The 71,257-nt window shown below is 44.5% G+C and overlaps 2 protein-coding genes across 5 annotated transcripts; both read left to right on the top strand.

The window, feature by feature from the left end:
• Positions 1-9,407: 9,407 nt before the first annotated feature.
• On the top strand, positions 9,408-16,610 carry MARVELD2 (MARVEL domain containing 2). The gene is made up of 6 exons (XM_054397729.1): positions 9,408-10,493; positions 12,194-12,226; positions 13,302-13,438; positions 14,229-14,400; positions 14,854-14,904; positions 15,807-16,610. Exons 1-6 carry the CDS (start codon positions 9,408-9,410, stop codon positions 15,921-15,923), a joined length of 1,596 nt encoding a protein of 531 aa, XP_054253704.1. The 3' UTR covers positions 15,924-16,610.
• Positions 16,611-31,951: 15,341 nt separating this feature from the next.
• GTF2H2C (GTF2H2 family member C) lies at positions 31,952-47,459 on the top strand. Of its 4 annotated transcripts, XM_054398266.1 has the most exons (15): positions 31,952-32,007; positions 32,094-32,171; positions 32,911-32,947; positions 34,900-34,986; positions 35,859-35,909; positions 36,356-36,410; positions 37,818-37,923; positions 38,955-39,045; positions 39,213-39,300; positions 39,959-40,066; positions 41,214-41,277; positions 42,108-42,211; positions 44,014-44,116; positions 44,409-44,448; positions 47,191-47,459. In XM_054398266.1, the coding sequence occupies exons 1-15, from the start codon at positions 31,952-31,954 to the stop codon at positions 47,308-47,310; spliced, it is 1,188 nt and encodes a 395-aa protein (XP_054254241.1). In that variant the 3' UTR covers positions 47,311-47,459. The 4 variants fall into 4 exon arrangements, with proteins under 4 accessions (XP_054254241.1, XP_054254244.1, XP_054254242.1 ...); XM_054398269.1 differs by lacking the exon at positions 39,959-40,066; XM_054398267.1 differs by lacking the exon at positions 35,859-35,909.
• The last annotated feature ends 23,798 nt before the right edge of the window (positions 47,460-71,257 follow it).

The following is a 71,257-nucleotide window of genomic DNA, read 5'->3' on the forward strand; positions in this document are numbered from 1 at the left end:
TCTCCAGTGATGGCAACTCCACCACCTCCCTGGGCAGCCCATTCCAATGGGTTGGTGTTTAGAGAGCTGGTTGTTCACTGGATGAACTGCCTGCATTTCAAGTGTGAGTGCAAGTGAAAGGGGTGTAAAGTTGAAGTAGCAGTGACCATAATGATTCAGGAAGGGGCTGTGGGGGGCAAAACCTGAATCTGTTCCAACCTTACCAAGAAAAAAACAAACTCCTATCATAGTGCAAATGTTTATGAGTATGTATATGCATGTATGTCAGTGTGTAGAGGGAGCCTGTAACAGTGCAACACCTGTCCATCTGGCTTTCATTGGTGTAATGGCTGATAAGTCAAACACCAATGTTTTCTTGTGCTGTATGTGTGTAGCTTGTATGCATTCCTCTTCAAAATACATGTTTCAAGTTCACATCAAAGAAATGATGCACATGCCCTGGGTAAGGTGTGGAAGTGCAGCAAATTTCCAGGGAAGAAAATAAAGTTCTACGTTTTCTTGAGATGTTCATAAACAGGAGGCACTGTAGAAAATAACCTTTTAATTTCAGTTTATGACTGAACCCCAGTTGATGGGAGTCATGGTTTTGTTCTTGGTGAACTAGCCCATTTCTTGATATTAAATTCCTGAGTAAACAATTAAGATGTAACAGTCAATGTCATTTGTAAAAATAACTGTTGATTATTATTAAATTTAATAGAATGCTACTTTATCATAAGCATGATGTCCTACAGAAAAAAGACAGTATATGGGCTGCTGGAAGAAGTAATACATTTCATTAAATGACTGATACAATAGGAAGAACTCAAAGGCACCCAAGCCCTTCTTCAGATTTCAAAGCTTGAGCACCCAAAAGGTGGTCTAATTTTTCCAGCTCTTATCACTTTTTCTGATAACTCTTTACTTCGTTAAAGTTTGCACTGATTTATTCAGACAAAAGAGGAGCCCTAGGTTCCAGTGGGCCTGACAACTGACAAACCACACTGGGTTGAATAAATTCAATTTAAAATTCCCAGAATAGCATCTAATGCATTTGTGTATTGCAATTAACTGCTGTAGTAAATATACATGTTGTTATAAATATTTTAAATTTTGCATTGATTTACCAGTAGATAATTGTTTTGAAAAGGTAAGTCTGTAGTTGACAACCATGACTTCTTAAACAGTACTTGAACTGTGGCAGTTTGATGACAAAATTTCTAATGCAGGTGAGTCACCCTAAACAATTCAGTTTGCTCTATTTTTTTCTCTCACCATACTTACATGCCATTGCATGTCTCTGTTTGAGTATACAAAGATGAATTAAATAAAAATCTTGATTGGAGGTAAGTTCTTATTGCCCCTTTCTCCTCACAGACCACATGGAAAAATACTACTTTATAGCAGGTGGACTTACTCCAGTTACCATTTACCATTTAAAACAGCCTGAATCCTTTCACAAGTGAATCTCACTTTCCACATGTGTTACTTCAACTCATTTGGGGAACAGACTTTGACCTTTCATGAAAGCATGTTTATCCATGGATTTGCATTCATTAATCATATATTCAACAATTTGTATAGTTAGTATCTTTTTGACATATCCATTAAAACTGCATTAATGCAGCACACTGCATCACAGATTAACTTTTCCAATTTTTATTATTTCAAAGGAATAGAATTTGCTGTTATTTTATTTTGTTTAGGTGGTATGCCAGATACTCCAGATGCTCTGCCTCCAACATCCAGGGATCAGTGACAAGAAGCAGATCTTGGTCTCTGAAGTCTGCTGGGGAGGCATCTCTGTACATGCAGAGGAACCACTGACCCAAGAGACAGAGAGAAACTGCCAGTTTCTTCTTTCCTGAAGCCACAGCTCCAGCCTGTGGTGCTGGTGAGCAGGCTTGGAGACAATGCTTGGGAATACTTTGCCATCTCATGGCAGTTCATAAGAACAACAGTTCTGGGAGATGATGAACACTCAGCTATGCAGAGGGAACACAGCTGGAATGCATGATTTCTGATGCAGTAACTGCAAAATGGCATTACATAAATAAATGTGCTGAGTTTGTCATGTGATGTTTCCAGTGTTTCTTCTTTCACTTTTTGTTATTAGGACATGTTGCGTGTCCAGCACTTTTCCTTCACAGACTGTCCCCACACTTGGACTCCTTACTTTTTTATCACTTCTGGGTTTTTTTTTTTTCATGCTTTCTCACTACTGGTGTTAGCCTGAAAAGCTGTCTTCACCTGTTTAACAGCCACTAAATTATGATTAGGTTTTCTTGGGGTCATTTTCTCTTGCTAGATTTGTTCACTCATCAAGTTCTCTCTATAGGTAGCAAGTTCTCTCTCTAGGTAGCAAGTTTTGCATTTCCTTTGTCCAGTAGGCTTTTCACTGCGCACTCTCTGGATTTTTCGAGAGATCATGGATTCAACAACATGGTTGAGGTTAGAAGGGACTTGGCACTGGTGGAAAATCATCAGGTCAGGAAGACTTGAGCAAACTGGAAATGCGTAAGTCCCCGGAACCTGATGGGATGCACCTGCAAGTGCTGTGGGAGCCAGCAGATGTCTCTGTGAGGCCACCATCAACAATCTTTGATCAGCCATGGCAACTATGGGATGTGGCCAAGGACTGGAGGAAAGCAAATGTCACTCATATCTTCAAGAAGGGCAAGACAGACCCAAGAATATAAAGACCTGTCAGCCTCACCTCAATCCCTGGGAAGGTAATAGAGCAGCTAATCCTGGAAAACATTTCCAGGCATATCAACAACAAGAAAGTCATCATGGGTCATCAGCATGGTTTTACCAAAGGGAAATTATGCCTGCCTAACCTGATGGACCTCTACAGTGAAATGACACATCTGACAAATGAAGGGCAAGCAGTGACTATTGTCTAACTGGACTCCAGCAGTCTCCAATAACAAAGGCCTGTGACACTGTCTCCCATAACATCCTTACAGAGAAGTTGTTGATGTATGGTATGTATGAGCAGACAGTGAAGTGGATTGAAAACTAGCTGAATTGCCAGGCCCAGAGGACAGTGATCAATAGCGTGAAGTCTACTTGGAAGCCAGTGACTAGCAGTGTCCCCCAGTTGTCAGTACTGGCTGCAGTCCTGTTTAATATCCTCATTAACAATATGGATGATGGGTCAGAGTACACTCAGCAAGTTTGCAGGTGACACAAAACTGGGAGGAGAAGCTGGCACATCAGAGTCATACTGCCACCCAGAGGGAATCTCAGCAGGCTGGAGACATGGGTGACACAAACCTCATAAAGGTCCCACACTGGGGACCATCCAGATGGAAAGCAGTTTTGCAAACCAACCTGGGCATCCTGATGGACACCAAGCTGAGCATGAGCTAGCTATGGCCCCTAGAAATCTAATGGGATCCTGGGCTCCATTATGAATAGGCATTGCCAGCAGGTCAAGGGAGGTGGTCCTTCCCCTCTGCTTAGCACTGGTGAGGCCATCTTCAGTTCTCAGTACACAGGAGACATGAACATACTAGAAAGATTCCACCAGAAGACCACTAAGATGATAAAGGGACTGGACCATCTCTCCTAAGAGGAAAAACTGAAAGATGTGGGATTGTTCAGCATATTTTCAATGTACATAAATATGTGAAGGGAGGGTGCAAAGAAGAGGGAGACAAGCTCTTTCCAGTGATGCTCAGTGATAGGATCAGTGGCAGTGGGCACAAACCGAAACACAGAGGTTCCTTCTGAATTTTGGAAAACACTTTTTCACTGTAAAGTGACCTAGCACTGGCACAGAGTGCCCAGAGACATGGTGACACCTCCACACCCAGCAATATTCAAAAGCTGCATGAACATAGTCCTAGGCAATCAGCTGTAGATGACCCTGCTTGAGCAAGGGGTTGGACTAGACGACCTCCAGTCATCCCTTCCGGCCTCAACCATTTTGCCACTCTGTAACTGAAGTGCAGAATGATTTTCAAATTCCTGCTTTCCTACACGTTTCTATCACTTTGGATATCGATAGCTATTTTCCTTCCTTGCAAAATGAAGCCAATAATTATGCTCATGAAAGAGCCTCTCTGGGTGCAATCTGCAAGGTTTATCAACTGATAACAGATGTGCAATAAAGAGTCAGAAATTTTCTTCTATGAAAGTAAAGGCTTCTGGTTTTGGTGAACGTTCAATGATATTTTGACCACTTCTGCTGCAAAACCACTATCTGTTCGCTGTTGAGACTCAGTGAAGTGAGCTTTTCAAAACATTTTTGATGTATTTGTCTGGAGAAGGAGTACTATTTTCTGATGGTGAGTATGTAGAGACATTAGATCGGTTAAAGATAACCTCAGAATTAGCTAATACAAATCCAACATTAGATGTCTGTATGCAAAGGGTATAGGTTGGACTTGATAATCTCTGAGGTTTTTTCCAACCTGGTTGATTCTGTGAAGTGTTGATGTAATTTAATGCAATGCTCTCTATTTTTGATAGCTTTGCTATCAGTATGTCCTTACTGATCTAAGTTTTTACAATGTAACCTGGAATTAGAGGAGGTATTTTCACTGTTCAGCTTTGTACATTTCTCTGTTCTGTATTCCTTTACGCTTGCAACATTTCTGAAACAGCCCACTGAATGGCACTTCTGGAATTATTGATTTCACTTTGGAGTGGTCACAGTTGCTGGTAAATTGAAGAGCTGGAATCACATGTGGGATATATTAGCTGCATTTATTGTATGTCAGAGGGAAGAAAGTCATGTTTCTAGGCTTAACTTGTAAAAATGGAAAAAAAGTCTTTCTGATGATGTCTTCTAACATACTAAGTTTATGTTGTTTTGTGTGCATCAGAAAAAAATACCAGTTTATTCTCAATAAAAGCATTTTGATGATAATGCCACTAAATGGATAAACAGTAGGGAATAGCAAGAAAAATCCTAGTTCTATACTAGATGGTAAAGAACTCATACTGTAGAAAATCTAAATAGTCTTTTTAAAAAGACACCTTCAAATTTTAAATAAATTACCTAAAACTATAAAAGCAGGAGAGTTACAAAGATAACCTTTCTGGTGTTCCAGTCTGTGTTAAGACTTGTCATAGAGGTGGCATAGATAAATGGTAAATTTACAGGTGACATAAAAACCCTTAATTATTTGCTAGGCAGGGTTGGTGTCTCATCTCTTCTGCCACCTGCAATAAGGGCATGAAGAAGAGTCTTCCAAACCTGCAGTTAAAACAATGACATTTACACAGCCAATACCAAAACAAAACAAAAATAATTCCTAAACAAATAATAAAGCTAAACACGTTTATCACATAGATTGTGTCTTCACAGAGAACAAAGCAGTCTTGACTAGTGAAGGTTCTCTCTAAAGGATCTCTCTAAAGAGAAGAAAGAAAACTTGGTCCCTTTCAGACTGGTCTTAAAAAGAGGGGACATTCCAATGAATATTGATTCTGTGTTCTTTGCCGTGGGCATCAGTGGCAACCCAAGCATACATGTTCAAGGTAGTTTTCAATGTCAGAGGAACTTGACTTGTCCCACCTTAGGAAGTTCAACCAAAATGGGTTGTCCCGGATGGTGTGTCACCATGCTGGGGGCCTTGCCCATCCATCTGGGGCTAGAAATAAGGGAAAGAGCTTGAGTGCCAAAACCACTCATTTATCCTCCATTGGTCATTAATCTTAGTTACTACATCCCAAAGTTGATTGGCCCATCCTGGATCACAAGGTTTCAGAAACCACTTTAAAAGACCACTGGTTCATTCCACTACCCCAGTCACCTGTAGGTATTATGGGGTATGGAACACCCATTTAACTCCTTCAGACTCTGCCCAATCCTGAACTGTAGACACTGTGAAAAGAATGCCATTGCCTGATTGAATTGAGAGTGGTTTGGGGAATCAGATAAACCACATTTTTATTGCTTTTATTGTGCTTTTGCTCATGGCACAGGATACCTCATCAGCTTGGGTAAGTCCTTGTACTACTTCCACCCCATAACGGTCTGAATCAGAGCAGAGCAGGTCAAAGAGAACCAGCAGGTTAACCTGTCTATTTCTGTTTTCCCAACACAGAAGTGAAGAAAAAGTAACACAAAAAAACCTCGGGATTCAGACAATTTTAAAAGTGAGGTAAGAATAGAGTTTACTGAGCAAAACCAGAAAAACATGGTACAAAATGCATAATTACCTTACCCTATTTGCATGGCACAAAGCAGCAGCAAGCAGAAGCAAGCGAGCCAAAAGCCAAGCCAGAAAACTACTCCCCTATCCCTCCTTCTCCCGCTGCCATCCCAGTGGAAAAGACAACACCCAAGAACCCAGCAACTGCAACCAGAAGAGGAAGCCTCCCATGTTTCTGCCTGAACTTCAAGCCCCCCCAATACTTTGCTCTAGCCAGGGCTTTCATTTTTGAAGCTGGCATGAGTGCAGCATGGCATAAATAGCAGCAGCAGATTCAACTCAGTCCATGACACACCCCCACAAGGATGTATTGTTTTCTCTCAGATTTTTGAAAGGGCCCAGTACAGTCAATTTGCCAAGTTTCCCACAGGTCTTTATCTGTTCTCAAATGGAGAGGGGGTCCTTTAGGGGATGGTTTTCTAAGCATATATGATATTGTTCACAGGATGAAATGACTGTATACACAGCTCTCAGGAGGCAGGCCATATACAACTCCCTGCTTCCTTAAAAAGATCTTTAATTCCTCAATGACCACACTTGATGTGGAGACATACCAGCAGGGAATCTCACTTCTCTTCCTTCCTTTCAGTGGCCCAGCTTGCCAGTTGTCAGTGAGTCAACTCTAATGTTCTATATATGAGACAGGTGTTCCCCATCCTGATGTGCAGGTACCCATCCCTCCAATATAATTTTTTTGCTGTGCTCAAAATCTACTCCCATTTTTCCCACTGCCATACTGGCACTGTGTTCATTTCCCAGCTATTTTGCTCCCCACAGCCACTCTTGTACATCTTTTTTAAGCCACATAAGAGTCAGTATATCTATATATAGAATCATAGAATTGTTTCACTTGGAAAAGACTTCCAAGATCATTAAGTCCAATCATCAATGTCCCAACATCTTCAGGGATAGTGATTCCACCACCTCCCTGGGCAATGACAAGGGGCAAGCTGGAGCATAGGAGGTTCCATGTGAACATAATGAAAAACATTTTCACTGTGAGGGTGAAAAAACACTGGAACAGGCTGCCCAGAGAGATTGTGGAGTCTCCTTCTCTGGAAACACAAAAAACCTGCCTGGACCTGTTCCTGTGTGACCTACTCTTGGTGATACTGCTTTGTCAGGGGGGTTAGACTAGATGATCTTTCTAGATTCTTTACAATCCCTAACATTCTGTGATTCTGTGATTCAAGCAGCTCTCACTGAGAGCCATCATGGGTCATCAAAACCCATCCCTGTCTATTCAGACCAGGTATGGGCATGCCTTGAGACAACTGAAGGTTGAGTTCTCACATCCCTCAGGCGTCTGTACTGAGACCAGTGCTGTAATCTTCATCAGTGATACAGGCAGTGGGGTCAAGTGCACCCTCAGCAAATGTGCAGATGACACCAACCCAAATGGAGCAGTCAACCGGCCAGAGGGATAGAACGTCATCCAGAGCGACCTGGATAAGCTGAAAAAGTGGGCCCAGGTGAACCTTATGAGGTTCAACAAGGCTGAGTGCAAAGTCCTGCACTCAGGATGGTCAGGATGGTCCTCACTATCAGTGCAGGCTGGAGACTGATACGATTGAGAGCGGCCCTGCAGAAAAGGACTGAGTGGTACTGGTGGACAGAAAACCTGGACATGAGCCAACAATGCTCAATTGCAGCCCAGAAGGTAAATCAAAAGTGGGGTAGGCAGATCAAAGAGAGGTGATTCTGCTACTCCTGATATGCTGACCACACTTTGGATTCTAAGGCCTCTCGTGGAGTACTGTGTCCAGCTCTGGGGCCCTCAACACATGGATGTAATGGACCTGATGAAGCACCTCCAGAGGCAGACAACAAAAATGATCAGGAGACTTGAGCACCTCTGCTATGAACACAGGCTGAGAGAGCTGGAGTTGTTCAGCCTGGAGAAGGGTCTTGGGAGACCTTATAGCAGCCTTCCAGTACCCGAAGGAAGCCTGTATGAAAGCTGGGGAGAGACTGTTTGCAAGGCCTTGTAGCACTAGAACAAGGAACAATGTTTTTAAACACGAGAAGGGTAGATTGGAACTTGGACATTAGGAAGAAGTCCTTTCCTATGACAGTGATTGGCCAGGTAGGTGGTGGAAGCCACATCCCTGGAGACATTCAAAGTCAAACTTGATGCCATTCTGAACAACCTGATGTAATTGTGGTTTCCCTGCTTGCTGCAGTGGGGCTGGACTAGATGAATCATAGAAGCACAGACTTGTTTTGGTTAGAAAAGACCTGCAAGATTATTGAGTCCAACCATCAACAATGGCCATTAAAACATACCCCAAAGTGCCACATCCACACCTCCAGGGATGGTGACTTCACCACCTCCCTGGGCAATCTGTTGCAATGCCTGACCACTCCTTCAGTAAAGAAATTTTACCTAATATCCAATCTAAATTTCCCTGGCACCGTTTCAGGCCATTTCCTCTTGTTATATCACCTGATACTAGGGAGAAGAGACCAACACCCACCTCAATACAACCTCCTTTGAGGTAGCTGCAGAGGGTGATGAGGTCTCCCCTCAGCCTCCTCTTCTCCAGACTAAACAATCCCAGTTCCTTCAGCCGCTCCTTATTAAGACCTTGTTCTCCAGGTCCTTCATCAGCTTTGTTGACCTCTACAGGTCCTTTCCAACCCAGAACATTCCATGTCCTTTGTACTCTGGAGAAGTCGATTGCCAGTTTCCTCCGTGACCCGCAGCTGTGCTGTGGGGAAGAGCTCCGTGTTTGGTAAGGACACAAGCGAAGTGTTTTTCATTTGTCCGAGCAAATCTCTCGGTTCACGTACCCCCGTGGCGTGGCCGGGCCAGCCCAACACCGATCCGTGAGGGAGTCCTCACCCGGTGGGCGCTCACCGGCGGCCCAGACTGCGACTCCGCTCCCTTCCAGCCCAGAGCACGGGGGAAGCGGCCCTTCCCCCAGTACCAGCCCGGCATGCTCTCGCTTTCCCAGACACTGATCGCTAGGCCATCGCAGGTGAGGCCACCGGGGCGGCGCGGGGCGGCCCGATGCTTCCGCCCCGATGCTTCCGCCCCGCCGGGCGCAGGCTGGTGAGATCGCCGGCGCGGGGCGGGTGCAGGTGCATAGGGCGGCCCGGCTGGGAGTCCCATGGGACGCGCTCCTCCCCCGCACTATTCCGGCGGGATCGTCCCTTTCCTCCTCCTGGTGCGGACGCCCTTCGGCCTCTCGGCAGGTCCCTCCCGTCGGGTGAGCGAGGGGTAGCCGAGGGAGCGCCTGAGGCCGAGCGCCGGCCATGTCGAGGAGTGGCGGCACGGAGGGCGGGCGGTCGGGCAGGTCCCTTCCGTCCCGTGGGGCAAGCCTGGGCTCCCCACTGCCGCCGCCCCCGCTACCCCTGCAGCCCCCCTTCGGTCCCGTCGTCCATCCCGGGGCGCGGAGCCCTGGCCCCAGCGGGCCGGCCGAGCTCAAGCCAGTCCGGCGGTTTATCCCGGACTCATGGAAGAACTTCTTCAAGGGGAGACGTAACCACGGCTCCAACTGGGACAGCACGGCCTCCGACATCAGGTACATCTCGGAGGGAATCGAATGCTCGCCGCCGGCCTCCCCGGTCCCTTTGCGGCCGCAGCCCCACTCGGTGCCCGGCTCATACAAGGATCCGTACGGCGGGTCCGGCGGGAGCTACAACTCGCGGAAGGAGGTAGAGGCCATGCTGCCCGAGGAGCCCTTGGGGTCTCTGGAGCGCGGCGCTGCCACCGGCCGGACGTACAGCGAACGGGCGGAGGACTACCACCGGCGGTACGGCTACATGAAGTCCTGGGCCGGCCTGCTGCGGCTCCTTGGCGCGGCCGAGCTACTGCTGGGTGCCGCCGTCTTCGCCTGCGTCACGGCCTATGTGCACAAGGACAACGAGTGGTACAACATGTTCGGATACTCGCAGCCCTACGGCTACGGGGCTGGAAGTGCCTACGGAGGCTACTCCTACAGCGGGCCCAAAACGCCCTTCGTCCTGGTGGCAGCGGGAACGGCATGGGTGGTCACCATCGTTCTGCTGGCGCTGGGTATGTCCATGTACTATCGGACTATCCTTCTTGACTCCAACTGGTGGCCCCTCACCGAGTTTGGAATTAACCTGGCTATGTTTCTTCTGTACATGTCGGCTGCCATCGTGTATGTCAACGACACCAACCGAGGCGGGCTTTGCTATTACCAGTTGTTTAAGACGCCAATAAATGCGGCATTTTGCCGTGTGGAAGGAGGCCAGACAGCAGCCATCATCTTCTTGTTTGTCACGGTGATCGTCTATCTAATCAGTGCGGTGGTTTGTCTAAAGTTATGGAGGCATGAAGAAGCCAGGAAGCACAGGGAATTGATGGAACAGGAGGTAAGTCATCAGTTACCGTTTTGTGTCTACCAGGCGTGGTGTGGTGGGGAGAAGTTGTGCGAGCTTCCTACACCATAGACTTAAGTCATTTCAGATGTCTTCTCACAGCAGGTCTGTAGCTTCGGAGTGTGAACTCTCACCAGTGTTAACAGTATTTGAGAGATCGCCAAATGAAATGCGTTTCTAACATGGCCGATCCAAATTCTGGGACTTTTTTATTGTTATTATTTTGTTGTTTGTTTCTTAAATTCACTTTAGTCGAAGCTGGCTTTGTTCTTGTAAGGCACAGCTCTTTTCCTGTGTCACCTGATCAAGTACTTCCTGGTGTGCATTTTGCAAACGAAGGAATAAACATTGTACTTGTTACTTGTTCAGCAACGTTAGGCTTAAAATCACACAGCACTTACCTGAAGCCATCAGGTGCTATTATGAATGACGTGATCATGAAATGACTGATTTTTACTTGGCAAGCAGAGCTACAAGCGACTTGTTTATGACTTTAAAACTTTACAATAGTTATCGAAAAATGAGAACAGAGTTGGCTAGATTTTGATGTCTTGGACTTCAATCAACTTCATCTTTTTCTCATCAAGTATTTTGCATTGCTGCTGGCCCTGCCCTTTCTAGAAGCATTCAGTATTCACCTAGTTAATGATAAACTTAATCATTCTCAACTAGGAAATTCGAAGTCACACAGTATCAAAGTATATCAGAGGTTGGAAGGGACCTCAAGAGATCATCAGGTCCAACCCCCCTGCCAAAGCAGGATCGCTTAGGGTAGTCTGCACAGGAATACTTTCAGGTGGGTTTTGAAACTCTCCAGAGAAGAGGACTCTGCAACCTCCCTGGGCAGCCTGTTCCAGTGCTCCGTCACCCTCACTGTAAAGAAGTTTCTCCTCATGTTGAGGAGAAATCTTCTATCAAGTTTCAACCCATTGTTCCTTGTCTTGTTACTGTGCACCACCAAAAAGAGCTTGGCCTCCATCCACTTGACACCTAGTCGTTTGTGTAAAACTCCCTTCGTGTGAAAACAACATCAAAAACCCCCAAATCCTTAAATAATTAAAATAGATATAGTGTAGAAGTTAATGCATGAGAAGCGTGACCCCTCCCTACGTTAGGCTTAAGTGGTATTAGTAGAAGAGAGCTGGAATTACGCAGATGCTTAGTCACTCTTTGCAGTTACTATCTGTGTTAATTTTCCCGACCTAAACCATTCTATGATTCTGGTATTTATAAAGGGAATACTTGTGTAATGTAGGTTAAGCTCTAGAGGGTGCTGTGCAAAGCACCTGCTGGTTGAGCTGCGGTTAGTTCATTGTTGTGTTTTCTGGGCAACGAATTGGGCTGCGGAGCGAGTTAATATGGGCTGGAATGTTGAACAATAAAGGAGACTGGGAAGCGGATGGAGCATTTCCTGCAAGCTGTTCCGTAACAGCCGAGCTCTGGAAAAGTGGTGTTAATCTGGGGGTTGGGTGTTTGGTTGGTGTTTTTTTTTTTTTAATTCTGCCGTTATTCAGCAGTCTTTAAATCAATCGATCTGAAAATACTACTTACGGTAAATGGATTCATATCTAAATATAAATGTAATTCTCTGTACAGCATGATTTTGAAGAAGTTTAGGTTTTAAAACTCTGAGCTTTTGCATACTGTTCTTGCTGAAAACAAAATCTATATTTGTTTCTGGTTTTTTTCGATAGATGAAAACACAGACCTCTTTTCCAGAAAAGAAGGTAGGAAATGGGAATTTATCTTTCTGTTAGTTGTATTTCCAAGTGTCTGTTCCTTTACTTGTGCCTATTTTGATTGACCTATGTGTTTATTTACTCATTGGTCCTGGAAGACATTAGGTTTAGTGCTTTAGTGTGGTCCAGACAGCAGTCTCCTAGCCAGAAGATTTGGAAGAAGCTTGTAGTTATGACTCAGACTAGGTTATAAAATTCACTGTTGATAAGAAATCTGTTGACTGCCTCTGTGCAGGTACCCTCATCTGTGAAGTGTCAAGTTCTGTAGCATTAATCACCACAGTGTGGCAGATGTGGCTTGAACAGCATCTTGCTGATGCGCTACAGGTTTCTGGATGCTCTCTTCCGTCCTGGCTGCCTACGCTGTCAGGAGAGCAGCTGGTGTAACCACAGCAGTGGGTGCTGTGTGAGCTCAGCTTGTTCCTAGGTCTCCAAGACTGTTCCAAAGACCTTCTTGCCCATTTTAGTGCTTCAGTCACACAAAGATGCAGCTATATACACTACAAAAGTTGCATAGGAACTTCACAGCAGGTATTGAGGACTCCCAGAGAATTCATGATGTATTTATTTTCGGTGTTACATGTTTCCTGTCAGAAACTGAATTTCCTAACACTGTTCCTTCTGTTGCTTCAATACTGGATCAAGATCCTTTTTTATTTGTTCCATCAGGACTCCATGTGCTTTTGTTCCTGGGTCAACAGATAAATTGTGCAACAAGGGTAAAAGGGAGCTCTAGAGAACTGACTGATTCCTATTCATTCACAAATTAGATGGATATCCAAGGAAGCTCCCTTTAAATTATTATTTGAAGACACAGACAATATTTTTCAAGCCTCAGGAAGTGTTTTATTTGTCACTGGTAATGCTGTTAGGACAAACTGAAGATGGTCACTGTGAGAAAAATCACATAACTCTTTAGTATTTTTCTAATTACTGTAAGGGTTGCTTGAAACATCTGTGGTTTGTTTCTCTGTCTTCAAATTAGTTGGGTATTTTTGTGGTTTATATATATTGCATTTTAAGTAAAACTGATTTCATTAACAACTTTTTTATTTTAAAACAGTATGATGTGGATGATGGACCAAGAGAAGAGATGACTTACAGGCAGCTTAAGTCAGTGGAGAGAAAACCAGAACTACTTAATGGTCATATACCTGCAGGCCACATTCCTAAACCTATTGTAATGCCAGACTACTTAGCGTAAGTGACTAGACGTTGGGGAGCAAACTTAATGGAGGATACCTGAATCATGTTTTTCACTCCTGTTTTCTCTGCTTGCACATGGTATTTAATTCTTTATTAAGTTGATGTTAGAGAGGATGGGGGCTAATACCAGTGGCATGGGAACAGTAAAGAATCTTGCATTTTAAAAACCCACTTAGGCTTCACATATTAAAACAATGTTGCCGTCTAGCAAGCCAGAGGAACAAAAGACCATCACACAGACGATTTTGGAAAAAATAAAATATGTGGGAAACTACTTACATTTTTTAGCCTCTGAGATGTGATGACTCTTGCACTTTCTACATGCTAAATCTATAACATGCTGCCTTCTAAAGGGTAGGCCTTTCCATGGTGAAGTATGAGATCATGAATTAATTTTTATGCTATTTGGCATACATTAGGGCACAAACTGCAACATGGGAGGTTCCACCTGAATCCTTTTCCCTGTAAGCACAGGTTTCCCAGAGAGGTGATAGAGTTTCCATCCATAGAGATAGTTAGAAGCTGTCTGGACACAATTCTGTACCACCAGCCCTAGGTGACCCTGCTTGAGCAGGGAAGTTGGACCAGATGACCTCTGGATGGTCCTTCCAACCTCAAAAATTTTGTGATTTCAGTACTTTTACATATATGCAAGTTTCATCAGGTTATGAGATTCGAAAACAATGCAGTGATACACTATGAAGGTGAAGGGTTCATGTGTTTGTTGAAGTTGTAACTCTGAAAATAGTTCTTGCAAATGTTGTTTTGGTGTGGTTTTTTTAAGGAAATACCCAGCAATTCAAACAAATGAAATGCGAGACCGGTACAAAGCAGTATTCAATGATCAGTTTGCTGAGTATAAAGAGCTGTCTGTGGAAGTTCATGCTGTACTAAAAAAGTTTGATGAATTGGATGCATTGCTGAGACAGCTCCCTCACCATCCTGAAAGTCTGTATGTAAGTACCTGTGGAACAGGCTTATGGACATCAAGTGTGCTGTTGAGCAGTTTGTGACTTGTCTTTGTCTGGGGAACAATGTCTTCTAATGCTGGTGGTGAGGTGGTGGGAAAGAAAGTTTTCTCAAATACATTATTTCTTGGTCCATAATCAGTGAAGGATACCAAGTTGCAATTAAGCTGCATGCTTGGTTTTGGAGGGGTTGGTGTGGATTTTTTGGTTTTGGGTGTGTCTTTTTGTTTGTTCTTTTCATGCTAGTAGCTTTCAAGTTTGAGCGAGTTACAGTTAATGTACTTTCAACATTTCTCAAGTGAAATACTTACAACTCCAGTATTACAACTGGAAAGCATTGATCCAATGAGAATTTGGTTTCTGACAAGTATTTTGTAGAATTTACATGAAGATATGGAGCACACTGAAAAGTGTTTAAAAATGTGTGGCCTTTCTTATTAGGAACAGGAGAGGATATCAAAAGTTCTGCTGGAATACAAGAAGAAGAAAAATGTGAGTGTTTTCTGTTTTACCTTACTAGTGAATTTAATGAATAGGAGAATGTAAATAGCCAATGTGTCTGATACCAGGCATAGCTCAGTAGTTCAGGGTACCCATAGCTACTACAGGACTTTGTAAATTTTGTGTTTTAAAACTTAGGCAAAGTTGGGGACACAATCCACTCTGCTCATGCTAACAATTGAGAATAATTATACTGTTAGAAGCAGTGGGGGACACCAAAATGAAAACCAATAAAAAATTTTCATCCTCTGAGATTATGTCCCATGTCTTAACATTCTGCATTCAGAATACTACTTGTTTTGGGTGATCAGTTTATTAACATTCACTGGCTCACACAGCCAAGTTAACAACAGGAAACATCATCTCACCTTTGGAAAGAATTCTTGTGTTTTCTTTGTGTCATGAAACTTAGACTTTCAAAAAGTAATTTTCAGTGTTACCCAAGAAGTTTCACCTTCTCAGTTTTGTAGGTACCTGTGTTCCATTAAAAACTCAATATATTACAAATCCTTTTTTTGTTTTCTTCATGGAATTCAAATTTTGTGTCCATGCTTGTTAAAATTCATTGCTTTTCTTAAGGGGAGCGATTTATTAGAAGTACCACAACACACCTATAAAATCTAAATTATGTAGCAGGATGGCATTTATGTTTGCAGATTTCTGTTTAAAAACTGCTCTATTTACAACATACAAAAGCAGAACCTTTTTTCTCAGCCTTTCATGAAGAAAGAGGAAGCAGGAAATAAGTAATTGTGGACAAGGGAAAGAGAGTGTGATTCCTGGATAATATTTATGTACTGTCCCTAATCAAGAACATAACTAGCAATAGATTATTCTTGGAAGAGTCTGAAGGTGTATTATATTAATGAGAGGTTTTTTTATAATTTTGGCAGGATCCTGCATTTCTGGAGAAAAAGGAGCGTTGTGAATACCTAAAGAATAAGCTTTCTCACATAAAACAACGAATTCAGGACTACGATAAAGTTATGAATTGGAATGTAGAGACTTAGCTGTGCCTTCACTTTGTGGATGCTGTTTTCTATTTTTTAAATCAATATGTATGCATATTTTAAACTATTTATTTGTGCTCAGAACAGAAGAAATACGGGGATTGCTCAATCACTTTATCCATTACTTACATGTTGTACATTATTGGTAGGTTTTGTATGCAGATCCAGTGTAAATCAATATAATGAAGTTATCAGAGAAGTTTAGGAAACCTTTGTTAACATGTTGCTTTTATTAGACACTACACAGCCTGGTTTGTTAAATACTTTGTTTAAAAATACGGTATTTCCTAACTTGCAAAGCCCACCAAAGCAAGCAGTTTTGAATATCATGTCATAATGCCTGCACAGAAATGCTGTACACAACTTCATATTTTATTTATAGGTTAAGTCTTAATGATGCCAGAAAGAGTTCAGCTGTTCTTTCTAGCTGGAGTTTCGTGGAGTGTTTAGTCATATTTAATAATTTTGGCAAGTCAAAAACCAGCTTAGTAAGACTAGTATTGCTTAGCTGTATGTCAGAAATTATCTGTATAATTTTGTCCAACAAAGAGATGCAAAATAACTTCCTTTTTAAGCAGCTATAGTTGGTGGCGAGTGGGTGGTTTTGCGGTTTTGTTACTTGGTTTCAGGGTTGTTTTGTGGGTTTTTTGTTGGGTTGGTTTGTTTGGGCTTTGGTGGATTGTTGTTTTTTTGGGGAGTTGTGTGGGTTTTTGGGGGGGGGGGTTGTTTGTTTGTTTGTTTGTGGGGTTTTTTTGTTCCCCTCTTGGGAATGACCCTAAGGGAATAGCAGTGCAGGATGAGACTCATATTTGTGTTCCATTAGTGGTGCTATCGGCTAGTGTGCTCTGCATACCTCTTCTGGATCATATTAGTAGGAATCCAAAAATACTGTTCTCCAGCAGCAAGTAACAGAACTGTGTAGGTGACAGCTGTTTGTGAACTTGGCATTGAGGGAGTTAAGTATGACATAATTAATTCTCAGAGTATAAATTACTAGTATCCTTTATGAGGCCAGGTAAAAAGTTTTACTGGTGTAACATGCTTTCCATAGCATATCTGAATGAATTTGAGATACATTTTTATGTTTTATCTTGGGGATAACTTTGTATATACAAATGTTTTCATAAGCCAGTAAATTTTCTCTTTGTATTCTTTTTCACATCTCTTTTTTTACCTTTTTTTTTTTTTTACTTACTAAAACTCTTAGAATTATTCATAGGTTCTTTGTACAGTTTTCTACATCTGCAATATGTATGTTCTGGAATATATTTTAATTTGTTAAAAAAACAGCCCACCAGTGTAGCCACATTATTCCTTATAAAAACATTTTACTAGAAAAAGGGTGCTGTGATGAAGGTTACTTCAAATTTTTGTTAGCTATAATTTTTTCTTTAAAAGAAAGTTTTTCACCTTTTGCCTTAATTTAAAGGCAAGACACTAGGAAAACGGTTTCCAGTTTAGAACAGGGATGGTAGTAACACCTCTGTTCCTCAGTACTGGAAATGTATTAGTATACCTCACCCTGGCATTTACATCTTTCCTGGTTTTTCAGACTTGATAATTCATACCATAATCCTGATGGCTACAAACCCACTCCTGTATTAATACAGTTGACATTCGAATTTTATCAGCCACTTAATTCTAGGAGTTTTAGTAGATGAAGTAAATAACACAAGACACCATAGGAACACTGAGAGAATTTGAAAACTCTCAACCTCTTCGTGTGGAATCCTTCTGTCTCATCTACTTGGAAGCCATCTCATTATTTTCATCAGTCTGAAATCAGATGATGGTCAGTGCTGTCTGTTGTTCTCTTTCTCATGCCAGGTGCTGCTCTGTGGTTCCTCTTCAAATAAGAGGAAACCTCTCTACCTGATAAAGGAGCTGGGCTGAGTATTTTGTACCTGTTGTGCTGTGTATTTGTTAAAAGTGTTCTAAGAGCGGTCTTTGCCCAGCCCCATGCAGTCGAAGTGACCTCTCCTTCTACATATAGGTTTCTCACTGTTTTTTCTCAGTGAGAGTTCTGGGCATTGCATCAGTACCAAGAGGAGATTAATCCAAGTTGAAGGATCATGTGATGGTTGCTTAAAAGAACCTGACTCTGATGTTTTCTTTGGAGTATTCACAGTCTGCACCTTTAATAGATCCTCAGATACAAGAGTGTATGTAACAAGAACTTTAATGCTTCAGCCTTCCTCTGAGAAAATGACTGTCTGGCTCCACAGATCTAGAACAGGAAATGCCCAAGAGACTGACAGTTTCCAGGTATAAAATAGTTCTCAAAATGGACTTTAAGTCAATGCAAGGACTTTTTGGCCTTGATCAACAGCTTGATATCCTTGATCAAGACAACTATGGAAACATGCATACTCTCTATGAACCTGGACATTTGTGCAGACCAGATAAAACAACACTTAACAAATGTAACCCACAGGTTGTATTGCATAGTCAGGTGGACTATCTTCTGTGCCAGTCTATCAGCTAAAAATACTCATGGCAATTAAAACTGATTTGAAATTAATAGTGACAGCTATCCTGTATTTAGTTGATTAATCTAAAAGTTGTGGTGGGATTTGAAGTATTTGGAAAATCATCATTTACAAAGTGATTGTATATCCTGCAGTCCTGTCCAGCACTGAAATTCATTGCCTTAACAATAAAATTATCCTTATTCTGAAAGAAGTCTAATTTTTCTCCTTTTAAAATTGTGATCTTGCAGCCAGTTTTCCATTTTGGCATGTTACAAATGGGACTTTTTCCTTCTTGGTGAAGGATATCATGTGATTTAATGAGAGTAGATAAAACTACAACTGTGTTTCAGTTTCTAGAAACAAAGCTTGACTTTGTAAACTACAGAATTCCCCTTTTCTAGCTTCAGTAGTTTTCATTGCTTTCCTTCAAAATACCTTGGCTTTTACTAGGTATGGTTTAATAGAAGGCTTATTGATTTCTCCCCTATTTCCCTGTATTTATAAATTACTCATGATAAATGCAAGAGGGTGAAGGATACAGAAGCACTAAGTTTTTCTCCATTTCTATTTTAAGAATGTGTTACTACTGTTTAAATATTTTCTTCCTCAATTATTGTCTCACTTGGATGGAGAGTGACACTCCTTAGAAACAGATGCTTGGCAACTGTCCTGTAATTCAAGAGGCTGAACCCTGACTGGGCACAGTTCCACTGTGTTGTAATGGTTTGAAACTGTCTTTTTAATTTTTTTCCTTGCAAAGTTCAAAACAGAGAAAAGTGAAAGATTGTAAATAAGTCACTATTGGGTGTAAGAAAGCAAAATAACAATTGTTCTAAACACTTCCATTGGATAGATAGAAATGTTTAAGAACTATTACCCAAAACAAAGTGGGCATTCTGCACATTCTGCGTTCTGCAGTGGGAGCAGTTGCTGGGCTGTCTGGCTGCTGTTTCTTCTTCTCTTCTGGCTGAATATAACACACTGACCTTGGCAGCTAAGTTAGCAACTTTCTGCTCTAACTCTGCTTTCTGTCCAAGGGGAGTCGGGGGGGAAGCTCCTGGGAGAGGGAGGCCCCTTTGGGAAAGGTCCCCTTTGGGGGGAAGCAAAGGGAGATCGGTTGTGCTTTTCTGTTGATTGTATATATTTGTAAATGTTGTGAATTTTGTATATTTGTACATATTCATTGCATTTCTCTGCTTGTAAATACAGCTTTTCATTTGCTTCCAGACTGAACTAGCCCGGTTATTGTCGGTGGGGGGGGAATTTCAGCTCACACCGACACACTTTTTATTTTTGGCGCTCCAACTCGGGCTCGATTGCTTGTATGATTTATTCCTGCTCCGATTAGGAAGCAAAATGAAGCTGTTTTGAATTTTGAGTAATTTTACTTCATCTGTTATCAGTGTGATTGTCTACAGATGGGCCGTTTCCTGCGTGATAGACAAGATTGTGAGGTATGTGGCATATAAGTCGTTTCTTTGGGTTAAGAACAAGTTACTAAATGTTGTTGGATTCTGTTGTGGTTTTATTGGTCTTAGAAGATATGGTAACTCAACTATGGATCTGCTGGCAGACACATTTGAGTTTGTTACTCCTCTTACAACTACAGAGGGTCTTTGGAACCAGTGGTACCCTAGATATCTTATGCTAGCCTTAATTTTGTTGCTTCTTGGAATAATCATATGGCTGCTGATAGCACTGTGTCAAGAAAGACGTAAGGCTACTTGCTCTTCCGACCTGCATTGATGTAAGAGGAAATACAGAAAAGCTCAGAGAGGTTCAGAATTGGTTTCTGATTCTGATTACAGTGACCAAGAAATTACAGTTCAGGTTTGTGAGAAAGCTGCTGATAGTTTTGACTCAGAGCCAGCAGCAGTAGCTGCAGGACCTTTGCCAGAATCTGAGATAACAGACTCGGGTACACAGGCAGACATAGTTACACAGACAGACTCGATTACACAGGCAGAGAGGGGTGCACGGGCAGACAGGGGTACGCAAACAGACACAGTTGCGCAGAGAGAAATGGATGTGCAGACAGACATAGTTACACAGAGAGAAATGGTTGTGCAGACATGGTTACACAGAGAGAAATGGTTGTCCAGGCAGACATAGTTACACAGAGAGAAATGGTTGTGCAGACAGACATGGTTACACAGAGAGAAATGGTTGTCCAGGCAGACATAGTTACACAGAGAGAAATGGTTGTGCAGACAGACATGGTTACACAGAGAGAAATGGTTGTCCAGGCAGACATAGTTACACAGAGAGAAATGGCTGCGCAGACAGACATGGTTACACAGAGAGAAATGGTTGTCCAGGCAGACATAGTTACACAGAGAGAAATGGCTGCGCAGACAGACATGGTTACACAGAGAGAAATAGTTGTCCAGACAGACATAGTTACACAGAGAGAAATGGCTGCGCAGACAGACATAACTGTGCAGGCAGACGCCATTAACGAGGCACAGTCTCCTCCTCCTCCCTCTGCTGCCCAGACGGATGCAGCAGCGGCTGCAGGATCTCAAAGCACAACTCCTGCCAACCCTGCACAGACTCCCTCTGCTCCTGCTAACCCTGCACAAAATTCCTCTACTTTTTCCAACTCTGCCGTGAATGTGAAAGCTCAACCAGTGAATTTGGTTGCCACTATCAGCAGAAAGCGCAAAGGAGCTGCAGGAAGAGATGCAGATGCTGCAGGAGATGGTGCAGATGGAGATGAGGGTCCTTCTACTCAGGGTCCCTCTGTTAAGAAAGATCCTTCTGGTGGGGAAGAGAAAGTTAGCCTTAAAACTCTGGCAGACCTCTTGAGACCCCACATGGATGATGGAGATGTAGATCCTGCCTCTGAACTCAAGGAAATTCAACGGAGGATTACAACAGGATTATGGGGACAGCGACCTCAGGATGATGATGATGATGAGGATGACATACCGTCAGCTAATGCACCCAGACAGGAAATTAGACATGTGAGGAAGGATTACATCAGAGGAGATAATGAGCCAGTCCTGTCTTGGCTAGCCAGGTGTTTTGATATGGGAGCCCCAGCATTGGTGGTAGGTGACAAGTCGGCCTCTCAGTTGGGGATGCTCTCAAAGGATACAGGCATAGACAGGCACCTAGGCAATTGCATTGGTAAAGTTTCTCTGTGGGCACGCCTCCTACTGGCAGTCTCACTGAGGTACCCCAGCAGAGATGATTTACCATGGAACCCTAAGCCTTGGACCACAATAGCTGAGGGAATCAAGCGTCTGAGAGAATTTGCTGTGAGAGAAATAATATATGGAGATCATAAGACTCTGAATCCTGATGAAATTCCTGTTGGAACAGGCCTTGCCAAAAAGCTCATTAAGCTTGCTCCTCCTAATTATGCTACTATTCTGGCAAGCAGGATTGTGGCAAGAAATTATGGTGGAGTGCCTCCTACTGTTGGCCATTTCACTGACCAAGTGAGGCAATTGGAGGATAGTCTCACACGTACTTCTTTGGTTTCAGCCATTGAAACTTTGTCTGGAAAGATGGAGAATTGCATGAAAGAGCTGAAGGAGGAACTTAAAACCTCCATATCCAACTTGATGAAGGGGGATGATTCTGATTCCTCTTCCTCCAGATGGCAAGGGAGAAGAGGAGGAGGGGTGGCCCTGTATATTAGGGAATCCTTTGATGCCTCAGAACTTGAGGTTGCAGATGAAAAAGGGTTGAATGCTTGTGGGTTAAAATCAGAGGGAGGCCGCACAAAACTGACATCCTGGTTGGAGTCTGTTATAGACCACCCAACCAGGATGAGGAGGCCGATGAGATATTCTATAAGCAGCTGGAAGCTGTCTCAAGATCATCAGACCTTGTCCTTGTGGGGGACTTTAACCTACCAGACATCTGCTGGGAACTTAATTCAGCAGAGAGGAGACAGTCCAGAAGGTTCCTAGAGTGCATGGATGACAACTTCCTGATGCAGCTCTTAAGTGAACCTACCAGGGGCAAGGCTCTGCTTGATCTGCTGTTCTCAAATAGAGAAGGGCTGGTGGGAGATGTGATGGTTGGAGGCTGTCTAGGGTGCAGTGACCATGAGATAGTGGAGTTTTCAATATGCAGGGAAATAGGGAGGAGCAGTAACAGAACCCTCACTTTGGACTTTTGGAGGGCAAACTTCAGGTTGTTCAGGCAACTTATTCGGAAAGTTCCCTGGGTAACAGCCCTTAAGAAGAAAGGGGTCCAGGATGGTTGGACCTACTTCAAACAGGAGCTCCTAAAGGCACAGGAACTGGCAGTTCCCACATGCCGTAAGACGAGCCGGCGGGGAAGACGACTGGCCTGGATGAGCAAGCAGCTTCTGATGGATTTAAGGGAAAAAAAGAGGGTTTATTGCCTTTGGAAAGGGGGGAGGCAACTAGTGATATGTTTAAGGATGTTGCTAGATCATGTAGAGGAAAAATTAGACAGGCAAAAGCACAGTTAGAAATTAAACTGGCCGCTTCCGTGAAGGACAACAAAAAGCATTTTTATAAATATATTAATGCTAAAAAGAGGGGCAAGAGGAGCCTCCACTCTTTATTGGATGTGGAGGGTAACATTGTAACTAAGGATGAGGAGAAGGCTGAGATTCTAAATACCTTCTTTGCCTCCATTTTCAACAGTAAGGCAGGAGGACTTCAGGATAACTGGCCTCCTGAACTGGTTGATGGGGTCAAGGAGCAGTGTTGCACTCCTGAAATCCATGTGGAATTAGTTCGAGACTTGTTGAGTCACTTGGATATTCACAACTCCATGGGACCTGATGGGATTCATCCTAGGGTGCTGAAAGAGCTGGCAGATGAGCTGGCCAAGCCTCTCTCCATCATTTTCCACCAGTCCTGGCTCACTGGAGAGGTCCCAGAAGACTGGAAACTGGCCAATGTGACACCCATCCACAAGAAGGGACGGACAGAAGAACCTGGGAACTACAGGCCTGTCAGCCTGACCTCAGTGCCAGGGAAAATCATGGAGCAGATTGTCTTGGGGGCAATCACTGTGCACCTGAAGGATGGCCAAGGGATCAGGCCCAGCCAACATGGAGTTAGGAAGGGCAGGTCCTGCCTCACCAACCTGATCTCCTTCTATGATCAGGTGACAGCCTGGTGGATGTAGGAAAGGCTGTGGATGTAGTCTACCTGGACTTCAGCAAGGCCTTTGACACTGTCCCCCACAGCAAACTCCTGGCCAAGCTGGCAGCTTGTGGCTTGGACAGCAGCACTCTGTGCTGGGTTAGGAACTGGCTGGAGGGCAGAGCCCAGAGAGTGGTGGTGAATGGTGCCACATCCAGCTGGCAGCCTGTCACTAGTGGTGTCCCCCAGGGATCAGTGCTGGGCCCCACCCTGTTCAATATCTTTCTTGATGATCTGGATGAGGGGATTGAGTCCATCATCAGTAAATTTGCAGATGACACCAAGCTGGGAACAGGTGTTGATCTGTTAGAAGGTAGAAGGGCTCTGCAGAGGGACCTTGACAGGCTGGACAGATGGGCAGAGTCCAACATGATGGCATTCAACAAATCCAAGTGCCGGGTGTTGCACTTTGGCCACAACAACCCCATGCAGAGCTACAGGCTGGGGTCGGAGTGGCTGGAGAGCAGCCAGGCAGAAAGGGACCTGGGGGTACTGGTTGACAGGCGCCTGAACATGAGCCAGCAGTGTGCCCAGGTGGCCAAGAGAGCCAATGGCATCCTGGCCTGCATCAGGCATAGTTTGGCCAGCAGGAGCAGGGAGGTCATTGTACCCCTGTACACAGCACTGGTTAGGCCACACCTTGAGTACTGTGTCCAGTTCTGGGCCCCTCAGTTTAGGAAAGATGTTGAATTGCTGGAGCATGTCCAGAGAAGGGCAACGAGGCTGGGGAGAGGCCTTGAGCACAAGCCCTATGAGGAGAGGCTGAGGGAGCTGGGACTGTTTAGCCTGGAGAAGAGAAGGCTCAGGGGTGACCTCATTGCTGTCTACAACTACCTGAAGGGAGGTTGTAGCCAGGAGGGCGTTGGTCTCTTCTCCCAGGCAACCAGCACCAGAACAAGAGGACACAGTCTCAAGCTGCGCCAGGGGAGGTTTAGGCTGGAGGTGAGGAGAAAGTTCTTCACAGAGAGAGTGGTTGGCCATTGGAATGGGCTGCCCAGGGAGGCGGTGGAGTCCCCATCCCTGGAGGTGTTCAAGAGGGGATTGGACGTGGCACTTGGTGCCATGGTTTAGATAGTCATGAGGTTTAGGGTGACAGGTTGGACTTGATGATCTTTGAGGTCTCTTCCAGCCTTCTTGATTCTATGATTCTATGATTCTATGATACAAGTTTCAGCTGTCAGAAACAGACGTGCTCCAAGGAGGCCATTCCAGTATAGGTCAAACCAAAACAGACCTCAGAGGCAATCACGTGGCAGTATCTGGATAACTCTGCGTGATCAGTTTGGTGAGAACATGAACAGATGGGATGGTCAACCAACTTCTGATCTTTTCAAGAGGTTACGGGAGCTGCAGAGGGGCAGATCCCGAGGTAGCAATACCAGGAGGGTAGCTGTCGCTTCCTCAGTTTCCCAGAACAACTCTGATAGCTCCAACAGGGATCCTAATTCTGATGCTGGATGTTGTGCCAGCTGTACATGTGGAGGTAATCCCCACCATTAGGGGTGCCCTGCCTTCCGCCAGGGGGAGGTAAGGGATAATGGAGATAACAGAATCTATTGGGATGTGTACATCCAGTGGCCTGGCACTTCAAAATTTCAGAAGTACAGGGCCTTGTTGACACAGGAGCTCAGTGCACCATAATACCATCAAATTATCAAGGGGGAGAATCTATATTCAGGGAGTCACTGGTGGATCTCAAGAGTTGTTTAAGATAGAGGTTGATATAAGTTTAACTGGGAAGCAGTGGAAGAAACATACTATTGTAACAGGTCCTAATGCACCTTGTATTTTGGGAATTGACTTTCTGAGAGAAGGGCGTTTTAAAGACCCTAAGGGTTACAAATGGGCTTTTGGAATAGCAACTGTAGAAATTGATGGAGAAAAATTGAAGTTGTCCATTAGACCTGAGCTTTCAGATGAATCTGCAGTTGTGGGACAACATGAGATAGAGGATGTAAAGCTGCTGGTTGCTTCTCAAACTGTGCATCACAGACAATACAGAACCAACCGTGACTCTTTGGTGCCCATTCAAAACTTGATTCACCAGTTGGAGAGTCAGAAGGTCATCAGCAAAACTCATTCACCTTTCAACAGTCCAATCTGGCCTGTGAGAAAGCAGAATGGAGAGTGGCATCTGACAGTTGATTTCCGTGCCTTGAATGAAGTAACTCCACCCATGAGTGCAGCTGTACCAGACATGATGGAACTCCAATATGAGCTGGAATCCAAGCAGGCCAAATGGTATGCTACCATAGACATTGCTAATGCTTTCTTCTCTATTCCCATAGCAGAGGAATGCAGGCCTCAGTTTGCTTTCACCTGGAGAGGCATTCAGTACACATTCAATCGTTTGCCCCAGGGGTGGATTCACAGTTCAACCATCTGCCATGCAGTGATCCATGATGCTCTGGAGAAAGGTGGAGCTCCAGAACACATTCAGTTCATCGATGACATCATCGTCTGGGGTGAGACTGCTGAAGAAGTCTTCGAGAAAGGTAACAAAATCATTGACATTCTCTTGCAAGCTGGTTTCGCTATCAAGCGAGACAAGGTGAAAGGACCTGCCAGAGAAATCCAGTTTCTGGTAGTGCGGTGGCAAGATGGTCGCCGTCACATCCCAATGGATGTGATAAACAGAGTCTCCACCATGGCAAATCCCATCAACAAGAAAGAAACTCTGCGTTTCTTAGGCATAGTGGGATTTTGGAGACTGCACATTCCTGGATACAGTCAGATTGTGATACCTCTTTATGGTGTGACCCGAAAGAGAAACAGTTTCCAATGGGGTCCTGAGCAACAAGCAGCCTTTGACCAGATCAAGCGAGAGGTAGTCCAAGCGATGGGTCTGGGACCTGTCCGAACTGGTCCAGACATTAAGAACATTCTGTACACGGCCGCGAGTGACAATGGTCCAACCTGGTGCTTATGGCAAAGAGCTCCAGGGGAGACACGAGGACGTCCTCTTGGTTTCTGGGGTCGTGGCTACAGAGGCTCAGAGGCAAACTACACTCCAACAGAGAAAGAGATTTTAGCTGCTTATGAAGGAGTGAAAGCTGCTTCTGAAGTGATTGGAACTGAGTCACAACTTCTTCTAGCTCCTAGATTGCCAGTTCTGAATTGGATGTTCAAAGGCAGAGGTTCTTCACCACATCATGCAACAGATGCTACCTGGTCTAAGTGGATGGCTCTGATAACACAGAGAGCTCGAATGGGAAATCTCGAAAGGCCTGGTTTGGTGGAGGTGATCACAAACTGGCCAGAAGGCACAAGCTGTGCAAAACCTCCAGAGGAGAGAGTAACTCGTGCTGAGGAAGCTCCTCCTTACAGTGATCTGTCTGATGATGAAAAGAGATATGCTTTGTTCACAGACGGTTCCTGTCGTCTGGTTGGGAACAAGCGGAGATGGAAATCTGCAGTGTGGAGTCCAACGCGCAGAGTTGCAGAAGCGAGAGATGGAGAAGGAGAATCCAGCCAATTTGCAGAGGTAAAAGCTGTCCAGCTAGCTCTTAACGTAGCTGAACGTGAGAGATGGCCAAAGCTTTATCTCTACACTGACTCATGGATGGTAGCCAATGCCTTGTGGGGTTGGCTGAAAGACTGGAAGAAGAATGGCTGGCAGAGGAAAGGAAAGCCTATCTGGGCTGCAGATCTGTGGCAAGACATTGCTGCTCGCATTGAGAGAATCCCAGTGAAAGTGAGACACATCGATGCTCACATTCCTAAGAGCAAAGCTACTGAAGAGCAACAACACAACCATCAGGCAGATCTAGCTGCAAGAGTTTCCCAGGTGGACACAAACTCTGATCCTGATCCTGATCTTGACTGGAAACACCGAGGTGAGCTGTTCTTAGCTCGGTGGGCCCATGACTCGTCAGGACATCAAGGCAGAGATGCAACCTACCGATGGGCTCGTGACAGATCCATTGACATTTCCATGGATGCTATCACACAAGTCATCCATGACTGTGACATTTGTGCTGCTCTTAAGCAGGCAAAGCGGATCAAGCCCTTGTGGTACGGTGACCGATGGTCCAAGTACAAGTATGGTGAAGCCTGGCAGATTGACTACATCACTCTACCTCGTTCTCGATCTGGTAAGCAGTATGTGCTGACTATGGTAGAGGCAAGCACTGGGTGGCTGGAAACTTATCCAGTTCCTCATGCAACTGCATGTAACACCATTCTTGGTCTGGAAAGACAAATCCTGTGGAGACACGGAACTCCAGAGAGGATTGAGTCAGACAACGGAACTCATTTCAAGAACAATCTTGTAAAAAACTGGGCCAAAGAGCACGGCATCGAGTGGATATTCCACATTCCCTACTATGCACCAGCTGCAGGGAAGATCGAACGCTACAACGGTTTGCTGGAAAACACTCTCAAAGCCATGGGGGGTGGATCTTTGAAAAACTGGGAGAAACATTTAGCACAAGTGGTGCCCTCTCTGAGGGCAGTGAAATTATGCTTGTGCTGCAGAGAAATCAGCTAGAACTATGTTTGGCTTTATTGATCTGATTCTCACTCTGATGCTTGTGAAATGTTCAGCTGCCAAATGGATTTAATTCCATTTGCTGCCACTCTCTGGGCCCAGCCATCCAGCCAGTGTTTGATCCAGCAGAGTGCTCACCCAGCCATGCCTAGGGCAGCCAGTTAAGGATGCTGTGAGGAACAGTATCAAAGGCTTTGCTGAACTTTTCCCTTGGATGCACCATGTGGGTGACATTGCCATAGCAGGAGATGAGGTTTGTTAAGCAGGAGTTGCCCTTTGTGAACCTGTGCTGATGGGGCTTGATTTTAAGTGCTGTGTTATGGCACTCAATATAATTTGCTCCATGACCTTCCCTGGTACCGAGGTCAAACTGAAAGGGATGTAGTCTCCTAGATCCTCCTTACAGCCCTTCTTACAGATGGGCATCCTGTTTTTTAATCTTCACTCTCTTGGGACCACACTGGTTAGCCAGGACTGCTGACAAACCATAAAGAATGGCTTGGTAAGCCCATCCACCAACTCCTTCAGCAGGCCCCATAGACTTGTGTATGTCTGGGTGGCTCAGCAGGTGGTTCACCATTTCCTCTTGAATTGTGGAGGTCTCCTGTTCCCAATCCCTGCCTTTCAGCTCAAGAGGCTGGTTACCCAGAAAACAACTAGGCCTGCAGTTAAATACTGAGTCAAAGAAGGCATTAAGTGTGTCAGCTTTTTCTTCATCCATGTTTCCCCCTGCATCAGATAAAGGATGAAGATTTCTCCCTGGTCTTCCTTTTGTTATTAGTGTATTTATAGAAGCATCTTTTATTATCTTCTACAGCAATAGCTATACTGACTTGTTGGGCTTTGGCCCTTCTATTTTTTTCCTGCTTCACTTCACTGCATCTTTGTAGTCCCCCAGAGTGGCCTGTCTCCTTTGGCAAAAGCCATAAACTCCTTTTGTTCCTGAGTTCCAGGCAAAGCTCTCTGTTCAGTCAGGCCGGTTTTCTTCCCTGCTGGCCCTTCTTTTGGAACTTGGAAATGGTGTGTTCCTGTGCTTTTAAGATTTCCTTGAAGAGTGCTCAGTCGTGCTCAGTCTTCCTCAATTCCTTTGCCCTTCAGAATGGCTTCCTAAGGCACCCTGCAAATCAGTCTCCTGAAAAAGCCACAGTCTGCCCTATGGAACTATCAACCTGTCAGCCTTGAGCTCTGTGCCTGGGAAGATCATGGAACATGTGTCCTAGATGCCATCCTAAGACATATAGAGGACAGGGAGGTGATTCAAGACAACCAGCATGGTGTTACTAGGGGCACAACCTGCCTGACCAGCCTGGCTTTCTATGATAAAGTGACTACCTCAGTGGATGAGGGACAACCCATAGATCTATCTGGACTTCTGCAAGGCCTTTGACACAGTCCCCCACAACATTCTACTTACCAAGTTGGAGAGAGATGGATTTGATGGGTGGACTGTTCAGTGGATAAGGAATTAGCTGGATGATCACATCCAGAGGGTTGTGCTCAATGGCTTGAAGTCCAGATGGAGGGCAGTGTCAGCTGATGTCCCTCAGGGGTCTGTACTGGCATCTGTGTCATTTAATATTTTTATCGATGACATAGGCAGTGGGATCGAGTGCACCATCAGCAAGTTTGCAGATGACACCAAGCTGAGTGGTGGTGTTGATACACCAGCAGGACCAGATGTCATCCAGAGGGGTCTGGAGAGGTGAGCCCAAGTGAACCTCATGAGGTTCAACAAGAGCAAGTGCAAGGTTGTTCCCAGCACCTGGGCTGGAACAATCCTTGCTGTCGATACAGGGGATGAGGTGTTAGAAAGCAGCCCAGTGGAGAAGGATGTGGGGGTGCTGATGGATGAGAAGCTGGACATGAGCAGGCAGTGTGTGCTTGCAGCCCAGAAGGCAAATCACATCCTGGGCTGCATCAAAAGATGTGCTGCCAGCAGATGCAGAGAGGTGATCCTGCCGCTTTACTCCGCTTTGATAAGACCTCACCTGGAGTACTGTGTACAGGTCTGGAGCCCTCAATATAGGAAAGACATGGACCTGATGGAGAGGGTCCAGAGGAGGGCCACAAAAATGATCAGGGGGTCGGAGCATCTCTGCTACAAGGACAGGCTGAGGGAGCTGGGGTTATTCAGCCTGGAGAAGAGGAGGCTCTGGGGAGACCTAGTAACAACCTGCCAGTACCTGAAGGGGCCCTACAAGAAGGATGGAGAAAGACTGTTTATGAAGGCCTGTAGTGACAGGACAAGGGGCAATGGTTTTAACTTAGAGGAGAGCAGATTTAGATTGGATGTTAGGAACAAGTTCTTTACCATGAGGGTAGTGGAACACTGGAACAGGTTGCCCAGGGAGGTGGTTGGGGCCCCATCCCTGAGATATTCAAGGTGATGCTAAACAGGTGAGGCTCTGTAGGGCTCTGGGCAACCTGATCTAGTTGAGGATGCCTCTGCTTATGGCAGAGGGGGTTGGACTGGATGACCTTTGGAGGTCCCTTCCAACCCAGACCATTCTATGATTCTAAGTCCAAGGTGGCAGTTCTATTAACCCCGCTCCCTACTTCTCCAAGAACCAAAAAAACTATTATTTCACAATCACTAAGCCCAAGATGGCTTCCAACTGTTACACCTCCTACAAGTCCTTCTCTGTTAACAAGCAGCAGGTGTAGGAGGGACACCCCCTCTAGGAAGATTCTCCAGCTCAAACTCTTTCTGCATGTGAAAGAGTACATTGTAAAGGCATTTTTGTTTCTTGCTTGTGTTGTAGGAAAGCACAGTTTGTGTAATTTTAACTCTAACAAAGTAAGTCATTTGAGACATCTGTACAGTTCTAGAATCTGCACTGTAATCCTCTTTAAATGTAAAGACTTTGTGGAATTACCACAACATGTAAAAATCACTACGATGTATGCTTTCATCCTGAAAGATTGCGTATTCTCTAATATTCCTTTTAAAGTGTGCTCTTTAGATGTCATTGGGCTTCTTCCTCTGATTACTGAGATTACAGTAATCTTCCTTTTATGATACTTTCTGTAGCATTATATTCTAGAGATGTAAAAAATACATATAGGCAATATATACATTATATGTAAATAATTTTTTTTTTCTCCCCACAGCAGATTTCAGATCTTGCTAGTTTTGAATGTTTCACAATTTTGATCCTGCTTTTCCTGGTAACAAATTCGTTCTAACACATCTGTCCCTCTGTGTCTTATCCCTGCTGTCTCACGTTCAGGGAGGCAAATCCACCTGGTCCATTTTGTCACCGTGTCCTCTTCCAACGTCCTCTGATATTAAGCCACACAACTGAAAATGCTTTTCCTGTGTTTAAACAAATCATCCTGTAGGTTTAACAAGGTGAAGCAGTGCCACTGTAAGCTCTTGGCTGTAGGAACCACGTTGTGCTTGCTTTGCGATCAGCTGGCGTGGGTATTACTGAAGAATTTCGTCCATTTCTGGGTGGAGCAGGGTAGAAGCAAGAGAAGGAAGTTACCGTTACGTAGTAAAACGTAGTTTTACAGTAGCTGTGGAAAGGGATCCGTTAACATCTATGGATACAGCAGCGCACTCTCAGCGTGAGAAGCACAGCCTCTTTTCTGCCCGCGTCGGAACGCCATCGCTATTGTCCCCGGAACCATGTGTCCGCGGCCCGGGCGGCAGCCGTGCGGGATTGGCAGCGTACCGGGGCGAGGCCACGCAATTCCGGGTTGGCTGCACTTGGTGGCGGATAGGAGCACGACGAGGGCACGGCTCACCTCGCTGCATCCAGGCGTTGCTTGTCTGGCCGGGACGGTCCTTCCTCGCAGCCCCTTCACTTGTAAGGGGGCTCCTACTCAGGCGGAAGCAGGGCCTCCCCGGCCAGCGACAGCAGCTGTCTGTGCAGGCGGGAGCGCGGCAGTCGCTGTCTGCTGCAGTGGCAGAGCGAGGCGGCAGAGATGGACGACGAACCTGAGCGAACGAAGCGCTGGGAAGGAGGCTACGAGAGAACATGGTGGGCTTACCTTCCCCCTCCTCACCTTCTGATTGAAAACGCGAGAAAAGTGGCCCTTCTGCTCAGTAACAGTCTGTTTTGCGTAGGGAAATTCTTAAAGAGGATGAATCCGGATCGCTGAAAGCGACCATCGAGGACATTCTTTTCAAGGCAAAGAGGAAAAGGTATTATACGTTGCCACGAGCCTGCTAATTGAACTGATTTTGTCAGTTGTAAAGACTTAATCATTCTGCATCTCGGTCCTGTAGGCTGAGGAAACATATCGGCACGCCTGCAATGTATGTTTGTGTCTTGTGCTCCTCGGAGCTCCAAATGTGTGCTTCTTGCTTGCTGCTTATGGGTGGTGCCAGAACAAAACCAAACAAAGCCGCCACACCACCACCAAAAGTCACAAAAATTTAATTTTATCTTCAGTCTTTAGACGGAATGTACACTGACTAGATAGCCTGGGTGCAATTTGGCTGAAGGTTTGAGGTCTTGTTCTGGTGAAACATAACACAAAGCACCACAACTGCAATTTGCACTGCTCAGAAAAAAGGTCCTACAACACTTTTTTAAAAATGCACAAATCACTCCAAGCTGGGTTTTACAATCATGGTACGAGATTTGTGTTTCAAATTCTCAGAAAAATTGCTAGACAGATTCATATTTACTTCAAATTATGTCGAAATACTCAAATTTGTGTAAAATTTTGAAGTTCTATTAAAACTGGTAGTAAGAAGTGGTTTTTTCTTGTTTGTTTTCTTAGAGGCATGGAATCTGTGATTGAATTGTCTAGTTCCCCACCATTAATAAGTGCCTGTGGTTTGTTACTGCTTCCCGTTTGCGAGAAGTCTGCAGTAGTGAGTGTGTTCTCAACTTCTCCATTCGTGTACATCTTATTTAAATCCTTTTTTTTACTAGACTCTCTGACAGCCATGGACAAGTTCGACTTGGAATGGTATGTTAATGTCTTAACACTTACATGTCTTGAGTCCAAAACTACTTGAGTAGAGGTTGTATTCCTAATCTAAGATACTCTTTTGCAGCCTCAGAACCACAGAATCGTTTTGATTGGAAAAGACCTTTAAGATCATTGAATCAGTGTGCTTGAGACTAGGCATTGGTTTTTTTAAACACATTGTTTACATGTGGGATGCGAAGCATACTGGAAGATGGAGGCTTCATAGAATCATTTTGATTGGAGGAGACTTCTAAAATCATCAGGTCCAATGATTAGCCCAGCACTGCTAGGTCACCACTAAACTATGCACCTCAACACGACATCTTCAGGTCTTTTAAGTATCTCCAGGCATAGTGATTCTACCCTAGACAGCCTGATCCAGGGCTTTACAACCATTTCAGGGAAAACAAATGAAATTCCTAATATCCCATTTATGCATCCCCTGGCACAACTTGAGACTATTTCCTCTTGTACTGTGGCTTGTTAAATGGGAGAAGAGGCTGACCCCCACCTCACTACAACCTCTTTTCAGGTGGTTGTAGGGTGTGAGAAGGTCTCTCCTCAGCCTCTTTTTCTCCAAACTAAACAAATCCCAGTTCTCTCAGCTGCTCTTTATGATCCTTCGCAAGCTTCATTGCCCTTTTATGAACCTGCTCCAGCACATCAATGTCCTTGTAGTGAGGGGCCCAAAACTGAACACAGTATTTGAGGTGTGGCCTCACCAGTGTAGAAGGGTGGAGTGTACAGGGGCATGGTCACTTCCATGGCCCTGCTGGTGTCACTGTGCTTGATGCAGGCTAGGTTGCTGTTGGCCTTCTTGGCCACCTGAGCACGTTGCTGACTCTTGTTCAGCCAGCTGTCAGCCAGCAAGCCAGGTCTTTTTCTGCTGGGCAGCTTTTCAGCCACCCTTCCCCCACACCTATAGAGTTGCATGGTGGTGTGACCCAAGTGCGGGACTGGGCACTTGGCTTTGTTAAACCTCATACAACTGACCATTGATCCAGCCTGTCCAGATCCCTTTGCAGAGCCTTCCTGCTTTCGAGCACATCAACACTCCCTGATAGCTTAGTGTCATCTGCAAGTCTTACTGAGGATGCATTCAATTCCCCTGTCCAGATTATGATAAAGATAGGAAACAAGTCTGGCCCCAGAACTCAGCCCTAGAGAATACCACTTGTGACTGGCTGCTAACTGGTTTTAACTCCCTTCAGCACCGCTCTTTGGGCCTGGCCATCCAGCCAGTTTTTCACCCAGTGAGAAATATGCTGTCCAAGTTTTTGGAGCACCCAGTTTTTGGAGAACACTGTGGGAAACATGGTCAAATGCTTTACCAAACTCCAGAGAAACAAATCCACAACCTTCCCCTCATCCACTAAATGGACCACCTTGTTGTACAAAGAGATGAGGTTTGTCAAGCAGAACCTGCCTTTCATGAATCCATGCTGACTGGGCCTTATTACCTGTTTGTTCTGTATAAGCTATGTAAGAGCACTCCAGATTATCTGCTCCAGGATTTTTCCCAGCACTGAGGTCAGACTTAGCATCCCTGAAGTGCCCTGGATCCTCTTTCTGTCCCTTGTTTTAGATGGGCATCACGTTTGCTAACCTCACACGTTTGCAGTATTTGGATGTGTTTTGTAGCAGCAGTCAGATCGCATGCACTTGCATGTGAAAAATGAACATGATTTAAGTGAGTTGTAAATAACATTATGCAGTGTTGCTCTTTGGATGAAGAGGTGAATGTGCAAACTGCATTTTGTAGCTTATCACGAGAGGAAATGAACAGTGTGCACTTTCCAAGATAGTATTTTTTACTGTTAATTGGACACCTCAGTATACTGAATTTTTGCTGTTTGAGGGAGAAAGTAGTTGCTTTTTTAAAGTGGATTAATGAACAGTTCATTGAATATACCTGTTTTGTGAGTGATAAATCACTTGTAACAATACAGATGCGTCACTTGTATGTTGTTGTTGATGGATCAAGAACGATGGAAGACCAGGATTTAAAACCAAACAGGTTTACCTGCACTCTGAAGGTATTTATGTGCCTAAAAGCTTCCTCCTATTAATCCTCTGTTTCTCTGTACACCATTCCCATTTTGCATTTAAAAGAATGGAAATCTACCATGACTAGATTATGTATATAGCTCCATCTCTTCTCTCACCTCTGATTTTAAACTCGCTTCTGTTTCTAGTCTATAATTTTCCTGGTTTTGTGAATAGTAGAATCCTGTGTGACATTAATTTGCCTTGCATGAGTGGTTCTGTACAGTAAAAACAGTCTGTAGGGACATTATCACGGGAAGACACATTACGAAAAGTGTGTGTAAATTAAACTGAATTGTTGCCCTTAATAAGGAGTGAAAGAAGAACAAAGATGGTCTCATTCCACAGCTAGAGTTTGTTTCAGTTACAGTTGTGTTTTGATGAATTCTGATTTGAATGGATGCTAGACAGGAGCTGAATTGGATTGTTGCTTCAGACCATGGATGACTTGAACCGTACTTCTATTGTATGGTCTTCTCTAACACTAAGCACTGAAATCCCAGGTTTTGATGATTTTATATGGATTAGTGCTTTTTAGTGTACTGGGAGTCTCTGTTTGGACCAACAGTAATCTAGAGCCTTAACATGTGAAGTGAATAAAGTAAGGGGTGGATAGTTTCTGCAATTTGCATTGCATTGCTGACATAGGAGGAAGGAGAAGTGTGGGAGGGCTGAGGTGAAAGGATAATGGACAGGAAGGCCTCATTCTCTGCCCCCCTCCTTTTTTTTTGTCCCAAATGTCGTTTTTTTTTCCTCCCCCAGTTATACTGGATATTTTGCAAGTATCCCCTACTTAATGCATGTGGAATAAAACTCTGTTGGTGGTTTTTTTTTTTTTAATGGTCTTGACTTTTCTTTATAGTTACTGGAATATTTTGTTGAAGAATACTTTGACCAAAATCCTATTAGTCAGGTATGTACAGACATGCAAGAAATAAGTAACTGAAAACTATTTTAAAAGTTATTTTTACTTGTATTAAATGTATTAAATGTTCCTTCCCATCCCTTCCTCTTACATCTGCTGAAATTGTTTCTACCCAAACTAATGAAAATAAGAGCTTATCTATTCACTTTTAATAAGCATAAATTCTAACATGGAAGACCTGATTTATTTTTTCCAGGCATTTAGAGTTTTAGAAGATTTCTTTCTGTACCTTGTGGCAAAAATACTGGAAATAGGGATGGTTGTGTTTACTGATGCATAGTGTTGTGCTGCTGTGATTAACACTTAGAAGACAACTTGTGTAGCTAAATAATTCTGATCCATACAGAAGTATTGGGAAAGTATAGCAAAAATGTAAACCAGCTTTTTAAAAAACGTTGTGAGAAAAGTTTTGCATTTTTTTTTTCTTTCTCCAGATTGGCTTAATTGTAACAAAGAGTAAAAGAGCTGAAAAAATGACAGAACTTTCAGGTAGGAAGGTAGTATATTTATTTTTTTTAGTAGGAAATGCTTTCATCTATTGTGTTGGTGTTGTAAGCTCTACCCGGATGACATTGATGATAATAAAGTAGGGTCAGCATCATATTTTTAATTTAGAAGAGGAGTAACTGAAAGTTGTCTGAAACCAGAGTCCTTATTTTCATGTGTTCTGGTCTAGATTTGTAATCATCACAGAATCACAGAGTTAACCAGGTTGGAAAAGACCTTCAAGATCATCAAGTCCAACCTATCACCCAACACCATCTAATCAACTAATCCATGGCAGCAAGTGCCTCATCCAGTCTTATTTTAAACACTTCCAGGGACGGTGACTCCACCACCTCCCTGGGCAGCACGTTCCAATGGCCAGTCTCTCTTTCTGTGAAGAATTTCCTCCTAACATCCAACCTAAACCTCCCCTGGCACAGTTTGAGACTGTGTCCTCTTGTTGCTGGTTGCCTGAGAGAAAAGACCAACCCTCACCTGGCTACAGCCTCCCTTCAGGCAGTTGTAGACAGCAATAAGATCTCCTCTGAGCCTCTTCTTCTCCAGGCTGAACAACCCCAGCTCTCTCAGCTGCTCCTCATAGCGCTTGTGCTCCAGACCCCTCACCAGCTTTGTTGCCCTTCTCTGGACACGTTCAAGCAGCTCAACATCTTTCTTGAACTGAGGGGCCCAGAACTGGACACAAGACTCAAGGTGTGGTCTAACCAGTGCTGAGTACAGGGGTACAATGACCTCCCTGCTGCTGCTGGCCACACTGTTCCTGATAGAGGCCAGGATGCCAGCATGATGTGCTTGTTCAAGATTAAGTCTTACCCAGATTACAAGTAAAATATGTTTTGCTTTCCCTGGGGTTAATTTTTTCACATTCTTTTTGTGAGTTTTGACATGGGTGTCTTCTGTGAGATCTGAACAGATTTTAAGAAATGATGTTTCTTTGCTGTCTGCCTTCTGTCACTAAAAATCCATCGGGCTTGAGAGGTGAAGTCTTAACTTTTGCTCTTTATGTACCTCTGGAACTGGAGCAACTTTATTGAGGGATTTGAGGACCAGTCAGTCCACGAGTAGTCCCATGAGGATAACAGAAACTAAATCTAACCTGTCCTTCTGCTGAAATGCTTTGTGAGACACTTCACACTGATGTTAAGTGCTTAATGATACACAACAGTGCTTTTATTCTTCTAGATGTCTTAAAGTTTCTGACAGTTAAGTGCCTGTAGAGTAAATGCCTTTGTGTTAACATACTATTTCACTGTTTCAAGAGGTCGGTTTCTAAGGAGAAACAGAGTTGCAAATCACAGTGTGAAAAATGTTGTGCAAGTGCACTTCTTTAAACGCAGTTTAAATATTTCAATTATTTTAGCCTGTTAGGTGATTTTTTTTTTTCACTTACAGGTAACTCAAAAAAGCACATAACTGCTCTGAAGAAAGCCGTGGATATGAACTGCAGTGGAGAGCCATCTCTATATAATTCCCTAAATTTGGCCATGCAGACTCTAAAGTTAGTATATGGATGGAGGTTGTGTTTGTTTGGTTTTTTTTCCCTTTGTTTCCCATACTTAGTATAACGTTGGTTTTCAGATTTTGGAGAGGCAGACACAGTATTTTTCACAAGCAGCACCTTGCTTCACAGTGACCTGAGTCTTCTAAAAGGCAGACATAAAGTCTTCTTAAAATACAAACTGTTGAGAAGTTAAATATGCAAGTGGTACAGAATTTAATTTTCTAACATAAGATGCCCCTAATTAGCAGTGTGATGTGTATAAAAAGCATCAATATTTTAAAAATAAGTACATGATTTTATTTTGTATGTGAATATGGTGATGAAAGACCCTGCATTGTTTTCTTACTAGAGGGCTAAAGTATGAGGGAGGGAAGAGTTAGGGATTAATACTAATATGATAACAGGGAAAGCAGCAGCATTGAATCACAGTAATCTGTTGAGAGTTTTGGAATACTTCAGAAAGGTAAATTTTCAAGTACGCTAGATTAAATAACTTTTTGCTTTGCAAAATACTGAATTGGGATAAACATTCATGAAAGGTTATTTTAACAAGTAATTACAACTAGAAACAGAACAAAGCTAGTAGTCAGAAATTAGTTGAAGGAAATATTGGAAGAGAGTTTTCCTTTCAGAACTAAAGGACAATAGTTAGAAGTAATAGATTTACACCTATCAGCTGATCAGAGATTTTTATTTTAAGAAGTCGGGAAGGATTACTGCAGTCTTTCTAGTTTAAAGATGAACTTTACTGATGAGAATATGGGTAAGGTACAGGGATAACTTAAGCATTAGAGCAAACAATCAGATAGCAACCACACTATCAAATACTGTATTTTAGATATTGGAAAGGTTTGGCTTTTGGAAGGTGAAGTTCTGGTGCCTGGAGAAGGAATTTACCACTGTCTTTTGTATTTGTAGGGAACTGCATATCACGTTGCCTTCTGACTTTAGTACATTAAAATCCTTGGAAACTTTAGCATACAAGTAGCTTGGTGTACGGAAATAAATTAACTCTATGCTTTCTTTAGGCACATGCCAACACATACAAGCAGAGAGGTTTTGGTAGTCTTCAGCAGTCTGACAACATGTGATCCAGCCAATATCTATGACCTAATTAAGGTACAGCACTGAAGCCTTGACTACTGCATTGAACATCCAAACTATTGAACTAAAAAAAAAAACAACCAGTTGCAATGTCATCATTAATTAATTTCCATGTAAAATTTTTAACCTTTTCAATATTTTCTATTCTGCATAATAATAATCATTTGTTTTTCCATTTGAAGTGTTTAAAAGCAGTTAAGATCAGAGTGTCTGTCATTGGCCTAAGTGCTGAAGTTCGAGTTTGTACAGTACTTGCCCGAGAAACTGGAGGTATGTATCTGAAATCCAGTAGTTATACTGCTAACACAAGTTTTAAATCAAAATTAAGTAATTTGTCATATATTCGTTAATGTATTCTGATATGTTGCTGCACTGACAGAAAATGTAAGTTTTCTAAATCTACATTACACAGTATTTGGTGAAAATATTATTCTTCATCTCTAGAGAGAGGAAATGTATTTATTTTAAAACCTAGTGTTCCACATATAAAGCTGTATGATCATAGAATCATACAACTGTTTTAGATGGAAAAAACCTTTAAGATTATCAAGTCCAACCATTGACCTAACACCACTATGGCCATTAAAACATGTCCTGAAGTGCTATGTCCACACTTCTTGAACGCCCTTAGGGATGGTGACTCCGCCACCTCCCTGTGATGTGGAGTTTTGGTTGTTGCAGTGGTAGCTTATGATATCATTACTATCATGTATTGGTGGAGAAAAAGCTGTGGGCCTTCAAATCTTACTAAATATTCTGGTGATGCTGATTTTAAAACATGTCATTTTTTGTAGCATTAATAGGACTATTTTTTTAGGAACAGGGTTGGCTAATTTACATTTTTTTACTTAAGTTTTCTATCATGTAGAGAATATTTTTGTATTCTTACCTGTTCATAAGCTGAGAGTAATTTCTTTCTTTGTGGCAGGAACATACCACGTTATCTTAGATGAAAGTCATTACAAGGAACTCCTGATGTATCATGTTAGTCCTCCACCTGCCGGTTCAAACTCTGAGTGCTCCCTTATTCGAATGGGTAGGATATGGTTTTGTTCAGTGCTCATGATTTGCAAATCTTGCCCTTTTCTTTCTTTGCCCTTTTATTTGTGTTAAAGCCATACAAATAAGTAGAAGCATAATAAAGACATTGCACAATTGTTTTCTAATTTTTATTTTTATTTTGCAATTTTCTTGATGTTCCTGCAAAGCAGTCAGCTTTTACGTACAGTTAAAAGTGAAAACTAGTAAGATGAATGACTCAACTACAGTTGGAAAGAATGAAGTGGAATGGTATTGCTTGTACAGGAACTGGTATAAATGTAGTACTTAGAAATGAAGGATGAAAAACTATTTTGTTTCTCTCTCTGTTTTTTTTTTTCCCTGCAGAAGGCAGCTATTATAAGCTTAATTGACTGTAAGAGCCATCTGTTCAGACGTGTAGTGCATGTTTTGTTAGGAGCACTGTTGTGGTGTTCTGTCAGCAAATGAATTAGGTACTTTTTCTTCTCCTGATGTATTTCTCAATAAATTTAAGCCTGCTGTTGAACCAGAATCAGAACTCTTAATGTCAGGAATTGGAACACTGGTTTTTCACTTTCATCTGCCTATTCTTTGCAGATAAGAATGTATGTATTTCTATGCATATATTTAAATACTAAAGAGATTTACTTGTTATGGGTAAAGCCTGTGCAACAGTCAGAAAGAAATTAACTGTCCATTTCATGTGAGCTGTAAAAAACCAAGTCCCATAGTTTCATCTGTCCTATACTGTATTCAGAAGGTGAACATACACTTGGTGTATGCATATAAAAGTATTTTCCCTGTAATTAGAAACCATTGTTGCAGTGAACACTGATGTAGTGCTCTTTCTTCTTTCCTACCATTGCACATAATTTTCTTAGCTGTTCTTCAAAAATGGGTTCCAATGAGCTTCAGTTAATATGAAGTCTATGAAAAGATTTTTTTTTTGTTGGTAGATCTGTTGGTAGGTGTAGGTAGGTAGACACATTTAGGGAGAATTTGATACCTGTTAAGAGTGTATTAGTTCTCCTGTAACAACAAACAAACGAAAGAGATAGGCTCTAACGTTTAGGATAATATTTGAACCTCTCCATTGAAGTAAGAAACTGAAAGATTACTTGCATGTTTAAAATTGGAAATATGGGATGTTTTTTTCATTTCAGGTTTTCCTCAGCATACTACTGCATCTGCATCTGACCAAGATGCAAAGCCATCCTTCAGCATGGCGTAAGTAGAGTTGATTAGCATTCAGTGAGCTGATTATACTAACAATTAGTCATAGTTAGAAAATCTTCTTATCACTGAAAATACTGCAAAGTAATATGAACAAATAGTAATGTGTTGTGAGTTCTTGGTTACAAAATTAATTTCTAATAGAAATTTCGTATCTGTTTGCAAACCCAGTACATGGCTGTGGTTACCGCTGTTAAATTTAAATTTTAAATTTTTTAAGGTAGTAAGTGGCTTTTAGTTTTGTCATGCAGTGATGAGAACACAAGGGTGCTACAAGATAGTAAAGCAATTACTACCAGTTTTACTTGCATTTTTGGATATGTGTAATTTTGTCACTGTGAAGACAATGATGAGGATGAAGGGTATTATCTGTAATAAATCTGTTTACTAATGTGATTTTAAAGATAAGTTTAAAACAGGGGCCTCATTCAGTTAGTGTACCAGTGCTCTTCTCAATGAAAGGAGTTGTCAGTTTTAGGCTAATAGGGGAGTCTGAATTTTCAAAAGGAAACAATGCCTGCTGTTTGAAAGTACTAACATGCACCCTAAAGTGTAAGTAGAAACACTAACCAAAGTTACTTTCCTAGCTTTATTTTTTTAAAGATACATGGGCTCCTTTATGTGAGAAAATTTGATGCTCTGTTTCTGTGGGGAAATGTCGTTACTGATATCTCACCCTACCAGTTGCTTTCTGGCACTTTCATACCTAAGGAACTGTTGCATGGAAGTTACTTAAACTTTTTGAACTACTGCTTATGAGAACTTTATAGAGTATTTATAGTGATGTAGTAATTATGGTATTAAATTGTCTCTCTCTCCTCTAGACAATTGGAAAACAACAATGAGCCAGGTCTTACTCTGGGTGGATATTTCTGTCCCCAGTGCAGAGCCAAATACTGTGAACTTCCTGTGGAATGCAAAATCTGCGGTGAGTAGCAAGAATTGGTGAGCAGGTGAATTACGAGTTTGACAGTTAAAGGGTAGAAAAATTCAGCTATAGCTAGGAATTAAAAGCTAGCTCTGTGTGGCAGTTTAGGCTATGTGTCTCCTGTTACTGCCACATAAGTTACACCTCTGGTGTGCCGAGTGTCCAACCCAATAAGGTGGACACAGGAATCGGCGTATTTCTACCCATAAATCCTGCGCCCTACAAATCCATCTGCAGAGTCATTCTCTCTCTCTTTCTTCCCTCTCTGCCACCGTGGGAGATGTTCTCTTACTGGGTAACGGTGGGGGAGTATCTCAAAGCCTCCTAGGCCTGTCTAGGCCTAATTCCAGGAGGAGACTCGCCTAGCAGTGGTGGTGGGGGAAGAAAGAGCCCTGGGGGTTTTGGGTAGACCCTCAGGTGGGAAGAAGGGAAGAATTGGGAAACCTTTGGGTGTTATGTAAGGGAATGTTCTTGGCACTGTACGCTTTGGGATGTTCTTGGCACTATGCTTTTTAGTTTTTTTTAGTTTCACCAATTGCTTTTCCATTTAAACTTTCCATCACTCTCCAATCCATTTGTGTGAGTGTCATTCTTGTGTCCCTCTCGGGGCAAGATAGGATCTGTCTGGCCTCAAACCAGCTCACTCTGCTTTAGAAAGCCCATATTCCCTCATCCTAGAATGCCAGCTTCTTACAAGAGACTTTCAGGACTGTACCTGTAACAGTGAATCAGTATCATGTACTCTAGTATGATGTTATAAATAAAAATCCCTGAAGCTAAGGGAAGAAGAAGGGTCATTCACATATGAATGGTAACAATTTCCTCAGGAATCCTGATCCAACAGACACAGCAGTGCATCAGACTCCTTCATTGGCCTTCCGTGCCAGTTGGGCACACTGCTGGCTCATGTTCAACTGCTGTCAACCAGCACTACCAGACCTGAGTCAGACTCACTAACCTGAGCTGCATTGCCTCTGGAGTTCAACTACACCATTTTCACCTGTGCTTTCTAATATGGAAACCAGGGCAGAGGACTGAATTCTGGGCAAACTTTGAAACAAAGAATGGGAACGGAGTGTGCTGCTTTCACAGAATCGGTGGTCAATTTGGTTCAGCTGTCTCAGCTATGTTCTTTCCCCATCCCAGCTTCTTGTGCATCCCCAATCCACTTGCTGGTGAGATGAGAAGCAGAAAATGTCTTGACACTGTGTAAGCACTGCTAAGTGGTGACTAAAACATCCCTAAATTAGCAACACTGTATCACAAACCCAAACCATAGCCCCATAATAGCTGCTGTGAAGAAAATTAACTCAACCTCAGCCAAAACCAGCAGACCTGTCACCTGAAACAGGACTGTGGTGTGGCTTTGGCAGTATTACAGCAGGCTGCAGTAGAACTTTGTAGTTGGGCACCATTTTAACTGATGATGCAAAACAGCAGAACCATCGTTGCCAAAGAGAAGCTATGCATTAAGATTTAATCAGAAGACTCTTCTATGGCTGCATTTTGTTTAGGGCATGAGGATGAAAAACTTGTTAACTTTACAAGTGCACATTGTAAACGTACTTCTAAAGACTTGAGGTAAACCTTTTAATTAGAAATTTGGGCAGTATGCTTGTTCTTCAGGGGTTGTTCTGGAAAAGATTATGGAAGCTAATGAACAAATAATTTCATGGGTTTTAATTCTTAAAAGCTCTCCATTAAGTAATTGAAAATACTTTTTCCTTTTTGCTTTGTTTTATACAGAAGAGATTTTCATTAAATCCTCTTTTGTAATAATTTTGATGTCTCTTTATTTACAGGTCTTACGTTAGTGTCTGCTCCTCACCTTGCTCGTTCTTACCACCACTTGTTTCCCTTGGATTCCTTTCAGGAAGTTTCCCTGGAAGAGTATCAGGGGGAACGGTATGCAGATCACATTTGTCATAAGTAATGTACTTGTGGATCCAGTAGTTTTTGTTCCGTAAGTAAGAGTAGTGGCAGCAGCTTCTTTGCTGCTGGAGACAGTGTTGAGTGGGCACTTGGGCCACTTCTGGCAATTAGAATTATTTGCAGTTCCATTAATAGTTATCCTGTGTGTTTAGTTCAGTAGCTGCCATAAATTGCTACTAGCTATGACATGATTTTTAAACACCATTTTACACCATCTTGGCTTATATATGTATTTTTTTAATTAAATATCCAATTTTGCTTTTAGGTATTGTCAAGGCTGCCAGGGAGAAATAACAGATCAAAATGTGAGTATGTTGAACTTCATTGGAATTTGCATTGAGGGGTGCCAGAAGTAGAGATGATCCTTTACTATAATCTTCTAAAGACTGTGGAAGTTTGTTTCATGGTTAACTAGCGTTCCCTGTTAGGAAGTCATACCTTTTAGACCATTTTGGCTGGTGAGCTGATCGGGATCGACACCGGGTCCGCTGTGCCTGCTTTGGGTTCTCTCTCTTTTCGTTTCTTTTCGGGGTTTGCGGGGCGGAAGGACCCTGGCAGAGAGCGACAACCAGCGGTCGTCCTCTCGCGTGCCTGCTCGGGATTGTGACGTCAGCCGCGGGAATGTTTAAAACCCGGCGGGGCTGAGCACACGACGCCATTTTGGCTGGTGAGCTATAGGCTTCTTGCCTGCTTGCACGTGCCAGGTCAGCTGACAGGGTACAGGGGGGAAAAAAAAAAACAAACAACCCCCCAAAAAAAACCTCTCAGTAAAATCTCCAATCTCAAGATCTCTTGCCAGCAGGTACCTACCATGGTAACAACTCGGACAAAGGGTGTTAAACATGCAGTAGGTTCCCAGACTGAGTCTCTCTACAAGCATGCTGGTGTTCAGGCTTCTAGCTGCAGTGAGTGTTCGAGCCTGGCACTTGGTGTGGAGGGTGAAGGAGACACCTGTGTCAGGTGTGACCAGGTGAATTGTCTCTTAAATTTGGTAGCTGAGCTGAAGGATGAAGTGGCTGAGCTGAAAGTGGAGGTAGCAAGGCTCAGGACCATAGGAGAACGTGAAAGGGAGTTGGATATGTGGGAACAGGCTTTGAAACCCCCTCCAGTTGAGGGGAGCAGTGGAGGATGGATACAGGTCGCTGTCAGGGGAAGCAAAGGGAATGCACCCCGACCCTCTTCCCCTCCCCCGCTGCCCTTGAGCAATAACTATGAGACTCTGCAGGCTGAGGGCAATGTGGATGAGAGTATTGTAGAGGAACCAATCAAGGAGATGCCAAAGACGAAGCAGCCCCCCCAAACCTTAAGGACCAGTGCTACACAGAAAAAGAGAAAGGCTATAGTTATTGGAGACTCTCTCTTGAGGGGAACAGAGGGACCCATATGTCATCCCGACCCATCCCATAGGGAGGTGTGCTGCCTACCTGGGGCCCGGGTGAGGGACATCACCCAAAGGTTACCTAAACTAATCCAGCCCTCTGACTATTACCCATTGCTGGTAATCCAGGCTGGAAGTGAAGAAATTGAAAAGAGCAGTACCAGGAAGATTAAAAAGGAATTTAAGGCCCTTGGGAAATCGATTGACAGGGCAGGAGCTCAAGTGGTGTTCTGCTCAGTTCCCTCAGCAGCTGTGGTGTACACTGAGAGGAACAGGAAAACCCACACCATCAACAGTTGGCTTAGGAGATGGTGCCAGCAGCGGAATTTTGGCTTCTTTGATCACGGGGCAACTCTTACTGCACCTGACCTGCTGGACCAAGTTGGGTTGAATTTATCTAGAAAGGGAAAGAGGGTGCTGGCACTGGGCTTGGCAGGACTCATTGGGAGGGCTTTAAACTAGGTCTGAAGGGGGTGGGTGTGGAAACCAGTCTCCCTGGAGAGGAGGGAGGACCACATAAACTGGTGAAATCAGCAGCCCAGCTGAAGTGCATGTACACCAATGCACACAGTATGGGCAACAAACAAGATGAACTGGAACTCTTGGTTCACCAGGAGAACTATGATGTAGTTGCCATTACAGAAATGTGGTGGGACAATTCTCACAATTGGAGTACTGCACTGGGGGGTTATAAGCTCTTTAGGAGAGACGGGCAAGGGAGAAGAGGAGGAGGGGTGGCCCTGTATATTAGGGAATCCTTTGATGCCTCAGAACCTGAGGTTGCAGATGAAATGGTTGAATGCTTGTGGGTTAAAATCAGAGGGAGGCCGCACAAAACTGACATCCTGGTTGGAGTCTGTTATAGACCACCCAACCAGGATGAGGAGGCCGATGAGATATTCTATAAGCAGCTGGAAGCTGTCTCAAGATCATCAGACCTTGTCCTTGTGGGGGACTTTAACCTACCAGACACCTGCTGGGAACTTAATTCAGCAGAGAGGAGACAGTCCAGAAGGTTCCTAGAGTGCATGGATGACAACTTCCTGATGCAGCTCTTAGGTGAACCTACCAGGGGTAAGGCTCTGCTTGATCTGCTGTTCTCAAATAGAGAAGGGCTGGTGGGAGATGTGATGGTTGGAGGCTGTCTAGGGTGCAGCGACCATGAGATAGTGGAGTTTTCAATATGCAGGGAAATAGGGAGGAGCAGTAACAGAACCCTCACTTCACAGAGAGAGTGGTTGGCCATTGGAATGGGCTGCCCAGGGAGGTGGTGGAGTCACCATCCCTGGAGGTGTTCAAGAGGGGATTGGACGTGGCACTTGGTGCCATGGTTTAGATAGTCATGAGGTTTAGGGTGACAGGTTGGACTCGATGATCCTTGAGGTCTCTTCCAGCCTTCTTGATTCTATGATTCTATAAAGTGTGGGAAGGATTTTCCTGAAAAGTTGCATGAATAAGCTTCCTCTCTCTGATGCTTGGAAGCACCTAGAGTGACTCAGCTCAGCCCACTGGACACACTTGCTGTTAGAAAGTTTCACTCCATTTGGTTTCTGTGATGTTAGTAGTACAATCAATTTACACTGTCTTGAGTGTAAATTGCCCTCCTGTAGTGCTATGATGGTGATAATTTTTTTTCTAATTCAACTTCTTTTGTCTACCTTTTCCACAGGTTTACATATGCAAAGTGTGTCAGAATGGATTATGCGTGGAATGTGACTTGTTTGTTCATGATACCCTGCACTGCTGTCCAGGCTGCATTCATGAGCACCCTGTTCCTGTGTCCCTATGATGTCATCTTCTTTAGAACTCATCATGCCTATGTCATTCTTGCACACATATATTCTGCTTAATCAGCCATAGCTTTCACTGAGGCACCTCAAAACAAGAAGGACCTAGATTATAGAAAGATGAACACTGCCTTGGGAGCAAAATTTTAACTTTAACCTAATCTATTAATAATTTTATTACTATTAATATGTTCTTGAAGTATCTCTATTTTCACTCTTGTTCTCTTAACATCACTGGCTTTTTCTGAATGTTATTAAGGAACATGTATATTTAGAAATGAAAAAATTACAAAACTGGTTTGTATGATGATGGTTCATCTTTGCTTCATTGATTAAAAAGAGGCCCTGAAAATGTATTTTAAATATCAGTCGTTACAAGCTCCTGGTTTTGGTGGAGTACAGTTCTGTTGATCAAAATAGTTCTTTTTAGGAATTGAACAAAGATGTTGTTGACTTTAGTTGGGGGACATTTCAGATACTAATTTTAAGTATTGTGGCTATTCACCTTGGTCTTCAGTAAGGCAGCGTGGATGCAGCCATTGCCAATAAGCTGAAAACGCATTTTAGGTTTTAATGGCACAACTTGTAGCTAGCTGAATTCCGTTTGTGCTGTGTCTGATCTTGTGTGGTTTGAGTTTGTGTGGTTTTTGAGTGTAAGGCAAAGAATTTGCAAAGTTTGTGTAACCAAAGGTATCCTACCTTTTGTTTGATGGTCACAGTTTGAAAGCAGTGGCACTGGTTAGATTCTTTACTGGTTTAACAGAGTCTGCTCCCACAAGCAAGTGCCCCACAAAAGATTGTGAGGTAAAGTAACACAAAAAGCCCTGGGTTGAGATAAGGAGTATAATGAGATCATAAGGTCATAGAATCACAGAATGGCCTAGGCTGGAAGAGACCTTAGAGATATCTAATCCAACGTTCCTTCCATGGAGGGATGCCTCTCAACTAGACCAGGTTACTCAAGGCCCCATGCAACCTGGCCTTGAACATCTCCAGATGTTCCAGGGTATCCACAGCCTCTCTGGACAATCCATTCCAGAGCCTTGCCACCCTCATAGTGACATTGTCGACCCCTTATTCTATACCACCTGTGTTGTGCCCAGCAGCAACTGGCATCACACGACATACATCAGTCACCATCCGTTCTCATTTGAAATGAGATTGCTTTGCAGTATACAGAAGAGTTCTCACTGCAGATGCTCTGGAGATCCATCCTGTTCCAGTAACAGTCTAGATCAGTCCATGATCAGTCCAAAGAGTGGGACTGTTTCCATTCCTGTGGCAGCTGATTCCAGTGACTCCTTCCACCCTGGTGCTTAGGGACATGGTTTAGTGTTGACCCTTCAGTGGCTCGAGGCAGGGCCCTTCTAATTCTGACTGGGATCATTTGCATCTTGCGAAAGATGCTTTGTGAGTCCCTTTAGGAATATCAGAAATAGCGTCAGCTTGTCTGCTCTTTTTGGGTGACTTTCCACAGGAAACTGAGGCAGCATTCTTTGGAGGAGGATCCTCTGTAATTCACATCCTCGTGCAGCCAGGACTGCTGTGGGTTTTCCATCACATTTCTTCATGTCCTCCCCATGACACACTAGTAAAACCACAGGGTATACTATTGAGTGTACCTCCCAGTCTCTCTCCCTCAGACAGGGGAGCTCCTCATGCTGACACATGGGATCATACAGGTGGGGAATGCAATGTGTTCTTGAGTTGGTGGACCTCCTGAGGCAGTTCCTTCACCGCTGAAATGCAGGCCTAGACAGAAGAAGAGAGACTTTCCTTATATTGCTGGAGCCTGCTAGTCATTTCATCTACTGCTTGTCCTTCGCTACCTTTCAAGGCCAGAGATAAAAGTGAGTGACCTCCTCTGGCTCTTCATCTTGTTCCTGTGGTGACCCTGATTCATCCTCATCCTTTGCCAGAAGAGCTGCTAACCTTGTATGGTTTTTTTTCTGTGTAGGGGTGACTTACACTGGCATAGGCTGGTTCACTGGTGCAGCTACTATGCCTGACAGTTTGCCTGTAGGTGTGGAGAGCTTCCTTTTCCCCTGAACACTTTGAACAGTGATGAGAAGGCCTCAATAGGCATGGGCCAGGCCCAAACACATGGCACTGGGGTGAAATCCCAAGAAATCGGAGGTGACCACTGTTGCAGGCACTTGCCCACGCTCTCCCACACACCCTGCCACTCGTAATTATCCAGCCTCAGGGCAGATCTTCAGGTGTTGGCAAAGACCTGTGTCACCATGGGCAAGAGCTGCCCCACTGACGGGGTGAGATCACATCTCCATCAAGTGTCTGTCAGAATAACCATATCATAATATACCAGTAACCAGCACAGCAAGACCATAGCTTTAAGCCGTTCCCTGGAGGTGATGAGCACCACCAGAAAGAGCACATTGATGCACAAGTGCATGAGGTTTTATGTAATGTAACCAGGGCTGGGTCCCAGCACATCAGCCCCAGCCACCCCTGGAAAGCAAATGCATCAACACAGTGAACATACTACAGAAAAAAAAAATGTACAAAGTGAACATGTGAAACAAACAAAAAAATAATCTATTGCAAAGTCTGCTTGCATTTTAAGGCCAGAATGATCCAAGAAGATTCTAGTTACAAACTAAAACATAGGCCATCTGATTTTAACATTTAAACAGCAATCAAGCTGCTGCTCCACCTTTGTATCTTGCTGTGATAGATGCTTCCCTTTACAGTAAAGTTCACAGGTGGAGCTAGGAGAACCTTCTGGGGCTTTAACCTTTGTTCACTGTACAATGATTCTGCAGTACTACAATGCTTTATTTTGTAGCAGGATTTATTAAGAGCTCCCAAGACCTCTCTGTTTTTCACCTGAATGGCTCCAGCTACTTCAGTTCTGTATCCCTTGTGGCAGCAATTTCTTCATGCAAGAAATTAACGGAAGTCAAGTGGGTGATTTTTGACAGACTTGCTGAAGGCTATGCATTCATGTCCTTCCAAGAGGGATGAGCTAAGTGAGATAGATGGATGTCCTAAACTATGGATTCCTTGTATCTCTAAGAGGACTCATCAGACCTCTTAGATCCTTTCTGGAAAACACTTCTGCCTTTTCTCTTGATAACCTTTTTCAAGCTATTGAGTTACAGAGTTGGAGATCTTTGCAACAATGGCAGGAAAACTGCAAGTAACCTGTTGCCCAGAATCTAAATTCAGATGTTCCTTACTTGGCTCTGCTGGTATCACTCCCTGGCATTACAAGATTCAGGAATGATATTAATTGCTTAATCTTAACAGGAAAGGTTGTCTTCTCTCTGCATCATACAATTTAGATGTTCTTAATCTGGAGGAGTTTATCCTTCCTGCAAGGAAGGGAATAGAGTCTGCAGCCAAATGGATTTGGGGGCTGGTTTGTCAACGGGCAGCTGTATCCTGCCTCTCCTTGGGATGGGGAGGGTGAAGGCGTGTGAGGACTTTGTGCACTACCAAGGCTTCAACACCTCAAAGCTCTCTAGAGAAGCTAAGAGGGTCAGGAAAACCTTTTCTGTGTTCTGGCAGAGCAGTAGCCCAGCTTATCCTGCCCTCCCCCAGCTGCAAAGTAGCAGTTCCCTCCTCTGCCCTCTGCTCCGGCCCCCACTATCTCGAAGGTACTGGGCTGGGGCAGCATTCCATGTGTCAGTGTTTTTCCTGTCCTGGGGAGGCTAGAATGGGACACAGAAGACGACATGCAGCGTCAAAAGTGCCAAATAAGAGAGAAAAGCTGTTTATTGTCCGAAACTTGTTTGTGTCTGCAATTTCCAATGAAAGAGTGGTTACTCCACCTTGAATGGGATGAAGGGATGGAGCATCTGCTTTCTTGGAGGCCGTGCTAGTATTCTCCGCTCTTCATTACCAGGCTGTGTCTGGCTTCATTCTGACCTACACATTTGGAAGCTGTGGACAGCCACCCGCACTCGGCCACGTCCATGTTCCAGCAACCTGGTTGTGACCCAGGGGAGTCTGTCAGGCTCTGGTGATCTCCAGAGGTGAGCGGCAGTCTGTGTACCGTCGCCGGTATTCTCCAATGACTCCAGCGGGGTCCTTCGAAGACGGCCGGAACTTCAACTCCTCAGCCCCGCGTCCATACCTCCATAACATGGGTGGAGCTGCAGTGGCGTTCAAGCCGCTTCGGCAGGGCTCTCCAGCTGCTTTCGATGCTCGCCGGCAGGCTCTGGCGCTCTCTGGCGGACTTCAGCTGTCGCCCGGTGGGGCAGTGCTGCTGGCGGCCGCAGATGGCATCCCCCTCTCCTCGTCTTTTCCCCAGGGCTGGCTCAGGGCAGAGGAGATGCCCGCCCTCGGGCTGGGGCACAGCAGGGCTCATCTGGGCAGCCGCGCAGCCAGGTGCATTCTGAGGCGCCGTCCGATGCCGCTGCGGCTGGGCTCGCTTACAGCCGGCGCCGCCCGCCGGTCTGGTGCTGCTTGCTTGGAGCCAGAGGTTTTTGGATGGTCCCAGGAAATGCCCGATAGGGCTTCGGCACTGTGGGTGCCATGGTGCTGGAGGCAGCTGGGCCAGGATGGTGCAGTGCCCCTGATCTCCAGAAGTCCCTTCCAACCCCTAACATCCTGTGATCCTGTGTGATTCAGGTGGATCCACCTGCACTGGCTGCAACTGGTTTTGAGGTGGTTCCACTTTCACTGTCTGTTGACAGTCTTGAGGTAGATTCACCTCCATGGACCACTACCCGTTTTCTGGTGGGTTGATGTCCATGGGCTTGACATGCTTGCTGGAGATGCTGCTGTTCCTGTCAGCCCCATCCCATTTTGGGGCAAGTGGAGGCATTCTCAGAGCTTCCACTGATCTCGGTTGTACACCTGACTGTGGACTCTCAGTCTTACCTCAGTTTCCAATGACCTCAATCATCCACCTGACTATGGGCTCCCACTGTTGCTCTTTCAGAGGCTCCAACAACCTCTTCTCCCTCATCCTGCTGACTTTGGACTCTTGCTCTCACATCAGCAGATCCTCCTCTCCCAGGCATGCTCAGTGTCAGACTCTATGGCTGCACAGCAAGTTGTGGGCCAGTCTCAGGGCTGCTTGCTTGGGTAACCAATCATAGGCTGGTGCCATCACCAACAGAAACTTCTCTGGCCACTGGCCTTGGAAGCCCCACTGGGGGAGGCCCCTGAAGCCCTAGATTTTGCTGAAACCTTTTGAAATATCTCCGTAGTGAGCCCTGCCTTCTACAAAGAAATATAAATTCAAAGAAAAATCACAGAATCACATAATATTGTGGCAAGACGCATTGTCAGAATATTTTAAAACTCCTAGCCTAAGGATGCTGCTCCTTCACGATATCAAACATCTGGAGGTCTTCTGCATCAAGGAGCCAACCCACAAAACCAGCAATCAAGACACACACTGGACAAAAGCCAACAGGCTTGGTGCACTGGCTTTGATCTGATGTGTGAACATAGGGCTGATGTCCTGCCTTTTAAAACAGATGCCATTAAGTGTTCTGAAGAAGTTTCTCCAACCCCATTTCCTGAAAGGTAGCGATTTACTAACAGTAACAGCTTTTAAAGCTTCTGGAAGCCTCCAAAGTTTGCAAACTTTGCTGCAAAAATAAACAGACATCAGCAAGGATTTAAAGATGCTGCAAACTGTGGCAGGTAAACCCACCCTGACAAACACAAAAGTCTGACAGACACCTGACAAAGGGCTGAGGCTTGGTAGGAGCTGTTAAAGATCAGCTTGGTGCCTCTCAGACAGTAACTGGTGCCCCTGGGCCCAGAAGCAATCACCCTGCTTTTGTGTGGTTCTGTGGGCTCAGTCCTCCAACTAATTAGAACTGCCCACAGTGCACCCTTGAACTAAGGGTGTAAATGAGTCCCACTACGGAGACATTTTGAGTTGATTTCCATACAGCAAGTGGTCTGGCAGTTGGATCCTCTCCCCTTAGACTGCGATGGCTATCTAAGGATACTTCTATGGACTGAGTGAGTCCTCACCCTTGCTTTGGAGAGCAGGAGGTTTCCTCTTTATGAGGGAGCGCATATGCGTTTAAGTTCACCTCTGTAGAAAGAATATTCCTTAAAGCTTAAGGTTAAAGCTTAACTGATTCTGCAGTAGTGTATTACCCACTGACATCCCAACTTGGAATTTAATTGTGTAGAGTGCAGAGTAATTTTGGTTACAATAAATGCTTTGTGGGTAACTTCACAACACAAACCCATATGAAATATGAACAAAAATCCAGTGATGCTGATGTATTCTATGTTAAAAATAAAAGCAAGTCGTTGCTGTCAGGTTGGAAAAAAGTGGAACTTTGAACTCACTTAAGCATTTTAGCACCTCAGATGGAAGAGATATAAAATAGAGTAGGTACATGTCATGGTTTGAGACAGGGTGGCTTTAAAAAAAAAAAACAACACAGAGTTGAAACTTCCAGGGAGTCCAGAGAGTCCAGGCCAGTGGGTGGACACACGAATTTATGTTATTTCATTCCCAAAATGCCCTGCATCTCCAATATAAAACTAGCTGCAGAGCCCTTCTCCTCTCCCTTCGCCCTTCCCGATGCAGCTCCCTTATCTCCTGTTTTGAAATGGGGGAGGGTTTTTAGGCCTTCAGGCCTGATAGCAGCCTAGGCTAAGCTAATTTTGAACTGTCATTTCAGCCTGTTTGGGGGACGGTAGTAGGGTAGTGTTACACTGTGAGAGCTGAAATCCCCCTCCCACACTGACAATAACCAGGCTAGCTCAGTCTGGAAGCAAATGAAAGCTGTATTTACAAGCAAAACTACAATCTATGATGAATTGCAATGGATGTGTACAAATGTACACAATTCACAACATTTACAAATATGTACAATCAACAGAAAAGCATAACCAAGCCCCCTTTGCTTCCCCCTAAGGGGCCTTCCCCAAGTGACCTCCCCTCAGCCAGAAGGACTCCCCTCAGACCCTCCTGGCAGAAGGCAGAGAGTCAAGAAGCAGAGAGGCTGTTAGACTTAGCTTGTCAAGGTCAATATGTGGGGGTGAGTGCTATCTTCTGAAGGCAGAAGGAGAAAAAGAAAGAAGCAGAGCAAACTGAGACTGAGTGACTTTGTTTTGAGTAGTGGTTCTTAAACATTTCTCTCTCTCCAATGGAAGTGCTTAGAATAATAATTATTTTGCTTTCTTACACCCAATAGTGACTTATTTATATTCTTTCACTTTCTCTGCACAGGTTGGCAAGGGGGGGCATTCAGGCCTGGGGGGCAGGGAGGGAGGGAGGTTTGTAGAGGTTTTGGCTTAATGAGCTCCTGTATGAAGCCCAGACTATGTTTTTTGTGTATTTTATGCTTTGCACTGTAGCATGTAGTTTATGAACAGCAATTCCCTTTAATCTTCCAGTGTATTCTGTATTTCTATCCAATGCTGTGTGGAATCTTCTTCAACTGCTTTGAGAGTAGTTTTAGAGCCTGTCTTCCTCCACTGCTTAAATGAAGAGAGTACATTATTGCCTAGTAGAATACGATATCAATGTGCTTACAAGTGTTTGAATACCACTTTTGCAGCGCAAAGCCAATACAATGCCACTTGAAGCCTTGCAACCACTTGAGGTCAGACACCAGTTGTGACACGGAGTTTTACCATCTCTTCCACTCAACTGTGTACCACCATCATGTGGGTTTTGCCTTATGGTCAGCCTACACAGAAGACAGGACTCTTGTTATCCCATAACTGTGTGTACTAACATGTATGTCAAAAATAAAGGCAGATGACATGACAGACATAGCTTTTGCTTACAAACAAGGAGGTTTTCTTCAGCCTACATACGAGATGGCAGTTTCAAATAAGTATTAAATAAAAAATAACATTAAAATGCACTGCACTGAATAAGCATGAAAGAAATATTTTGGTAATACACAGTTTTAACAGCTAGAGTATATAAGCAAAAATGCTAGCAACTAAGTTAAGAAGCTCTGTTTTAAATCAGTCTTTTTCTCCACTGAGCTATGGATCCAGATGGGATCCATACAAGCCTATGGAACCAGATGGGATCCATCCTAGGGTACTGAGAGAACTGGCAGATGAGCTCGCTAAACCTCTCTCCATCGTTTTTCAATAGTCCTGGCTCACTGGAGAGGTCCCAGATGACTGGGAGCTGGACAATGTGATTCCCATCCACAAGAAGGGCTGGAAGGAGGAGCAAGGGAATTACAGACCTGTCAGCCTGTCTTCAGTGCCAGGCAAGACTATGGAGCAGGTCATCTTGTGTCCAATCACACAGCACCTAGAGGATGGCCAAGAGATAAGGCCCAGCAAGCATGGATTTAGGAGGGGCAGGTCCTGCCTGACCAACCTGATCTCCTTCTATGACCAGGTGACCTGCCTGGTGGATGTGGGGAAGGCTGTGGATGTAGTCTGGCTGGAATTCAGCAAGGCCTTTGACACTGTTCCCCACAGCAAACTCCTGGCCAAGCTGGCAGCCTGTGGCTTGGACAGGAGCTCTCTGTGCTGGGTTAAGAACTGTCTGGAGGGCCGAGCCCAGAGAGTGGTGGTGAATGGTGCCACTGCCAGCTGGCAGCCTGTCACTAGTGGTGTCCCCCAGGGATCAGTGCTGGGCCCCATCCTGTTCAATATCTTTATTGATGATCTGGACAAGGGGATTGAGTGCATCATCAGTAAGTTTGCAGATGACACCAAGCTGGGAGCAGGTGTTGATCTGTTAGAGGGTAGGAGGGCTCTGCAGAGGGACCTTGACAGGCTGGATGGATGGGCAGAGTCCAACAGCTTGAAATTCAACACATCCAAATGCCAGGTTGTACACATTGGCCACAACAACCCCATGCAGTACTACAGGCTAGGGACAGAGTGGCTGGAGAGCAGCCAGGCAGAAAGGGACCTGGGGGTACTGGCTGACAGTAGGCTCCACATGAATCCACAATGTGTCCAGGTGGCCACAAAGATTAATGGCATCCTGGCCTGTATCAGGAATAACGTGGCCAGCAGGAGCAGGGAAGTCATTCTGTCCCTGTACACAGCACTGGTCAGGCCATACCTTGAGTCCTGTGTCCAGTTCTGGGCCCCTCAGTTCAAGAAAGATGTTGAGCTGCTTGAACGTGTCCAGAGAAGGGCAACAAAGCTGGTGAGGGGTCTGGAGCACAAGTCCTGTGAGGAGAGGCTGAGGGAGCTGGGATTGTTTAGCCTGGAGAAGAGGAGGCTGAGGAGAGACCTTACTGCTGTCTACAACTACCTGAAGGGAGGCTGTAGCCAGGTGGGGGTTGGTCTCTTCTCCCAGGCAACCAGTGACAGAATGAGAGGACACAGTCTCAAGCTGTGCAGGGGAGGTTTAGTCTGGATGTTAGGAAGGAATTCTTCACAGAAAGAGAGATTGGCCATTGGAACGTGCTGCCCAGGGAGGTGGTGGAGTCACTGTCCCTGGAAGTGTTTAAAATAAGAGTGGATGAGGCACTTAGTGCCATGGTTTAGTTGATTAGATGGTGTTGGGTGATAGGTTGGACTTGATGATCTTGAAGGTCTTTTCCAACCTGGTTAATTCTGTGATTCAGGATGGAAACAATGGTAACAGATGGATGGAAATGGAGTCACGCTTTTATAGAAAAGTCATAGAATCCTTTAGGTTGGAAAAGAACTCTAAGGTCATTGAGTCCACCTGTTAACCCAACACTGATAAGACCACCACTAAACCATGCTCCTCAGCACCACATCTACACATCTTTTAAATACCTCCAGGGATGGTGACTCCACCGCTTCTTTGGGCATGTGGAAAAATTACCTCACCAAGAGGGTTGTCAAACATTGGAACAGGCTCACCAGTGACAAGTACAGAGGGGTGATCACTGCCCCAGTCCTGCTGGCCACGATGTTTATGATACAAGCCATAATACTGCTGGTGTTCTTGGCCACCTGGGCACACTGCTCACTTGTGTGTGACTGAAGCAATGTAAGATGGTTTGAAGTGACAAAAAGCTTCTAAATCAGTTGTGCAGCAAGTGTTCCAGTGCTACAGAGGCATAACTGCCAGGTGCCTCCAACTGCTAGTCCTGTGTTTGCATCTGGCATTACAACAAGTGGTCTTTATCAGTTTTTAACAATAGTAAAAACCATCATCCCATATCATTATTAGTGCTGTCCTGACTGTAAAGAGTGTAATGATTTTTATTTCATAAGTGATTCATGTATTCGATTTCATTGCAAGCAAAACAGCTGAATAGAAATAATTTACTTTAAATAGGCTTTGAACAAGTTTTTCCATTTTTCTATGGGAAGTATTACCTGGACAAAATCTATAAGCATTTTTGCAGAGCAAGTCAGGCTTTAGAGCTATGTTAATCTTGTCTTGCATTCCCTGGTCCTTTTACATTAACCAAACCCTGCTGTAGCAGAGACTGGCATGTTTCATCCCCATGAAAACTCTACAGTATTTGCAATGATGGTGTAAAATTCACAACCCAGGGAAGAAGAGAGATAGAAAAAAAAACAAAACAAAACAAAACAAATGCTTTCAAATTTTCTCTACCAGTTGGGCTGCTGGTTTCACCCTTGACTCCTGCTTACCACTCTCAGACTCCTGTCTGGAGGGACTGGTTTCAATCCCTTCCCCCTTCAAATCTAGTTTAAAGCCCTGTCAATGAGCCATGCCAACTCCCTAAAACCTTTTTCCCCCTGTAGGATAGGCTATTCTCATGTGCTAGGATTTTTCTCCCCCTTTGTGATAGATGTTCTCCTGAACCATTTGTTTCCTCCATGGAGACCACATCCTTCCTCTTGGCTCTGAGTTCAGGTCCCTGCATGACAAAACACATTTCTCTTTGAGTCCAGTAGACTCTCCTGTAGAGGTTAGAGGTCCTGGGAAGCCCCCTATTTCATACTGGGTTACTGGAGCTTCTTTTCTGCCAAGGTATCTTGGAGATGAGTGATGTCATTGAAATAATGTGGCCAGCAGGACTAGGGCAGTGATTATCCCCTGTACTTGGTACTGGTGAGGTCACACCTTGAACACTGTGATTAGTTTGGGGTTTCCCAATTCAAGAGAGACAGGGATCTGCTGGAGGGAGTCCAACAGAGAGATATGAGGATGATTGCAGGACTTGAACATCTGTCCTATGAAGTGAGACTGAGAGAAGTGGGGCTATTTAGTCTTCAGAAGGCTGAGAGGGGAACTTATCAACATCTATAAATATATGAGGGGAGGGGTGTCAAGGTGAAGGTGTCAGTCTCTTTATGGTGGTGCCCAGTGACAGGACAAGGACAAGAGGTACAAGCTAGAACACAGGAGGCTCCACCTCAGCATGAGGAGACACTTCTTTATACTGAGGGTGATGGAGCACTGGAACAGACTGCCCAGAGAGACTGTGGAATCTCCTTCTCTGGAGACTTTCAAAGCCTGTCTGGATGTGTTCTTGTGTGGCCTGCCCTAGGTGATCCTGCTTTGGGTGGGGGTTGGACTCAGTGGTCTCTGGAGGTCCCTTCCAACCCCTAACATTCTGAGATTCTGTGATTCATATATGATCAGAGGAAAATTTTAAGATTTCTTGTTGGATATTTATCAGGTAGCTCTACTCTGGGAAAAAGTTTGGGAAAGGAAATGGTCAGCGCAGGCTGGTGATGGAGATGAGGACTCCGGAAAAGCCCCCAGCACCTGCTTCCATACCAGCTATGGAGCCTGGCAGATTGGATTTACCACCATCTGCTATTAAGTGCCATGCTAGCTATTGAGGGCTCTCCAGTCACTGCAGAGTTGTTCAGTTCTGAGTCTTCAGTGCAGGGTCCCAGGCAGGGTCCCAAGCTGACCTGTCTTACCTGGAGCAGTTTTGGTGTTGCTTTCCCTGCTTGAAGGCATCCTGAGGCTGACAACATCCTTCTGAGACACCCTAGTATAACTATGGGCAGGCCCACTCCAGACCTGGTGTGAACCTGGCTATAACAGCCTGCAATGCTCAGATTGGCAGAGCAAGCTCTGCTCCCACCATGGGGACAGATATCATCTCCTAATCCTTTAAGGACAGAGACTGCTTGGGGAAATGCTGCTAGGAATAGCATGGGAAGAATTGACCTAACCTCCAGCAGCTAGTTTTGTAGTTTTGCCTCTTCCTCCATGAATGCAGCTCAGGGCCTTCCTGAAGCCAGGATGGGAGATGAAAAGGCAGAAACGATCTGCAGCAACATGTCCCCCAGCTGTATCTTGGTAAGAAGATACTTTAAAGTTTGTTTTAACTTGCTCCATGACCTCCTTTGGATGTTGTCTTCTTCTTCCATTGGAAGTAGTAAGTATTTCCTCTGCAGAGGCCATCTCTACACCCGTAGGTGACTTTGTCTTCTCTGCTCTCAGCTTTAAGACTTCATGGGCACAGGTTGAGAACTGTTCCACTTCCCTGAACATCATTTGCACCAGAGAAAGTGCTGCCAGAGGTAATTTGGGCAGTAGCTTATTTCAGATAATGGCAACATAGGACTTTGCCAGCAAGCTGAGAACTAGACTTAGGCATCAAGGTCTGGTGGAAGACTAGGAAGGTCTTCCATGCACAGGAGAAAACCCCAGGCTATGTCTACCTCCTGGAGCAACTGGCCATGTCCCAGTGACACAGTGCGGGACTGGGCAGGCTGTGGCCCAGGAGATCTCTCTGAGCCCACTGACATCTTTTTCTCCAAATGCATCTGAGCCAAGCCCTGGGCCCTGCTCTGAGCCCAGAGGGTCTTATCTGCACTTTCCACCATTCAGGGAAGAACTTTTCCAGGTTCTTCTTGCTTCTGCCCATTGACTGCCTGAGCAGTCTCTCCAAGAGCCCCCTGCATGCATGCAGAGACCTGCACAGCTGGACATGCCACATGTCCACTGTGTCCCTGAAAATGGCCAGGAGGGACCAAAGTTTGCAAGGGCCAGCCCTGCCATGGCTATGGTCAGTACCTGTACCGAGGCAAGTAATCTGTGTCCTGTTTCCAACACTGACACATCTGCACCCATCTGAGGCCCTCCCCATCTCTCCCACAAGGCACAAAGGAGAGTAGGAAATTTGGGCTAAGGAAAATCCACCTTTCCTGAGCTGCCTAGGAATGGAAATTAAATTAGGGAGCAAGTGTAATGAGAGGGCTGGGTTAAACAGCAGGATAAGCTGGAGGCTAGATGAATAAGGGTGGGAGGAGCTCACTGTCTCTCCCAGCACCTTGCTGGAGCACTGTACTGCCTCCAAGCTAGGCACCATGCGAGTAGGCTCTCATCTGATGAGATCTGGTGATGGAGAGCCCTGGAAAAGGACTGGGAGGCCTGAAGGACCCCTTGACTTTGGATAGGAGAGACCTTGAGATCTCATCCCTCTACAAAGCTTCCCAACCACAGTGCCTGGCTGTGCTCCCTGATACCCACCTGGCCATGGACAGTACTGGAGTTGTCTTTTTGGTTATTTTTAGTTTTTTGATTGTTTTACAAAGGGAGTAATTTGTGGGGATGGACAAGAAGGTTAAACTCAGCTAACAGCATTGCTGCTGAACCATCCACAGCCTTACCACACCAGTTTCTGCTATTCAAGTCACAGCAATCAGCATAATCTCTCCCTGTAGATACAGTTTCTCTCTCCACTGAGAGCAGTCAATTAGCATAAAAAAGGCCTCATTTTCTTGCTCCTCTGCCCCAGCTTTAGAAACACTCTGGCTGTGCCCAGGCACTGAAATCTAAAATCCTGGTCCCTCCTTAATGTTTTCCTTCAGATATCCACATCCGTAAGTACCTCCTGGCCTTGCAGAGAGGACAAGAGGGCTCCCACTTGTTGCAGAGACTTGCTGGCTTGACAGATAGAATTTAACCTCCTCCCCTCTAGACACTTTGGACACTGTCTTCTTCACTGGCTAGGGAGCTGCTCAAGGTCAGATTGGACGGGACTCTGGGCAAACTGATTTAGTTGAAGATGCCCCTGCTTACTGCAGAGGAGTTGGACTAGGTGACCTTCAAAGATCCCTTCTAACCAAAAAACGTTCTGTGCCCTGGGCTGTCATTGTGCAGATGGCCACAGAGGGGTGCCAGAGATTGCCTGTCTGCAGCCATCCATCCCTCTGCCAGGCATCGAACTTGTCACAGACAGCTCTCTCCTGCTGCTGCAGACCAACTAACTGTCGTTCCAGGAATGCTGTCCAGCATCCTGGGCTCTGAAGACCCTTTGGATCCTGCAAGCTGTGATAGCCAAGCATTCATCACTGCTAACAACGTCAGAGTTATAGTCTGCTGCCAGTCTCACCAACTGTTTTCAGCACAGAGCAGGGTGGAGAGCACCAGGATTCCCTGCAGTAGTCCACAACAGTTCCAAAACAGCCCTTCAATAATTCAGAAATAAGCAAATAGTAATGCTTAATGCTGCATACCCAAGCTTTATGTTCATACCCTTCAGTGTAACATTTTTGTATTATTTTGTAATATTTGCAGGTAAAAGGAGTCTCACAGGGCTTGGAGGAAGTGATAAGAAACATGTGGTAGTTACAAAACCATAGAACCATTTTGGATGGAAGAGACCTTTAAGATCATCAAGTCCAACCATTAACCCAGCACTGCTAGTCCACCACAAAACCATGTCTCCAAGTACCAGGTCTTTTAAATGCCTTCAGGAAGAGTGACCTCATCCCTTCCCTGGTCATTCGGTTCCAGGGCTTGACAACCCTTTCAGGGAAGACATTTTTCCTAATGTCCAATCTAAGCCTCCTCTAGTGCAACTTGTGGCCATTCCTTCTTGTCCTGTTGCTTGTTACTGAGGAGATGAGACCAAATCCCACCTCACTACAACCTCCTTTCAGGTAGTTGTAGAGAGCAGTAAGGTCTCCTCTCAGTCTCCTTTTCTCCAGGCTAAACCACCCCAGTTCCCTCAGCTGCTTCTCGTAAGACTTGTTCTCTAGACCTTTCACCAGCTTTGTTGCCCTTCTCTGGATCCTTCTGGCATCTCAATGTCCTTCTTGTAGTGAGGGAACCAAAATGAAACACATTATTCAAGGTGTAGCCTTGCCAGTGCTGAATACAGGGAAACCCTGAGCCTCAAACTGTCCTTCTGAGGAATACCAGAACATTTTTTTGCCTTCCATGAGGAGTTAAAATGTCTCTCTTTGAGTCCCAAGAAAGAAGATTTAAACAGTCCCTGGGATGAAGCTGTTTTTAAAGTGAGCAATATGAATGTAGGTTGGAGATACCCAAGCTGCAAGCATGGTGCATTTCATCCATCTGGGAGAGGCCACAGGATTCAGCAGACTTGTCTGCTGCTTGTTGCACATGTGCTGCATCCTGGCAGATGCTCTTTCTTTATTCACTGCTCACTGGTTGTCCTCTCTGCTTCCTTTCCCTTGCAGACATCAGAGGAGGAAAACATTTCCTAGCTTGCAATTATTAAAAGACACCAATTTTAATGATAATTTAGGATGCCCATTTGCTGCTGCAGTGAGTGTGTCGCTAGAGAAATGTGTGTTTGAGCACAGACACTGCAAAAGGCACCTCACAAAGACAAGGAAGAGCCAAGTCAGCTAAAGGAGCTCAAGATAAGGGACAACAGCTGTAACAGCTGGATGAACAAGGAGGGCTTGCTGGGAGGCAAAGACAGGGCTGATTTTATAAGCTAAATATGCATCCACAAATCACAGAACTCCTGCCAGTACTTTGACCTCTTCTGTTAATGACAAGGCAAGATCTGCAAGCAATTAAATGAGGAACCAGACTGAAGCACTGCCAAATCACCCAAATTTATCATAAGTCACACAATGATGATACTTAGGGCCCTGCTCCAGGGCTTTAGAGCATCGCATCTCCTCTTCCTTTTAGAAACCAAAAAAAGTTTCTAGCCCTTGTAAAAGATGGAGAAGAAGAGCAGAGAAATCTGGAAAGTATGAACCAACTTTAACCTCACAGTTCAAAAGAAAAAGCCCAGAAAGGAAAGGAGGCTTGGAAGATTCAAGGCCAGAAGGAGGAGGAGAAGGGGGCTGACTCATGGTATCTGAATGCTTGGGATTGGCAGCACTGCCTGTGGCAGAACTGCTGTTCTAGTCCAGCTCATGAAATCCTGGAAGTTTTGCAAGATGCTTTTACATGATTTCAAGACTAAAATTATGCTGCAGTTCAGAGAGTGGCTTGTGATAGTGAGTTTTCAATCTCTGTCCAGGGATCTAGTGGAAGAATAACTGAAGGCTAACATCCCTGCCATTACCCTTGTCCTCCAGCCAGCCTTGGAGACCCAGAGCAGCATGCTGGAGTATGGCTTTGGCACTGGTCATGAAAAGCCATTTTTCTAGCACATGGTCCCAAGACCACATGGTCATTTCAGACACAGTCTTACTTGGGGGCAGATACGTAGAAAGCTTCTGTCCTCACCATGGAATTTTAGCACATAAATAACAGACACTTCTACACATGATGGAGGAAAGCCATTGTGGGTTTTACAATGGCAGGAAAAGTAGTGCTGCTCTGCCTCCTCACATAGGCAATGCAGGAGGGCAGGAGCAAGATGTGGACAATCCATTAGGGAAATCCACCTCTATCCTGATGTTCAGGCACTAAGCTCACTTGCAACGCCTTGGACCAAGGCTAAGATTAGTTGGAAGTGTTGATCTCCTTGAGGGTAGAGAAGTTTTACAGAAGAATCTGAACAGGCTGGGGTGAGGCCAATGGTACGAGGTTCAACAAGGCTAAGTGCCTGCACTTGGACTATAACAACCCCATGCAGCGCTCCAGGCTTGTGGAAGAGTAGCTGGAAAGCTGCCCAATAGAAAGGGACCTGTGAATGCTGGTTGATAGCCAGCGGACCATGAGCCAGCAGTGTGTTCAGGTGGCCAAGAAGCCCAGCAGCACCCTGGCTTGTATCAGAAACAGCATAGCAAGCAAGAGTAGGAATGTGATTGTCCCTTTATACCCAGCATGGGTGAGGCCACACCTCAAATATTGTGTTCAGTCTTGGGCCCCTCACTACAAGAAGGACATTGAGGTGATGAAGCTTGTCCAAAGAAGGGTAAAAAAGCTGGTGCAGAATTTGGAGAATAAGTCTTATACGGAGCAACTAAGGGAACAGGTGTTGTTCAGCCTGGAGAAAAGGTGACTGAGGGTCTCTACAACTACTTGAAAGGAAGTTGTAGTGAGGTGAGGGTCAGTTTCTCCTCCCTAGTAACAAGGGATAAGACCAGAGGACACAGCCTCAAGTTGCATCAGAGGAGGTTTAAGATGGACATTAGGAAAAATTTCTTTCCCGAAAGTGTTGTCAAAACCTGGAACAGGCTGTCCAGGGAAGTGGTGGAGTCCTCATACCTGGAGGTATGTAGAAGACGTGGTGATCTAGGAGTGCTGCATTAACAATTTGACTCAATGAATTTAAAAGTCTCTTCCAGTCAAACCAATTCTACAATTTTTCCAAGAGCAGATCTTGAGTAACATGTCTAGAGATCTCCACACTGTGAGATTGGGGCATGGTACCACAGACACCATCTGAGACTGTTAGGAGCAGGAGAAGGTGCCAGTCAGTGGGAGCAAGATGAGCTGAGGAGAAGGGAGAAACTATTTAATGCAGGCTGGCTATCTGTGTCAGGCATGGCTTAGAGCCAGATGATTAGATCTGGAGATGAAGGTCTCCTAATGCTACTGTTCAAGTTGTTTTGCTGACCCAAAACCAGCTAATAATAAAGGCAAGAAGACAAAATATAATCTATTTCACTGACAAAGCGCAACGGTGACTAAGGGTGGCCTTAGCGAACCAGATTAGTGGGGCACAGCTTTTTTCTGCAGCCTTTCTGATGTTTATCTTGTGGCCAGGGACTTTCAAATGTTTCAGGGAACTCCTTGACAGCTTTCCCCTTGCTAAGTCTCTGATAAGGTCTTTATCTTCCATGTATTGCCTTATTCCAGCTTAGGCAAAAGTGTGTCTTTGGAATTCCAAACCCTTTGCCAGCTTGAAATGGATCTCATAGCTTTAGAGGTGGAGACAGGAAGAAGACGGAGTTTCTTTAAGAAGGTAGTTTAACCCTCACCCCAGCTTCTGCCTCACCATAAATGGACAAGCATGGGAAAACATATCACTACAGTGCAGCAGGATTCTCCCAGCATTGTTTCCAACATCACATTTATCAGGCTTCTTCCTGGGAGACCCTAGTCACTGAGCCTTGAAAGATGGAGAGAGAATTTATAGCATCCTGCTACTTCTTTCACCAAATGGTGGTCACCATTCCTGGATGTATTTAAAAGACATATAGACATGACACTTAGGGATATGGTTTAGTAGTGGACTTGGCAGTACTGGGTTAATGGTTGAAGCTGATGAATTTAAAGATCCTTTCCAGACTAAACGATTCTATGATTCTTTGCCTGCTCTCAGGGGAGCTCAGGGCTCTCCACTGCTTCACTGCAGAAATGGGGAAGCTGCCCCAGCTGTGGGGGGTTCCTGAAGGCCATAGAAAGCCTGCAAAGGTAAAACCCCTGCTTTTTTGCCAAGCTCATAAACTGGCCTCTTCTTAGCCTTGTCTTCAGCCAGAGCAGCCTATCTCTTTCCCCTGTGTCTCAAATTATGCATCTCTTCTTTATTCCTCTATCTTTTTGCTCCTCTTGGGTCTCTTCCTCCAGTCCAGGGCTGCAATTAAAAGTCCATGCCTCTTCTGTTTCCCATGGATAGAGTCACAGAGAGTCACCCCTGCCAGAGGGGGGATTTCAAACCTTCATCTGTGATGTGTCTCACCTCCAGTACTTGGCCTTGCCTAAACTTTCCCAGCCCTTTCTTGTGGCTAGGAGGAGAGCTCTTCTTAGGATGCATCATCAAGAGACTTGGGTAAATCTGGAATGCAGGTTCCACTCTGCCAATGTATGTTTCCCTGGAGCATTGGCTGCCTCCTAATGGGAAAATTATCTGCTAGGATGAATCCAAGAGCCCAAAGCTCTGAGCTCTGCAAAAAACATTATGCCTGAGTCTGTCACTTGAGGCAGGTAAGTTACATGACTTGGTTTGGGGTTTTCTGGGTAGAAAAATAACTAGAGGTACAAAGATCTAGAGCTACATAACATACTCACAGTAACATTTTAGATGTCTTCCAAGCTTCTGGTTTCTGCCATCCTTTCCCATTCCTTTCTGTTGTGCTACAGAAATGCTGTACACAGCTAGAATACAGCTTGCATGAAAGATGCTGTATGTAATATCCTCATACACACCAGCACTTGCCAATGTGACCTTGGTTAAAATTGGAAGCCATCCCAGATCTTTCTCCTTCGGTAATATATTTAGAAGCCTTTGCTGAGCCTGGCAGAGCAGCACTAACCTGCGCACTCACAGGGTGTCAGAATAAATGTGCTGTGACAAATAGCTCAGGAACAGCAAGGCTACAGTAGAGCAGCAGGCATGGAATTGGGCAGGGCATGAGGATCCAAGAGTCATCTTCTGGACCTTGGGTAAAGGCTCACTGAGAAACAAATGATATACTGCATGTCCCAGAGGCAGGAGATGGGTGTGTACAGTGGGTTTGAGGGAAGCTAATATGTTTGAGGTAGCATATTTCTGACAAGGAAAGGCTGAGAGAAGGAGCTCATTAGCATGGAGAAGACTGAGAGGGGACCGTATCAATGCGTATCAATAAAAGGTGGATGTCAAGAGGATGGGGCCATACTCTTTACAGTGGCGCCCAACAACTGGACAAAGGGCAGTGGGCACAAAATGGAACACAGGAAGTGCCATCTGAACATAAGGAAACAATTCTTTCCCCTGGAACAGGCTGCTCAGAGAGGTTGTGGAGTCTCTTTCTCTGGCGAGATTCCAAACCTATCTGGATGTGGTCCTGGGAAACCTACTCTAGATGAAGCTACTTCAGCAAAAGTGTTGGACTGGGTGGTCTCCAAAGGTCCCTTCTGACCCCTACCATTCTGTGATTCTGTGACTCTCTGATTCTGTCATATACTCTGCTGGTAGGAACAGCTAAAGGACAGCTTTCAGAGTTGTACATGCTGATGCTTAGGTTTTTGATGCCTTGCTGAGATGAATGTTAGGATTAGCCTCTCTTGTACTCTTCCCAAATCTTTTTGCCACTAGGCTGAAATATCTTGGCAGGACATTATTCCATTTTCAGGAGCGTGAGAGCTGACAGCAGCAAGCAGAATCCTTGCTGGAAATGGTCTTCCCACCCTGGGTATTCTGGAAGTGCTTGATAGTAATTATGAGTTAAAACAATTCATATTATCAGGACTCAAGGGAATTCTTCAGGTGACTGCCACCACCTCCTACAAAGGCATATAAATCTGCATCACCATCCAAAACCTTGCTTAGGATAGATGTCATTTGAAAAGGGAATAGATTCTCTCAAAAAGTCATCCAGCCCTGCTGCTGAAACCATCATTTAAACAGGAACACATAGCTGACACACTACCACATGCAGGGTAGCTGTATGTGACATAAGAAAGCTGTAAGCACAGGCATAGCTAAGTAGAGAAACCTAATGACATTCAACCACAGCTGAGTAGCTGTAACTGGCCTCCTGCATTGTCTAAGCCTGTGTCACATATTTCAAAATGCTAACTACTGCTCACTAACCAGAGGGATATTGGATGCCCAGAGAGCAGACTTTAGTCTGTTCAGGACATTGGTTGAGAGAGTTCACTGGGAGACATTAGTAGCAAAAAAAAAACACAAGACCAAAACCACCAAACCAAACCAAACCAACCAACCAACCAACCAAAAAACCCCACCCCTGTCCCCCCCAAAAAAAGGAAATTCTCTATCCCTTACTGAATGTCAGGGGAGGGTAACATTTCCACCAAGGATGAGGAGAAGGCTGAGGTACTTAAGTGCCTTCTTTGCCCCAGTCTTTAATAGTCAGACCAGTTATCCTCAGGGTATTCAGCCTCCTGAGCTGGAAGATAGGGATGGAGAGCAGAATAATCTTCTCATAATGTGGGAGGAAGTAGTTAATGACCTGCTGCACCACCTGGACATTCACAGCTTTATGGGGTTGTATGTACTGAGGGAACTGGTAGAGGAGTTTGCCAAGATAATCTCCATCATTTATCAGCATTCCTGGTTAACAGAGTTGGTCCTGGACAATTGGAGGCTTGACAATGTGACACCCCTATACGAGAAGGGCTGAGACTACAGGATTGTCAGCCTGACCTTGGTGCTGGGGAAGATTATGGAATGGTTTATCCTGAGTGCATTCACACAGCATGTGCAGGACGACCAAGGGATCAGGACCAGCCAGCATAGAAAGGCAATCACTCAACCAACCTGATCTCCTTCTATGACCAAGTGACCCATCTAGTGAATGAGGGAAATGCTGTGGATGTTGTCTACTTGGACTTTAGTAAAGCCTTTGAGAGACCCTCTGCCACAGCATTCTGCTAGAGAAGCTGGTGGCTCATGACTTAGGTGTATGCTTCTTTGGGTGCAAAGCTGGCTGGCTGGCTGAGCCCAAAGAGTGGTATTGAATGGAGTTAAGTCCAGTTGGCAGCCATTCAAAGTGGTGTTCCCCATGGCTCAGTTTTGGAGCCATTCTTAACATTTTTGTCAGTGATCTGGATGAGGGGGATTGAGCAGTCCCTCAGTAAATTTGTGGATGACATCAATTGGGTGGGAATGTTGATCTGCTGGAGAGAAGGAAGGCACTGCAGAAGGATCTGGACAGGCTGGATCAATGGGTTAGGGTTAGGGCTAAGGTTAGGATTAGGGTTAGGTTTAGGGTTAGGGTTAGCGTTTAGGTTTAGGTTTAGGGTTAGGGTTAGGGTTAAGGTTAGGGGTTAGGGTTAGGCTTAGGGTTAGGATTAGGGTTTAGGGTTAGGAGCTAGGGTGAGGGTTAGTGTTAGAGTTAGGGTTAGGGTTAGGAGTTAGGGTTAAGGTTAGGGTTAGGGTTAGAGTTAGGGTTAGGGTTAGGGGTTTGGGTTAGGGTTAGGGTTAGGAGTTAGGGTTAGGGTTAGGGTTAGTGTTACATGAGCCCAGTTACATGAGGCTGAACATGGCCAAATGCCAGGTCCTGCAGCTGGGTCATAAAAACCCCAGGCCATTGTACAGGCTTCAGGCATGGTAGCTGGAAAGCTGCTCAGTAGAAAAGGACCTGATGTTTGACATCCATCTGAATATTAGCCAGCAGTGTGCTCAGGTATCCAGGAATGCCAACAGCATCCTGGCCTGCAGGAATAGGGCAGTGATTGCCCCTGTGGTCAGCACTGGTGAGGCTGCACCTTGAGTACCATGCTCAACTTTGGGCACTGCATTATGAAAGGGACATGGACGTCCAGAGAAAGGAAATGAAGCTGGTGAGTGGTCTGGAGAACAAGTCTTATAAGGAACAGCTGATGGACCTGGGATTGTCTAGTCTGTAGAAAAGAAGGCTAAGAAGAAACCTTATTTCTCTCTTCGACTACCTAAAGGGAGGTTGTAGGGAAGTGGGTGAATAACTAGCCATAGAACAAGAGGTAATGGTCTTAAGTTGAGCTAGGGGAGGTTTACATTGGATATTAGGAAAAAATTCTTTACTGAAAGTGTGGTCAGGCAATGGTACAGGCTGCCAAGGGAGGTGGTGGAGTCACCATCCGTGGAAATGTTAAAAAAACATGTGGATGTGGCACTTTGGGACATGGTTTAGCAGTCATGGTGGTGTTAGGTGACAGCTGGACTTGATGATCTTAGAGGTCTTTTTTCTATGGTTTAGGTGTAGTGTGTATAGAAAACATAACTCTGCTACTGAATGGTAACTTGTGCATCTCAGTGTTCAATCCTTTTGACTATATAGGCAAGCTTAAGATCATTCAGGGTACTGTCTCCTTGTAGAACCTCACTGATGCCTACAAAGATCTATCTGTAGGCATTGGTGGTATGGTTGCTTACGGATAATCTTGGAGGACTCCATGAATAGTGTGCAGCTGGGTGATTAGGGATGGCTGAGACAAAATAATTTCTGGAACAGATGAAGCTGATTCACAAAGGGCTTTTTGTATGTGGTGATTGATCTGGGATAAGAGGTACCAGATTGTTCCAGGCTATATGGAATTGTAAGTGTTGTGCTCAAACATGATGCATGTATGGTGTTCAGGGGCAATGCAGACTTTTACACTCTTCAATCATCCTTGAAGAACCACCTCAAAGTTCACCTCCAGGTGTTCAGTTTCCCTTGGCCTTTTTCCCAGCAGCATTATCTCCAAACCCAAACTACCTAGTATGTTATTAGTCTGTTCCTGGCTGTTCCTTAGCCAGCCACCAGCCCTCTCAGGCATCTGGCAATTGGTAACCACACTCATCAGGTTGCTGCTATCTACCAGCTGGTTTTATCTGGTCTTCTACTCACATCTAATCATTGACATCCAATGAAGAACTTGTGGAGCTCCTTGTGCTGCACTAGGCAGATATCTGGTTGATAGCTGCTTGCACTGAGGTAGTTCTACAACCAGTAGCAGTGAAGCCAGACTGAAAAAGTGACATCAGTGATAACGTGCTTTACAATGAGCCATTAATAAAAAGTGATTAGAGGTGACCAAGTTCCCATTAAGCTTAACAGCATTAGGCCTGTTTATTTAAGTTTAAAAGATAATTGCTATATTGACATGTTCACATTTCTAAAGTGCAAAAGCAGTACTTCCTTTCTGCAATTGTTAGGACATTTCTCTTGGAAAAGAGAAGGGAGGAAGGAAGGAAAGAATATCAGCCTGAGGAAATGAAGACACACGCATCACCGATCTAAAAATGAGGATTTTAGCTTGGAGCGCATTTAAAAATAGAAACAGGAAAAAAAATCCAGGGATTGTCTCTCTGGCATTGTGCTCCTGCTGCCCACTGCAGTCAGCCCTGCTTGGGAGTGGTTTGGTAACGCTGCTGAACTCTCCTGAGCATGCTGTCAGGTTTTGGAAACCCCCAAGGTCAGAGCTGACAGCCCAGGTACCCTGTTAACGCTTGGTAATGACCTTGAAGAATCTTTTCATGGCAGCTTAAACTGATGGAAGGAGTTGCTCCTGCAGTTTCACCCTTGGCCAAGTGCCAGTCAGAAATGAGATGTAATGTAGCGAGTAAAAAGTGAAATTGGTCC

The sequence above is a fragment of the Indicator indicator genome, chromosome Z (assembly GCF_027791375.1).
Source record: "Indicator indicator isolate 239-I01 chromosome Z, UM_Iind_1.1, whole genome shotgun sequence".
NCBI lineage: Eukaryota > Metazoa > Chordata > Aves > Piciformes > Indicatoridae > Indicator > Indicator indicator.

Coding starts and splice junctions, on each gene's coding strand:
- MARVELD2 (XM_054397729.1), top strand. CDS start 9,408: ATGTCGAGGAGTGGCGGCACGGAGGGCGGGCGGTCGGGCAGGTCCCTT. Junction 12,227..13,301: donor CCTCTTTTCCAGAAAAGAAG/GTAGGAAATGGG, acceptor ATTTTAAAACAG/TATGATGTGGATGATGGACC. Junction 14,401..14,853: donor ACCATCCTGAAAGTCTGTAT/GTAAGTACCTGT, acceptor CTTTCTTATTAG/GAACAGGAGAGGATATCAAA.
- GTF2H2C (XM_054398266.1), top strand. CDS start 31,952: ATGGACGACGAACCTGAGCGAACGAAGCGCTGGGAAGGAGGCTACGAG. Junction 32,172..32,910: donor TTCAAGGCAAAGAGGAAAAG/GTATTATACGTT, acceptor TTTTTTTACTAG/ACTCTCTGACAGCCATGGAC. Junction 34,987..35,858: donor GGTTTACCTGCACTCTGAAG/GTATTTATGTGC, acceptor TTTTCTTTATAG/TTACTGGAATATTTTGTTGA.